Below are 72,089 nucleotides of genomic sequence, written 5' to 3'. Positions count from 1 at the left end.
CCATTGTATATTCTTGCCTCCTTTATCAAAGATAAAGTGCGTGGGTTTATCTCTGGGCTTTCTATTCTGTCCCATTGATCTATATTTCTGTTTTTGTGCCAGTACCATACTGTCTTGATTACTGTAACTTTGTAGTATAGTTTGAAATCCAGGAACCCTATTCCTCCAGCTCCGTTTTTCTTTCTCAAGATTGCTTACACTATTTGGGGTCTTTTGTGTTTCTATACAAAGTGTAAAATTTTTTGTTCTATTTCTGTGAAAAATGCCACTGATTGTGTGATAGGGACTGCATTGAATCTGTAGATTGCCTTGGGTAGTATAGTCATTTTCATGATGTTGATTATTGCAATACAAGAACATGGTATGTTTCTCCATCTGTTTGTTTCATCTTTAGCTTCTTATATCAGTGTCTTGTAATTTTCCACATACAGGTATTTTGTCACCTTAGGTAGGTTTATTCCTAGGTATTTTATTCTTTTATTGCAATGGTAAATGGGTGTGTTTCCTTAGTTTCTCTTTCAGATTTTTCATCATTAGTGTATAGGAATGCAAGACATTTCTGTGCATTAATTTTATACCCTGCAACTTTAACAAATTCATTGATTAGATCTAGTCGTTTTCTGGTGGCACATTTAGCATTTTCTATGTATAGTATCATGTCATCTGCAAACAGTGACAGCTTTACTTCTTCTTTTTCAATTTGGATTCCTTTTATTTCTTTTCCTTCTCTGATTGCTGTGGCTAAAACTTCCAAATATATCTTGAATAATAGTGTTGAAAGTGGGCATCCTTGTCTTGTTCCTGACTTTAGAGGAAAGAGTTTGAGTTTTTCACCATTGAGGATAATGTTGGCTGTGGGTTTGTCATATATTGCCTTTATTATGTTGAGGTAAGTTCCCTCATTGCCTACTTTCTGGAGAGTTTTTATCATAACTGGGTGTTAAATTTTGTCAAAAGCTTTTTCTGCATCTATTGAGGTGATCATATGGATTTTATTCTTCAATTTGTTAATATGGTATATCACATTGATTGATTTGCGCACATTGAAGAATCCTTGTATTCCTGGGATAAACCGCACTTGGTCATGGTGTATGACCCTTTTTATGTGCTGTTGGATTCTGTTTGCTAGTATTTTGTTGAGGATTTTTGCATCTATATTCATCAGTGATATTGGCCTGTAGTTTTCTGTTTTTGTGACATCTGTGTCTGGTTTTGGTATCAGGGTGATAGTGTTCTTGTAGAATGAGTTTGGGAGTGTTCCTCCTTCTTCTCTATTTTTTAAGATTTTGTGAAAGATAGGTGCTAACTCTTCTCTAAATGTTTGATAGAATTGCCTGTGAAGTGATCGGATCCTGAGCTTTTGTTTCTTGGAAGATTTTTAATCACAGTTTCAATTTCATTGCTTGTGATTGGCCTGTTTATATTTTCTATTTCTTCCTACTTCTGTCTTGGAAGGTTGTGCTTTTCTAAGAATTTTTCCATTTCTTCCAGATTGTCCATTTTATTGGCATATAGTTGCTTGTAGTAATCCCTCATGATTCTTTTTATTTCTGTAGTGTCAGTTGTTGCTTCTCCTTTTTCATTTCTAATTCTCTTGATTTGAATATTTTCCCTTTTTTTCTTGATGAATCTGGCTAATGGTTTACCAATTTTGTTTATCTTCTCAAAGAACCAGCTTTTAGTTTTATTGATCTTTGCTATTGTTTACTTCATTTATTTAATATCCGATCTTATGATTTCTTTCCTTCTGCTAACTTTGGGGTTTTTTTTGTTCTTCTTTCTCTAATTTCTTTAGGTGCAAGTTTAAGTCATTGATTTGAGATTTTTCTTGTTTCTTGAGGTAGGATTGTATTGCTATAAAATTCCCTCTTAGAATGGCCTTTGCTGCATACTACAGGTTTTGGATCATTGTGTTCTCATTGTCATTTGTTTCTAGGTAATTTTTTTTTTTAATTTCCTCTTTGATTTCTTCAGTGATCTCTTAGTTATTTAGTTGCATATTGTTTAGCCTCCATGTGTTTGTATCTTTTTTTGTTTTGTTTTGTTTTGTTTTCCTGTAATTCATATCTAGTCACATAGCATTTTGGTCAATTTCAATTTTCTTAAATTTACCAAGGCTTCATTTGTGAAACAAGATATGGTATATCCTGGGGAATGTTACATGAGCAGTTGAGGAGAAAATGTTTCCTGTTGTTTTTGGATGGAATGTCCTCTAAATATCAATTAAGTCCATCTTTTTTAATGTGTCATTTAAAGTTTGTGTTTCCTTATTTATTTTCATTTTGCATGATCTGCCCATTGGTGAAGGTGGGGTTTTAAAGTCCCCTACTATTATTGTGTTACCTTTGATTACCCCTTTTATCGCCTTTATCATTTACATTAGGTATTGAGGTGCCTTTATGTTGGGTGCATAAATATTTACAATTGTTATATCTTCTTCTTGGATTGATCCCTTGATCATTATGTAGTATCCTTGTTTGCCTCTTGTAATAGTCTTTATTTTAAATTCTATTTTGTCTGATATGAGAATTGCTACTCCAGCTTTCTTTTGATTTGCGTTTGCATAAAATATCTTTCTCCATCATCTCACTTTCATTCTGTATGTATCCCTTGGTCTGAAGTGGGTCTCTTTTAGGCAGCATACATACTGGTCTTGTTTTTGTATCCATTCAAGCAGTCTATGTCTTTTAGTTGGAGCCTTTAATCCATTTTGATTTCAGTTAATTATCTATATGTATGGTTCTATTACCATTTTCTTCATTGTTTTGGGTTTGTTTTTGTAGGTCTTTTCCTTCTCTTTTGTTTCCTGCTTGGAGAAGTTCCTTTAGCTTTTGTTGTAAAGCTGGTTTGGTGGTACTGAATTCTCTTAACTTTTGCTTGTCTGTAAAGGTTTTAATTTCTCTGTCGAATCTGAATGAGATCCTTGCTGCACAGAATAGTCTTGGTTGTAGGTGTTTCCCTTTCATCACTTTAAACCTGTCCTGCCACTCCCTTCTGGTTTGCAGAGTTTCTGCTGAAAGATCAGCTGTTAACCTTATAGGGATTCCCTTGTATGTTTTTTGTTGCTTTTCCCTTGCTGCTTTTAATAGTTTTTCTTTGTATTTAACTTTTGATAGTTTGATTAATATGTGTCTTGTTCTGTTTATCCTTGGATTTATCTTGTATGGGACTCTCTGTGCTTCCTGGACTTCATTGAATATTTCCTTTCCCATGTTAGGGGAGTTTTCAATTATAATCTCTTCAAATATTTTCTAACACCCTTTCTTTTTCTCTTCTTCTTCTGGGACCCCTATAATTCGAATGTTGGTGTGTTTAATGTTGTCCCAGAGTTTACTGAGATTTTACTCAATTCTTTTCAATCTCTATCTGCTCTGTGGTAGTTATTTCCACTATTTTATCTTACAGGTCACATCCATTTTTCTGCATCAGTTATTCTGCTACTGATGCATTCTAGAGAATTTTTAGTTTCATTTATTGTGTTGGTCATGATTGTTTGTTTGCTCTTTAGTTCTTCTATGTCTTTGTTATATGTTTCCTGCATTTTCTGTCTTCTGTTTCCAAGATTTTAGATCATCTTTACTATCATTACTCTGAATTCTTTTTCAGGTAGACTGCCTATTTCTTCTTCATTTGTTTGGTCTGGTGTGTATTTACCTTGCTCCTTCATCTGCTGTATATTTCTTTGTCTTCCCATTTTACTTAACTTTCTGTGTTCGGGTGTCTTCCTTTCACAGGCTGCAGGTTCATAGTTCTCATTGTTTTTGGTGTCTGCCCTCAGTGGGTAATGTTGTTTCAGTGGCTTATGCAGGCTTCTTGGTTGAGGAGACTGGTGCTTGTGCTCTGGTGTGTGGGGCTGGATCTTGTCTTTCTGGTGGGCAGAAACTTATTATGTGAACTTATTATGATTTTAGGCAACCTCTCTGCTAATGCGTAGGGTTGCATTCCTGTCTTGCTAGTTGTTTGGCATGAGGCTTCCAGCACTGGAATTTTCTGGCTGTTTGGTGGAGCTAGGTCTTAGCTTTGAGACAGAGATCTCTGGGAGAGCTCTTGCTGATTGATATTACATAGGGCCAGGAGGTCTCTGGTGGTTCAATGTCTTGAATTCTGCTTTCCTACCTCAGAGGCTCAGGCCTTACACCAGGCTGGATCCCCAAGACCCTGTCAGTCACACAGCTGCCTTGAGTCATGTGTACTCCGTCCAGATGATCTCAACCTCACACTCCTCTCTCAGGGCTGCCTCCTTGAAGTAGCACTCATTGTGGAAACTGGGCAAAATGCACAGTCCAAAGATGAAGGAGGAGCTGAGTGCCTATGGAATTTTACAATGCTAATTAACCTCAATAAAATACAAATTTTTTCCTAATCTGTGTTTCAATTCCTAAGAGAGAATATTTATGCTTCAGGTTTAATCTTCCCACAACCCCTCACTCCACAGTGTGAGACACCAAGCTCTAGTGTTGAAACCTGAGCCCTTTTTGACCCATCAAATGTTGTGTTTAATTTCTCAGCCTTTCAATTTCCTTCCTTAGATATTGGACAAAATTAAGAATCAGTGGTTTTAAGCACTTGTTTCTCCTTTCTAGATTTTCTTCATCTCCTAGATCTTGACCCTGTAATTCTTCACTCTTTTGATAATTCTCCTGTGCCTTTAAATGTATTAATATATTTTTAAAAACTATTTCATCATAGTTTTATGATTCTTAGTAAAAACAGTGGTCCAGATTACTTATCCTACCATTACTGGAAACAGAATTTGACATACACAGTGCTAAAACATACATAATGTTATTTTTCTTCCTAAAGTGCTATTTGAGCATTTCATTAACTAACTTTATCCTTTATCATATAATGCAACAACTCAAGTTTATCTCTATCTTGCCCCTCTCTTCTTCCATTTTAATCTAATGTTAATATTACCAGAAATTTTAGATGCAGACTTTATGGAAAAAATAATGGCAAAAGTGCTAATACTGTGCCAATTTTTCCCTATCTTCTTATAGCCAGTGTTACTGATAGAAAAATTAGTTGTCAATCCCTGTAACTTTATGGTAATACATTTTGTTTTTACTCTGATATATATATATATATATATATATATTTGTTTGTTTGTTTGTTTGTTTCTCTTTGAGCTTGAAGTTTTAAAATGTCACTATGATAAAACTGTATGTGTTTTTCCTTATTATCACATGCTACTTGGAGGTCCCTGTTATTCTACTCACATCTTGATGAATTTCTTGGTAGTTTTCAATTATTATTTCCTTCTTTTATTTCCTTATGTATGTCTATTAGGTTAATGTTGGCATTGCAATATATATCCTTAGCCTTTTTTCATACTTTCCATTTCTCTATTTCTACTTGATTTATTTTTGTGGTGTCCTTTGATCTTGTCTTCTAGTTACTTAATTTGGACTTTGTTTTTTGTTCTATTGTGCTACTCATTCATCAACTGAACAAACCCATTGAGGTTTGTGTGTTGTGCTCCTCAACCCATCTATTCAATTTTTTCATAAGCAACAGTATTTTTGAATTATAAGGTATTAAGCTGTTTTTTTTAAATTACTTATTCTTGACTTGTATATAGTTTTCCCTATTCTTCCCTTTCTTACCACTCTATATCTTGTGTATCTGCCACACCTCATACTTAATTTTAATCATTTTATTTCCTTGCATGGTTGTTCATTTAGATCTTTTTCTTGGGCATAAACTTTTCTCTTTGAATGCACTGGTTGTTTTTAGATACCTTTTGATTCCTCTACAAGAGCTCATACATACACTTAAGGAATTCTTTAAGGATGTCATCATCCTCCTTTTGTGCAGTCCACTTGGGATATGGAACAAAATCCACTGTCAGGGCAAATGGTCCTAGCTGAGTTCTAGAACATTGGGGAAAAGATTGAATATGGTATCATGTAGATGCCTCCATTGACGGTCTTTTAAGGTCAACTGTTTCTCATTTCTTCCAAGGAATCCCATAACATAAGGCATAGCCTCAATGTTGTATCCCTAGCTCCTGCCAGACATCATGAAATCTTGTTGAAAATGATTTCTTTCAGGAATCAACTATACTTGGGGCCTGTTCAGCCTGATTGCAACCACTATGGGAATCCCTACCTCTGTTAATTGACCATCAGGCCAGTCATATCCATGACCTCTATTTCCTGTAGACATGAAATATTTAGCTTTGTTTCTGTCTTTACAACTCTTACTCTCCTGAAATGGCTTCAAGTGTCTAGGCTGTTCTCTTTAACCAAATCCTGCCAGCTCAGTTTCTGTGTCTCTGATATTTCCCATCTTGTTCTGTTTTGACACATGATCCTTTCTTTGCCAAAATGCTTTTTGTCTTTTCCAGTATATAGGGAAAACATATAGAATGTATTTAGCATGCTGTCTTGTACCTGAACTCATACACCTAGGCTTTTCTGTTATGCATAGCTTAATTTATTCCCAAAAAGTTCTACATATTGCACATAAAATCCCGCACCTTCTTATTTATTATGAAATTGTGCCATTAGGCATATTCATATTTTTATGTAGTAAATATTTGTAAAATGTCTGCCTGGTTTTCAATTTAGGGGCTGTATCCTGATTAATCTGACAAGTTCTTAATATACCAGTTAATAATTTCATTTTTCAGAAATGTAAAGAAATGATGGGAGAACTATGGTTCTAGCCCTAATTATGCATAATAAGGAGATATAAGTTGGTGGAGTGGAGATGATAAGAACCTTGGGAGAAAGTTATGAAATCTTTTAGTCTCTGATAGCCAGACAGGAAATACAGATTTTACCCTAGACTTATGAAGATAAATTGCAAATCATTCAAATAAAAGGTAGGTAGTTTTACATGTATTTAATTTTAAAAACTCAAAAGAGTAACAAAATTCTCATAAAGAGATTTATACTTATGAGTATAAATTAAAAAAAAACACACTTGTTAAATGACACTGGTAAGAAGAATGAATTGGGAGTAGCCTATGAGTACAATGAAGTTCCCCTGGCAAAAAAAAAAAAAAAAAAGGCTGATTTTTAAAGAGCAAGTGTTTCACATGGCAAGAAGAAAAAGAGCAAAATAACTTTATAAGCAGGTATCATGTATCTGTCTGACATGTGCTGATATGTGTCTGAATGATGTCCAAAGGGTTCAGTGAATAGTGTTGGATTAAACTCAAAATGAGATAAAGTTTGGAATAAAAACTCTTGGATCTTTAAAATTTGATCTTAAAGATATGTTCAGAACAAGAACATTTAAAATGTTCAGTAATCAAGAAAACACATAAAAGTATAAGACTAATCAGAAAGATAAATATAAACTTAATTGCACAGGGTGAGATAAAAATTTCATTGAACTTTTTTCTAAACATAACTTTCAAATCACATTTTTAAAGCATATCTTTCTAAACTATATCTTACTTTGATCTCTATCCTTGATTTGTTTTGCATTTTATTTTTCATCTGAATTAGAATTTTTTTAATCTGGTGTATTTATTGAGAGATGACCTATTCATCCCTATGTATATTATAATATATTAGTTTATATTTGATTATTCATATGTTTTGGGTAAATTTTTCTTTAAAATTTTTCTTTTTGGAGAGGGCTCAGTGCTGAGAGCTAGCGGGTGCACTTACAGAACAAGGGTGCTTTGATGATCATGAAAACTTGATGCTTATCAATGCATTGCCTCTATCTTTCCATTTTCACCTCTTCTTAATACAATGAATACTGATATTTTTAAGGGGCTGTGTCTTTACAACTGTAACAATGTATTTATGGTTTCACAGAATTCTATTTGGTCACATACTTGTGGAGCATTTATAACTTGGGACAGGAGACACAACCAATACATTTGGCTTTTCAATGTATTATAGAAAGAAATGTGCACAAAACTATTCCATAAGTTTGGTCGACTGGGTTCTCATTATTTAGGATTACTACAAGAAAAACTTTGCCATTAGTTAGGTGATCTGGTCAGAGCTTGGTTGAGATGTCTCTATAAGCAGAATCTTTAACCACTCTTCCACCACATTATGGACATCTGGGAAAGCCAAACTTCAGGAAAGGTCTATTTCGTCAGTGATTCCTGCTCATAAACTGTGAAATAAAATTTCCTTTCATGTCATCTTTTACCAAAAGTTCTGGAAACTTCCATGAGTCAAGGATTTGAAGAAAGGCATGTTAGGCTTCATGCATGACAATATTCTTTCTCTCTTGCCTGATTAAAATGAGAGAAAGAGAGAACCCTGAGGAGTATATTTAATACATTTTCCCCTGACACTGTATAAATCTAGGAACATTTATATGCTAATCAAATCAGAATAGGAATTATTAGTGACTGGAGAGCCTCAACATGGCTGTTATTTTCCCATCAACATGTAATAACAGCTCTGACGCTGAATTAAGGAGCTGAATATTATATAAGCCCCCAAAGGTTATAGTACATGACAGGTTTAAGCAAGATTGAAATCTGAAAACACTGCCCCACCTATTACATATTTATTCGGTATTACAAATTGTAAATATTTAAAAATACACAAACATACAGTGTGGGTAAATTCTTAATGTTTAATGAAATTATTCATGATATACAAAGAGTCGAATAGCTCAACAAATACCATGAAGGTTAATGCATGCAAATAAATCTGAAGAGTCCAGCAAAGAGAATAACACACTATGTCCTTTCCTAGGATGATCATGAAATGGAGTTAAAATAGCCTGATATTCATGGTTACAGGATATCTCTGGGGATAAAAGGAAGCAACTTTCACTGAAGACCTACTAGCAGCTAATTGAGATCCAATATCAGATCTCCGTCTCACAGGCTAGAACCCATTGATTATTTGTATACTCCTCATTTTAATACCTTTTAAAGGTAGAAACCTGTTCCTGGTTAGCTTGTCTTTTGGCAGTTTATCTTATCACCTATTAAGAGGTCAGCAGCTGGTCAGAAAGAGCTATGCTATGTAATCTCAGATAAGCAAATAATGGGAAATTCAAGAAAAAGAGAACAAAAAGAGCTCATGTAATAGGCCCAGTAGGGACATTTTTATTTTGATATCCAGGGTTTCTAGTGTTATTATTTATAATGATCACAGATCATAATATCGGAGGTATAAATTTACACTTCCCATTTTTAACCCTGCAATACCCACACAAGAAAAGCTTGTCCACAGTGAATGGATAAGCAGAAGAATTTCCTTATCAGACTCAATTTGCATCTACATTTAAAATGCATTTTTCAAGTTCCTATCGTCAGTATCAATAGCAGAATTGTTCTGATGTCTACAGAGCTTTAAAGAACTGAGACAGAAAAGAGGTGTAAATAAGGTTTCAGCTAATGTCCTATGAAAAGTACACAATTTATAACACAAAATGAAGATTATTAGAAAAAGTATCTGTTAATAGTAGAATGTTGCAACTATCTCTGGATAGTTTAATGACTAGGATTTCATCTTTTCAATATCTATTCATCTATCCATCCACCTGTGTATTCTAACTATATATATATAGTCAGAATTCTTATTTTTTTAATTGAAAAAGGAAACTAGATGCTTGTGTGAAACTCCACTTTCTTTCTAGAAGCAAAACAGTTACATTGGATTTGCATGCATTTTTCATGCTTTCTAAGAAGAAACATTCCATTGTATAATTTTTCAGTTAGGTGTTATGTTGCTTTTTAGTATATTGATTTTATTAAATAAATATCTTTGCTCTTAAAAGAAACATTATTGATTAGCAAAATTTTTCACTTAATTGGAGTAATAAGATTAATTTTTGAATGTTAATTAGAAGGACTTACTTAGATTACATCAAATGGGTAAGATTTTATGAATTTTTTTTTTTTTTTTTTTTTTTTTTTTTTGCAGTACACGGGCCTCTCACTGTTGTGGCCTCTCCTGTTGCAGAGCACAGGCTCCAGACGTGCAGGCTCAGCGACCATGGCTCATGGGCCCAGCCGCTCCGTGGCATGTGGGATCTTCACGGACCGGGTCACAAACCCGTGTCCCCTGCATCGGCAGGCGGACTCTCAACCACTGCGCCACCAGGGAAGCCCTTTATGAATCTTTTGAGGCACAATTTTCTTATTAAAAGGGAGATAGAGACCTGGTTTTATGTAACAGATTTGATTGGTTTGGGGAAAATTATCTGTCATTTCCTGAAAAAACAATAAAATATTACATCACTTAGACTCTATTTAATATTTTTGAAATATTCTATTTATATTTTTGAGGTGGATTAGTGGGTGTTTAATTCAGATTTAATGGTTATTTGATTACTAGTACTTGTGTAGATATAAATGGAAAGACTTATTTCCATCCTGTTCAATGATTTATTCTTCTCCCTATGTAACATACAAACAAATAAACAGACACAAAGAAATATATGCATAAAACATTAAGGTTTGGTCTTAGGATCCAGGCAAATTTGAGTTTTAATTTACTTGCAGAAGTTACCGACAACAAGGAAGCCAATTTATGTAATCACTCAGAACCTTAGGTTACAGGTGAACAAAGTAGAGGTGACAATACTACCCAACTTATAAGGTCATCTTAACTCATTTCTAACAAGTACAGGGCCTGGGTTCTAATAGTCATGCAATAAATGGTAGGCAACTATATGTGCTAATCTTCTGGTAATAATCAATACCTCTATTGACCAACCGATTTTGAAAATTCATCATACTGCTTGTTGACTCAGCAGCAATAAGTTGGTTTCACATATACCAAGTGGAATGAATGGAGCAAGCAAGCATAAAAATCATTTTTGAAAAATCTCAAAGCCTTTTCTAAATCCTAAATATTCAAGCTAAAACCATTCTGTATAGTTAGATAAATACTCAGAATAAAGTTTTTATTAATGTTGCAAAGAGTAATCCTGTCATGTCCCAAACCTTTTCTGTACTGCTTCCCCCTATACTTCATTACCAAGCATAATCTGAGGTAGAGAGGAAAAACTTTAAAACAATTTGTAATATAAATTAATTGAACAGAGGATTTTTATTCAAGACTTACTCAACCAAGGATATGTTACATTTTTACTTAATATTCAGAATATAGCAGAAAGAGATTAAAGTCTAATCTTTTGTGGGACTCATAAATAAACAAGGAGAATGATTTAAAATTTCCAACTGGGACAACACCTATTAGATAAATTTCTGCAAAGCTACCCCAGCATTCAAAATTCTTCACAATTTATATTTTACAAAATTTTTAATCCTTATCTCCTACCATTGTAGAAAAGCCACTGCATGTTATTTTATCAGGGTAACATACATTTCTTCTGTGACTTTTAGCCATATTTCACTTAATATTCAGAACACCATTCTTAACTCACATATATTAAAAAAAATGCTTTCATAATTCAAAGTCCAGATAAAATATCATTAGTTCTATAAAGACTTTCTAAGTTCCTGCTGAAAATTAATCACTTCCTCTTCTGTTATCCCATAGTCATTGGGTACCTATCACTAATGTGTCTATTTTGTGATCATTTTGTTATAAACAATTTTATTTATAATTTTCTTGGGACACAGCATGAACTCCTTTAGGATAGGACTTTGTTGATAAGTTCATGTTTGTACACCCTGTACTTAGCTGGTATTTAATTTTGGTTAATAAAGTCTGTTGATTTATTGAATTAGATTTAGAAAGAGTAGGCAAGCAGAAAAGAACAAAATATGAGATAATAGTTCAACATTTCACACTTCTAAGTACTGAACTAAAATTCTGGTTGCTTGCAGGATGTTTCAAATTCAACGCTTTTCAATTAAATTGTGAGAGTTTTAGTGGGTAAATAACCATTCTATCATAATTTTCAGCAACAATCTGATGGGATTAAAATGTAAATCAGGGCATCCATCACACTTCCTCCTGTCGATGGCAAATATTCTACATCTCTGGATTTCTCAGAGTAATGGACATGTCCTTGTTGTCTTTCTCTTTACTGGAGACAAGTGTAGCTTTGCTCTGAAGAATATCCTCAGCAGTTGAATATCATTTAAATTAAAAACAGTGATGAAAGAAATGAGCAGAAATAAACAATGAGGATTTCATACACTAAAAACAGTGACATAAGGTGGAGAATAATGGAAAATGAAAAAAAATAATGATAACTGGTTGACAGATTGCCATCATTTTACTCTCTGGGGTTTTGTCACAACCTTCAGTAGGGAGATAACATTGAACATCTGGTGGACAACCAGTGCGGAACCTCAATGAAGCTGAGCATGTGCAGTAGAAAAGGGATGAGTGTGGGGCTGTGACTCGTCTCCTCACACATACCTAAGAAAATAGAATGAGCCAAGAACACATTGAAATAAAAATAGTTGACTTCTAGGAAAACATTTGAGTTGTAATATACATAATATCCTCTGACCCCCAAATAATATAAAAATCAACTGAAAAATGTTACTCTTGTTTATGTCATATACCAGCTATCTGACCTTGGGCAATATTTAACCTTAATGAGCCTAAGATTTCTCCCCTGTAAAATATGGAAAATAATAACTTTCAGTATGATTAGTTTTACTGTTGTAACAATTAAGATGATATTGGTATCTGTACTCTGCAAACTGCTATATGAGGATATAGGTGTAATGTAAAGATAAACATTGCTTTTTCTCTTATAACTATGTAATTAGCCACAGTTTTGTTTGAATTTATTTATTTATATGTTTATTGGTGTTCGAAGAATAGTCTCCTACATTAAACATTGTTTAGATTATTTACTGGCCTGATATGTCTTTGAATCAGTGACATCAATTTGACTGCAGGCTTTGGTGATTGACATATCTGATCCCTTCTAGCTGCCATCTACCATCAGTTGTACACTGATAAATATTTAAAACTGACTCTCTGTCTCTTGGGGGGAAATACTGATATGTAGCATTTCCCAATCTCTTTGGTGTGAATACTCTCACTGTGGCCTTCAAGCTGCCAACATGTATCACGTTGCAAAGTTGGAAGAGTTGTGCATAATCATCTCTCACCACTCTGTATAGTCAATATAAACTAATTTCTTCTAAGAGTCTGTGAAAATTTGAGAATATTTCTAGTTGCTTTATTAACTTGCTATCTTTCTCTGAACCAAACAGGGTTTTACTAGTAAATACTGAAAAGAGCCATGGAAATTTGTGAAAATAATTCAATAGTACTGGTGCCAAGTACCAAGAAATATGAAGACAGTTGTGTCTGGATTTCATTCAAACATAAACTGGACTGAAGTTTGCTGAAACACCTAGAGCCAGATTTCCTGCTAAGAACCCCAGTGAATAAAGACCCTTTGCTTTTGCTGCCCTGATTACTGTGTATCTCACCTCTCCTAATTAGAAAAACCTGCCCAATGAGAAATCTGTTTCCAGGGCAAAAAACCCCAACCCTAATATTAACGTTGAGTGGTCCAAAAAGGACAGAGTTCTGTTTCATAGCTCAGCTGTTTTTCTCTGAGGTCCTCAGGAAACAGAACCTGGAGAGAGGGGTACCCTTCTCACCGAAGACAGGTCCTCCTGTACTGGAGCAGTGATGATCCTCATCTCTAGACTGTTCTGTCTTGTAGGGTTCATTTTGTTTTCTGCCCAGTAACTCCCCCAAAATTAAATCTGACTCCCAGATGAAGATGAGAGTTTCCTATCCAGACTCCAAATATGTCTACTCCAGAACTTAGGCAGTGCCACCTTTGACTTCTATCATGGCCTCTTTTTACTATAAACCATGGAGTTCTTTCCTTCATTCCCATTTGATATCTTTTTCCTCCATTTTCTTTTAAATCTTGGAAAAATTTTTTTTCATGAAATATATTCAAAAGACAATTGTTAAGGTTGATTCTAGCCTGGTTATATTCTCCCCAGTGCCTTCTTTCTGTGGTTCCTGTGCATTATATCATTTTCCCTGGAAGAGGCCAGTACCTTAAATTCTTGAAGATACCGCACTTTTGGAAGCTCCCCTTGTGATTGTTTTTCCTTTATAATCAGGGCAAATATAACTGAAATAACATGCATCCAGTGAGTATCTAGAACTTTCTTGATCTGACTTTTGAGTTCCTTCCTTTCCCAAGCTGAGCAACTCCAACTCTCCCACCATGAGCTCCTCTTAAATGCTGCATTGTGTTAGACACAGCAGAAAACAACACTAGACTATATTTCCCCCCTCAAGAGCAATTGAAAATTTGCTTTATGCAAATAACATTTTGTGTTTAGGACTAATTGGCAAATGTATTCCCCAAATGATAACGCTAGTTCAGACTCTAGAGACTGGAGCAGAGGAATGGTATACCTTCTCCTGATTCCCAAATACTAAATGGCAATAGGCTTTACTGAAATAATTCTGCTCCATAGAAACTCTTCATTCTTACCTCCCAGAGAACAGAAATTGGAGATGAGTCTTGACCCAGCTCTGCCAAGAACACAACATACCACATCTTCTTTTATGGTTCTGAAATGAAACTAACAACCTTGGTGGCAGATGCTAAAAATCATAACAGATGTAACTTGCATAGAAAAATATCAATATCCCATTGAATTTACCATCTCATGCTGAGGGATATGAAAGAAGATTGTGTTTCATTAGAACAACCAAGAATAAATATGACAGTTAAAGCTGCCAACTTTTAACTCCTTGTGTGTCAGCTTATTACCATAGATATGATGGAAAGATTTTACATCACTTTTCCTTCCAACTTATGCTCCCATGATTTTGCTTTAATCATTCAATACTTAATCATGTCTAACATATATTTAAGTTCTGAGACTTTGCAGCTTTATGATGTTTTCTCATTGGAACCTTGCAATAAGCCCTGTGGGGAAATTTGGCCAGGCACTAAAATGGTCACTGTTTAACACAAAAGGGAGCCTAGGCTCATAATCCACCAATGGTAAATTTAAATTTTAAGCTTCTTTCTAGATGTTCAAATTATAACTTTTTTTAGGTGCTTTAGGTGCTTACTTCTCTTTCTAACATATTCATCTTTCTTTCCACCCCCATGTTCAAGGTTGTTTTTAAGCTATCTAGTATTGACTTAATTATTCTCCTGCATGAAATTTTGCACATTCATTTGACTTTAACTCTGAGGCAATCTTATTCTCTGAAAACTGGTAAAATCCACGATATACACATCAAACGAAGAGGGCTCACGGGACAGCGAAAGTTGATGAGCTCTCAGAGAATCATGGGAAACTTGTAGTCATAAGAGTAGTGAGTCTTATGGGGGCATCTGGTCTTTCTTGACCAGATCTAATGAAAACCTAGAGTATGGGAAAAATAACAAGAAATGGAGAAGGATGTGTTTTCTCTCAAATACAATCATAAAATGTAATGTTTGTCTCCTCTATGGAGTAGAATGGAGAATGATGATAAATATTATTGAGAGGATGAACATTAAAAATGTTCATCCTCTCAATAATCAAAAAAAGAAAATTAAAACACCAATAAAATAACATTTATACCCTTCAAACTGATGATCTTCGGAGAAAAAGACTATGTCTAGTATCCCTTAGGCTGTGAAGAAAATTCACTACTACAGAATCATGCATTTATTGATATAGATAAGAATTCTGACAAGAAAACAACTTCTATCTAGTAATTTCATATAGTAGATTTTTCAGTAAATATTTCCTGATTGGTTAATTATAGTACATTTCTATTTGTTGGCCATTTAGTCATTTCAGAAATATTTGTTGCTTGTGTGTCTTTGGGAAGATGATGCATACTCAAAACCATCAAATAATTATACAAAGTTATAAATATTAATGACATATACATAATATGTGTGATAGTATTCTAGGTTTTTAGAAGAGAAAAATAATCCCACAAGAACAAGTAGCCAGAACAAGCCTCTCAGAGTTTAGTGACATTTGCTGTGTCTTATGGATAAAACTTAAGGATATAGAGAGCAAGGAAGATGGAATTCTAGATGGAACATAGCTACTGGAGAAGGAATGTGGGAATATTTGATACCCAGTACACATTAATTTGAGTGACTGGACCATACAAATATGACACTGGATAGAACCATTTCCTTCCAACTTACTCACGTACCATCACTATCCTACGTCTAATGTGTTTTTTATGAGATTTTTTTAAAAAACATGATAAAAACATGAGCATCTAGATTCTTCTAGTTTAGTTGATTTAGATCAGGACCTTGAGTAGTTTCATAAATAGAAAACTAATTCATTTTATTTTCAGTAATTGAATCTTATGTTCTAAATTAACTGAGTACCTTTTCATTCCATCTATTATTAAACTAAAGATATACAGCAATTTCAGTGAGAGACTATTTGCATGGCCTATTATTCCTAAAAGAGCTCAATGAGTTCAAAGTGACTATTGCCAACACATGTCATTTGTGTTTACGTTTACTTTCCATACTGGCCTTGATTGTATTTAAACACAATCTTACGTAAAGTATGTCCCTTAATTCTCCCTTCAAATATACTTCAGATTAAGTGATAAATAAAATCCAGCTGCCCAATAGAATTAACCTTAGCTGGGGAGAGTACAGGACATGTCTGCTCCCCAGAGGAACGTGGCTATGAAGAGACATGCATTCTTCTCTGAAATTCTATTACCATAATTATCAGGGAGAAGCTTTTTTTTCAAAGATTCAGAATTTTTAAAGCAATATAGTTATATTTGTAGTTCATTTTGTTCTCTTATATTTTCTTAATCCTCCAAGTGACAGCCTCAGAAAATAATGGCAGAAGCTATATTGTATATAAAATAAGTCTATTCTTTACACTCCTAGGTATAGTACATTTTATGTTATCCTGGTATACAGACCCAATTCACTTTCATTTTTCATGAATTTCAAAAGCCTCCAGCTTGTTTACTAGTAGATTTTATATAATTTCTTCTCCTAGATAATTTCTTATCATCTGTCTAAGGAAATGGTATTCTTCAAGACAAGAGTGATCTCCTCCACCTACAACCGAATGCATTTTGGCCCCAGGATTGCTTATAATACCTTTCCATCTTGGACATTCTTTTTTCCCCCTTTATTTTAGTAAGGACTATCCATTCTCAGATTAGAGGCTTCTCTACTCTGCTGCATCCAATATTGATAGAATCTATTGTCTACAGATACTCAGATCTTCAGAGATATATGAGAACCATTTAACGTAGTAGTTTCAACTTTGCCATAGTAATGCCTTTTATCTATAATGTTATGAAACTTCTGAATCATCTTATATCTATTATATCTTGTTCTTGTATTCATGGGTAACTGTCATGTTATCTACACTGATATCAACACCTCACTTATTTCCCTTACTTCTTCAACTGCATGTTTGTGTTGTTTATGTGGAGATCTGTCCATTTTTATGACTTTCTTTCTTGTCCTGTCTGCTTATAATCCTGGAGACAGTAGATTTGTTCTCTCCTCTACCTCAGAAAACTCTGCAGATTATTTATTGTTATATGACAAACTCAATGGCTTAATATTATGCCAGTACATTGTTTTATTAATGAATCTTATATTTGGGCAGGGTTCGGTGGAGATGGCTCATCTCTGCTTTACAGAACATCAGCTGGGCAGTTTGACTGAGGCTAAAGTATCAATTTCCAAATGGTTTACATGCATGCCTAGAAAGTTGGTGTTGGCTGTCAGCTGACATCTAGAATGGTGGTCTTTGTTCTTCTACAAAAGAGCTTCCCCAAGGGGCTGCTGGAGCTTCCATGCAGCATAGAAGTTGTACTCCAAGTCTCATGATTTTAAAGAAAAGTTATCTGACCCTACATCCATAACATATCATGTGAGAGAGGATAACTACAGCAGACCTTTCCATTGAGTAAAGGAAGTATTAGGATATACATAAAAGTCGTTGGCTTACAGCATTTTTGAATCATAGCTAGGTACATGCTGTCAGTTCATTGATTAGTTCTCAGTCTTATTCTCTGGAAATGATTCACCACGGCTTTGGCTTTACATTCTGAATCACCCTTTACTTTCCATCAGAAATACTCCATTTTGGCAGCTAAGTGGTTTTATTAAGTTTCTTTTGTTGTAGAGAATTAGGTGCTCAAAAGACTTTTTTTTCATTTCATCCTATTTCTGTACTTTTTAGTCCATGTTAGCTAATTACTTTAAAAGAATTAGGAGAGTTTCTATGAATCAAATAAAATCTATTCAAAGCTAATATTATCAATTGGGGCTCTTTTGGACCCCAAATAGGCTACAGTGGAACAACTTCTTTAATATTCTTAGAAACCCTATTGCTTAACTACAAAACACACCCTTACGAATATTAGATGCCCTATTAGTCATACCCTTAAATCTTTCTGAGGTCTAAAACCATAAGGTCTCACAGTCAATTCATGGAAACATTGAATGGCATTAGGCCATTCTATTCTGATAGTCCACTGTATTTGGTATTTGCCTAAAGCCATTTCTTACTTTGAGAATCTATTTTCTGGTAGAGACCAGAAATGAGAAACATTCCTATTTCCAACCCATCAACTCTTGGGTTCTTTATATTTCCTCTAAATTCTGCTCAATAACTTAATGAGTACTTAAATTCTTTTCTCATATTTTATCTTAGGCAGCTGGAAAAATTCAGTTGGCAATTTCTATGTCTTTTCCTGAAAATCTATCCAGTGAAATCTATCCATGACTTCATCAGGGCTCTCTATTTCCCATGTTGCCATAGGCAATTGCCATGACAATCTTTTGACCACTTCCTAAAGGGGGACCTCTTTTCTCAAGCCTGCAGTGCACAAAGTTTAGATTTGTGTACAGTGGCACTCCATTTCCAGAAACAAAGTTTGTTTTAGTTGTCTATTGCTGAGTAAGAAGTAACCCCCAAACGTGATGACTTCAAATAATGATTTTATTTCATCTTATCATTCTGTGCCTCAGGAACATGTCAAGGCTCAGCTGATGTTAAACGGACAGCCAGGCTTAGCACCAGAGCAGGGATGGCTGGAAAATTGGCTCATATGAGCCTCTCTCCTGCATGGAATCTCAGGGCTTTTCTCAGTATTCTGTTCAACTGAGTAGTTGGGTTTTACACTTGATGGCTCAGGACTCTAAGATCGAGGAACAGGAAATTGAAGCTATCTGCTACTTAAAGACCGGACCCAGAAACTGACACAACATCGCTTCTCTGTATTCTCTTGGTGAAACAGTCACAGAAACTGCCCAGATTCAAAAGCACAGACCCTCCATTTCTTAATGGGAGCAGTATCCAATAATGCATGGCTATCTTTAATCTACCACGGGGAATGTTCAAATAGCAATATGATTTCTAGCACAGGTTTTTCAAATTGGATTGATTTAGCTTGTACAATCAGCCACAAACCTATAAATAAAGGTGGTGATCTGGGTTATACATTTACATATTGTTTATTGGAGAAGACTTGGAACATATTTTGATCCTTTGTTTTCTGTTTTTTCAAAAGATTGATATGATTTTGAGGAAAAGAAACATAACTCCTAGGTGGTACACTTGGATATTTCTAATTTATTTGATTCTTGGATGTTTGCCAAAACATTTATCCTTAATACAACTTTTGTTCTTTGTATCTTTCTCTTTGTAGCTGTCCATTAACTACCGGAAAATTTTCCCAAGAGTAGGAAGCTACTCTGAAGGTCCATGTTCATTTTCTCTGATCATTTCATTTTTTACACTTTCACCTTCTATTAGTTTCTGCTAAAGCTGACAAACTTCATATGCTATTCTTTGTTGCAAGCTAAGAGATCTTTCTATCTCTCCCTGAAACTTTTATCTGCTATGTCTTGCCTTGAAACCATCAAGCCTGCTGTTTTTATATCTTAATTGGTTTTCTTAATTTACCCATAATTATTCCCTAAAAGATGGCAGGATAAATTTTTCGATTTCCTCCAACTCTTTACTGATTTCACAACATTTGCATTTGCAGTATACTAAAAAAGCATATAGTTTTTCACTTCTAATGTCTTCTGATAAGGCTCCATTAACATTTACTCTGTTTCTTCTCATACTTGAGCCTGATAACTATGTAGCCAAGAAAAAAATTGTAAAGCATAGAATATTATTTTTGCCTTGTAAAAAAATAATTTGCCTGACCAAACTTTATTTTCATATGTTATTTGTTTCTTTTTTGTCTTGAAATTTAGTTTATCAAATCTAGAAATTGTGTAGGATTCTTGACCAATTATAATCCAGAAATATACTTAGACTGGGCAAAAAGCAAGACTATGACCTTCTCTGAACTCTGTCCTATTTGTAGAATAAAAGCAAAGAGCAGCCACAGAAATGTAGAAACACTGACAGAAAACCTGTGAAGTAAACCTCAACTCAAAAAAATTCTCTATTTGATACAGAAAGTCCTTTTTTTGTTAACTTTTTTTTCTAGTCTTCTATAGATTACTCCATTGTAATCTATAGTATAACATTGTCAAGGATCAGAATAAACTGTTTTATGACTATCACATTCAGGCTATGAGATTGGGACTAGAGAAAAAAAAAAAAAAGGCTAAACTGACCCTAAAATAAATATATGTCAAATTCCCTTTTAAGGATTGTTCTCATTGGACAATAATAGGCATGGAAAATGGAAAGGAAAGGTCACCGTTCCACCAGACTGTTTTATGTTATGTCTTTCCTCTGACAACACATACACACAACACACACAAGCACACAATTAAATTGTTTATGTTAAAGAATTTGGAATGTTTCTTTCATTGTCATCAACATTAGAAATTCCTTAAGCTATGCTAAATACACACTGTTGAATACTTGGGATACACTGCTGTCAGGATAAAAATTAAGACACATTTGTTGAACATTTGCTGAGTGACCAACCTTGTGTTAGGCATGTTCATTTGTGTTATCCTTATTACAGCGTGGCAATACCAGGCAGTTTGCCAAATAAATAATATAGACTATAAATGACAAAATCTATTGGAATTCAAAAGAAGGTCACCTTGATGAGTACTTAATCATAAAATAGAGATTTTTTAAGAAGAAAACTAAGCAATATGTTCATTTTACAAAATAATCAACTGAAGGGAATGACATTAGTTTGAACCCAAAATAAGAACCCTGCTGGAGAACAAAGGGTATGTCTTACTTTTTGAAGAAAGACTAAATCCAAGAGAGATATTCTTCACATTATATCATACAAATTTTCCTTCTTCTGGAACCTAAGGGAGTTCTTCTCTCTCAGGTGAACCACTAAGACAATGGTCTTTGGAAGAAGACTATATAATCCTTGGGTAACAGTACTTGTCTAGAGATGGAAGACTGAGTGAGGTAACAAATTCAGCCTCTTGAGGGTTCTGAGTCATACCTTCATTTCTACCTATACACATTACTTTTGTGCACAGTCATAATTCTCATTTTTTATTATATAATGTTCTACCTATACACATTACTTTTGTGCACAGTCATAATTCTCATTTTTTATTATATAATGTACCTAAATTGGTTATTTTTTTACAGCTGCCATAAGCGCTAGAGCAAGAAAATTTTAATATACCACATTAGAACACATAAGGGAGTGGCAAACTACGGCCCACAAGTGAAACCTGATTGTTTTTATACAACCACAGGCTAATAATATTTTTTACATTTTTAGATGGTTGAAAAAAAACAAACGAAAAATAATATTTCATGATGCTTGAGAATTTTATGAAGTTCAAATTTCAGTGCCTATAAATAAAGGTTTTTTTTTGGGGGGGGGAACAAGATCATGCTCATTTTTTACCTGTGGTTGATGGGTGCCTTTGTGTTACTATAGCAGAGTGGAGTAGTCGGTACTAAGCTATATGGTCCATAATGCCATATTTGCATATTTACTATCTGGTCCTTTACAGGAAAGTTTGCTGACCATTGTAATACATGTTCAAGCAATTCTTTCAGAATTAAAAATTCTCTTAAACTAATGTGCATTGTAAATCTGGAATGGTGGAAGGCCTTGATGAATTCTTCTTTGGACTTGGGTTGAGGGTGCTGTCAGGCACAGAACTAATCTTTGCACTTTGTGGACAGCATCTGCTGACAGTGACTTGAAATCACTATATTTTCCAATCAGATGAAAAAGGTGAAAAAATGGTTTAAAATATAGAGCAGACTGCTGTAAAAGTTTCCATTTGATTCTGTATACACTGACCAAATGGAAGGAATCAATGAGACTTGCAAATTCAGGGAAAGGAGATATTGTCAATAGTTTTGCAATAAATTTCCCACAAACATTAATGTTGGTGGAAAACAATGATACTTACTTCTTTAGAAAAGCCTTTTATCTGCTGATTTCAAGACATTGCTTTAGAAAGCTGTAAAACTCTGCTCCTTTTGGTAGCATACTTTTATCCAGTGGCATAAACAGAATGCTTTCTTCTTAGTTCAGAATTTCTAGTTCCATAGGTAGGTTGTCCCTGAAATTGTTCCTGATTCATCAATCCTTGATCTTTAGAATTATCTTAAGGTATTTCCAACAGGATTGAGGTTCTAACCTTAGCTTCCTGGAAAAAAAATTTCCTATTGACAAAGACGTCCATGGGATATCCAGATAGCAAATAGCCACCAAAGTCACTTTGGAATTTTCAACTGACATCGTATCAAACAATTTTAAAAGGACATGTTGGAAAATAGGACCCAGATAATATCAAGGTGACATTTTTAGTACAAAAAATATAGTGTAATGAGTTTGTATCTTAACCATTTATGAAAAGAATGCTGTGATGTACTTCCAACCTCTGAACAAATTCAAGAAAAGTAAGTCAGCCCAACTATTCTAAGCTAAATCAAACCACCACAATATATCATTATAATGTGGAGATAGTGAGGGGTAATACAAGTCATCCACCATATTTCTGGCTTAGTCATCTCAAACCAGGTGAATTACCTCTCAGTTACATCATCTTATCCCACCATCCATGTATTGTCTCCTGTTGTTTCTTGTGCCTGGAATTATTCACATTTTTCATTTCTTGTAATAACTAACAAAATGACTCTCAGACATTGGGGAACAGTTAAGGATTAGAAAAAACAGTATCAAATGGTAAACCAAATAGACAATTGTTTAGTTCAGGTTCCTGGCACAAGTAGAAAGCACAGTAAATATAATCTTGAGTAAAAATTTTATAGTAAATATAAATAGAGGTAAGAAGACTAATTTAGATATGAGAAGGAATTGGAGAGGCTCACAGACTCGGTTCAGAAACATAATCAAGGAAGTGATGGAGAAAGCTACAGCAGAGACAAACTGACTTGAAGTTCACACATCAAGGGTACAGATTCTCCACTTATATTTGGAATCTAAAATATGACACAAATGAACTTATCTATGAAACAGACTCACAGACATAGAGAACAAACTTGTGGTTGCTAAGGAGGAGGGTGGTGGGGGGAAGGATGCATTGGGAGTTTGGGATTAGCAGATGCAAACAAGTATAAATAGGATGGATAAACAACAATGTCCTACTGATTAGCACAGGGAACTATATTCAATATCTTGTGATAAACCATAATGGAAAAGAATATGAAAAAGGTTGTGTGTGTGTGTGTATATATATATATATATATATATATATAATTGAATCACTTTGCTTTACAGCAGAAATTAATACAACACTGTAAATCAATTATACTTGAATAAAATAAATTTAAAAAAAAAAGAGTACAGATTTTACCTATTTAACTTCCCTGTGTGGGCCTGTGAAATTCTAGTTAACAAGTTTTGTTGAGATTTCTGCCACATACTTATGCTGAGTTACTTGGTAAACACTCAGTTTAAATATTTTCTTCTAGTAGTCTTGACAACTTTCTTTCCCCTGATATGTCACAAGATACTCTCACCTTCCACGTGGCTGACAAACAGTGATGGGATAAACTTTATACAGGAACTTCTTTTCAGTTTTGATAAAGAACATAGGGCTGCAGGAAGACTAACCTTATCACTTGAATATGGAAAACTATTTCCATTGGAATATTAAACTTAAATAAAAATATTTCTCATTAATTACTGTATTGAACATCATAGTTATTATTTAGTGGACCCAGTATAGTGATTTAGACATTCAATCACGTATCAAAGATGGTGAAGCAAAAGCATTTTATCGTCTGTTCTTTAATATCTACTCAAACTAACTATAACAGAAATGCCATTTGAGAACCTCCTTTTTGTGTCAAATTATAGTAAAAGCAATTCCACATTCCGTAAAGCTTTCAGAGTCTGACCCTTGTTTCTACTACATATCGGCTGAAGGAAGTACCAGAGGGGTGGCTATGTTTTCAATAATGCTGCTGACCATGGATGACACTTTTTTATTCTATTTCTGGCTAACACTGCACTTCAAAATTTGAAACCCAGTCAACTACACTGGTTTACAAAAGCACACCAAAAGCCAAAATCTACTTACACCAAGCATCCTGAGATGGTAACTTTATAATCAAGGGAAACCATCCTACTTGCTCTTCTTACCCTCTTTCATTCTCAACAAACTGCCTCTTCTTAACTCCTATTCCTAAAAGTACATTTCAAAGTACATAAGAGAAAGAAGAAACCTGTCAAAGAAGTAACATGATCTATCTGGCTTAAAACATTTTGAGCTTTGGGTTAAACCACACTACTAGGAAAAGGAAAAGAGAAAGAAAAGAAAACCAAACATATGTGAGAAAACAAAAGATATAGTCACAATCTCAATCCATAAACAATGAATATTTACTTATGTAACAACATCTGAATTCATCAAGAGATATATGCTTCCACTGATTTTGAGAAAGATTCAGATTTATGTCAAATTCAAATAGTTCACTCTCCTAGTTTCTACTAACAACACTTTACTTAGTGTAGTGAGGCCTCTTTGACTCCTGTGAACTGGGGAAAACAAAATAATGCCCTAGAAGGAACTGAGATGGGTGAGACGGCCTGAGCATCACCCAGCTGATAATCAGCAGAGCTAGAACCTAAACCAAGTTCCATCTGGCACTGTGTACACATTCTTTCCACTTAAAAAAGTCAGGTGTGAGTGTCATCTTTTAGTTTCTATTTAGGTTATTAATGCTTGAGTTCTCACATATAGAAAACTGAATTTTGTCTGCCTAATGTATAATTCTTTAGTTGTCTACCTCCTTAGTGTTTAATTCTGCTTAACTCTTTAAAATTATATTAATAATAATGAGGAGGAGGACGGTGATAAGAAGTGACAATTATTAAGAACTTACTTAGTTCACATATTTTACTAAGATCCTAGAATCCATCTTTTTGTTTACTATATGATATAATAAAAGGTAGATACAACTATTGTCCCCCATTTTTTTTTTTTGCGGTATGCGGGCCTCTCACTGTTGTGGCCTCTCCCATTGCGGAGCGCAGGCTCAGCGGCCATGGCTCACGTGCCCAGCCGCTCCGCGGCATGTGGGATCTTCCCGGACCGGGGCACGAACCCGTGTTCCCTGCAACGGCAGGCAGACTCTCAACCACTGCTCCACCAGGGAAGCCCTTGTCCCCCATTTTGCAGATGAGAAAAGTAAGCCTTATTATACAGATTATACATACTTTCAAGATCACACAGCCACTAAACGGCATAGCCACATTTTACGCTCAAGTCAACCTGACACAAAAAATCACCTTTCTTAACACTATGCTATGCCTGTACTTACAGAAAAATCTTCTTTATTCTCATGCAAATAACCATTCATCCTTCAGAGTAGTATCCATTCAAGCTACCTAAAATTTACCTTGACATCTAATATCTCAATACCTTTAGTAGTTCCACAATGTTGAAAGACCTAAGGCCAAATTCTGTAGTTTTATTTCTAAGATATTCCACAACCTGGACTTGTGCTAACTTTCTCTTACTCTCTACTACCCCATTGCATAACCCCTCTGATGGAGTTAAAATGGTCCTTCCACTGTTTTCCCTAAGGTACTGTGCACATTTTCATTCTGGCTGCTTTTGTATACATATCATATCTCATCTGGGATATTCTCTGTCCACTTGTTTTAAAATACAAAATAGTCTGATAATCTAGCCATATAATACTCTCCCTTCCAAGGAGTTTCATAGACTATTCTACCCTATTATTCTACCCCTGGAAATCACAGCATTTAATATCTCTGTTGTTTTTTTGTTCAACTTACCTTGTAGAGGCTTAGGATTTATAAACATCTTATACTATTATTTAATTTTAAAAATATATAAAATTCAATTTCCTTCTCAGTTATAACTTGATGAGGGTGGGAACACTGCCTTATGTACTAGACTTCTCTATAGCCTCTAGCACTGTGGCTCTTTGCTAGTGAATGCATTATAATTATTTGTTGATTTAATTTTATGTATAGACTACGAGTTCAGAATTTGAACATAGAAAAACAATCATAGTTCCAAATTTGCATTGGTTAGACAAGAAATGTAACATTAAATTTGCTTAATTCTAGCAGTAAGTGAATTTTAGAAAGAAAAACATGGTATTATGATTGTGATTTTATCATAATACTATGCTATTTGTCACAGGTGGCTTCTGAGATGGTTCAAATGATCCCTGATTCTGGGTATTCATGTCCTGTGCAATTCTCCACCCTTGAGTGTGGGATAGACATGGTTACTTGCTTCTAATGAATAGAATGTGGTAAAAGTGATGTGATGCTACTTATGTGATTCAGCTATATAAGACTGGGACCTCCATTCTGCTGGTAGACTTGCTGTCTTGCTGGCTTTGATAAAACAAGCTGTCATGTTGTAGAAGCCCACATGGCAAGGAACTGAGGGCAATCTCTAGCCAATAGCCAGCAATGAACTGCAGCCCTGAGTCCAACAGTCTACAAAGACCTGAGTCTTCCTAACAACCAGGTCAGTGAGCTTGGGAGTAGATCTTTCTGCAGGTGATCTGCAGATGAGACCCCAACCCCTGATAACAGTTTCGTGAGAGACCCTGAAGCAAAGGATTCAACTAATCATTTCCTGGACTCCTGTCCCACAGTAACAGAAGTGATACATGTAATGTTTTTGAAGCTATTAAGTTTTGAGATATTTTATTCATTAAATAAATTTATTTCCTTCGTGTACATTTACATGGTTTCATTTCCATAAAATCAATAACTGAGACTACATCTTGATTTGTTGCAGTCCATATTCTCTGCCTGAGCAAGAGTAGTCAGTCATGTATCCCAATTCTAAGAGTGAAAACTGACAAGAATTTGTACCTGTCTTATCTCATTTCAAAGTTACAACAATGCTGTGAGGTACACTGATAGGGGTGGGGGCAGATGTCTATATTATTGCCATTTTAGAAGATATCAACACTAATAAAGGTTAAGATGTGTAGAAAAGATTGGAGCATGTGTCAATTAAAGTGAAAGTAAAAATATATTTTAAGGTCTTCACGTCATTGAGCAGTTGCCTCCTTCACAGATGTTTAGGATTTCTCCTGCCCTTTTAATGGAAAAATTATGAAAAGAAAAGAGACTGTAATTGTATGCTTGTGTGTGTGTGTATCAGAAAGAGCATCAATACCATTTTGTTTGAGAATATTGTATTCCCCCCTCGGTGAAGGTACCCCATCCTCCACTTTCCAGGGAGCTGAAAGAATCAAACAATTTACGGCATCTAGGCTGGGTGAATTTGAGATCCTCACAAATAATTTGTTCTCCTGAGACTAGCTCAGCATCGTTACACATAAAGCCTGAAAAACCTGCGTCCTCCTTGGGCAACTGTACAAATTCATAGAGGACTTTGTGGTTTTCCCCAGCATTTGCTTTCACACCTTTTTGTACCACGGAGCAAATATTTGCCACAGAGAAAAATAACAATAATCTGTTCTAACTGGTAAACACACAATGCCAAGTTATAGCAGCTTTCTGGAGACTAAGTATGCTCAGTTAATAATGTGTGTGTGCATATGTGTGTGGTATCATACACTTTGCCAACAAAAGAGCATGACCTTGTATTTATGAGAAATGCCAGAAAATGATTTAAAACTGAAAGAAATATTATAAGCAGCATACCTGTATATGAATGTATGTACATACATATGTATGATTATATAAAAATATGTATGTATATCTAGCTTGTATTTTAATCAATAGTTTGTTAATCCAGACAGTATTCCTGGGGCTGATTATGATCAAGCAGTGAGAAGCTCTCCAGAACTAGCAAGGGCTCCTTAAGTATTCAATATTCCGGGTCAGTGCTAACATGGAGCTGGTTGTGTGAGACACAGGCAGACGTGAGGTACTTCTTGGGTCCTGCACTAAAAGGGCTCAAACCCACTACCATTATTCCCTTTCAGTATTTTTCCTCAGGGGAAGCAGCACTCGTTGTCTTGGAAAAACTGTTCCTAAAACAAAATCTACCTTCCCACCCCTTGCCCCTGATATTGTGTAATGTATCATTCAGATTTTGTGCTTTGCTTTTTTTCCCGACATCTGTGCTTTCTACATTGGATCTTGCCCTAAACTCTTCATTCAGTGTCAGTCTTACCCCTTTCTCCAGGACTCAGGAGCCTTTCAAAGGGGCACTGGAATCATACTTCAGAAGGAGCCTTGGCTGGTACTTAGAACAAGGGCCATTGTGCTGACTGAGAATTTTCTACTTTACACCCTACTCAGAAAGTTGTTAAAGTAATTAAATTCTGGATTAGACTTCCATTTCTTAATTTCTGTCTGAATCATCTTAATCCCTATAGTTATACCTTCATTTTATGGAAGAAATAGTTCCCTCAAACTCTCAGTTTTGGTAAATTGGCTCATACTTGTTTGCTCTGTGAAAATTAACTTTTTGGAATAATTTATCTTGGGAATTCTATTTAATGAACAATTATGTCCAACTTATTTTGTTTTTAACAACTAATGAAATAGGGGAATCTTGCTGCTGTACAAATAAACCTCCAAAATATGCTAGATTAACATGGTAAAAGATAATCTCTGACTTAGGCAGGAGACTGGTGCAGGTGTTTCTTGTCTACAGGTGGCTTTCCTCTGGGCTGTGATCCAGAGGCCAAGGAGTCTTGTGCCTTGTGACTCCACCTTCTCTTATTAACTTATGGGTTCTGTGCTGAACGCCAGTTGGTGGCAGGTGTAAGAGACTGGGAAGAAGGCATGCCTGCATTCCGCTCCTAGTCACACAGCTCCCCCAGCTGGGCATCTGCCTCCTGCCACAACTCACTATAAAAGGGAAAGTAAGGAGTTGGAAATATAAACATTTGGAGTTTACCTAGCTGTCTATAATTTCTCAAAATTTCTTCCTCTCTAACTCATTAAAATTTATCTTACGAAGACTAGTATGCAATTGCACACTTTCTTATATCAGATTCTAATCATTTGGGGGTGGTTGGCTGTTTCTATAGAAAATTAAAAACAACTATGAGTCAAGGACCATGATTACTGTTACAGAATCACTCTAGGTACCTAATACAGTCCTGGGCTTGGTGAAGGCGCTTTCCATTCCTGATGGAGAAGTCCCATCCTATCAAATCCCTAGTATTTACATCATGCACCAGGGCTCAATGGCAAAATGGCAGCTCTGAATACATTATGTCTAACAAGTTATTCTATTCATTCTAACTAAAGAGTTATTTGGACTCTCCTCATAAACCTTAGGTTTACCCAGGGTAAGTTTCAGGTATTCATAGTTCCTAGAATTCCAAGTCTGAATTTGTCATAAACATTTGCTTACTTTTTTAAAAGTATAGGAATAGCACACAAAGTCTCTGTGCTTGTTGTAGTTGTGGTTTTGTTTTCTTTTGTCTTTCAATAAAATACCTGCATAAGTAGAGCAAAAGGAAAATTTCTGAAATACGATAATAATGTTACTAACAGGTACACTTTGCATTTGTATAGTGTTTGTAGAGTGTCTTTTACATTTCAAAGTATTCCATAGTGTTTATTATATTTAGTTTTAGTTTTGTTTTTTAAAATTTCTATGTCAGTTTTACCTCAACTGCATTTTTCTTTTAAAATTTATTTAATTATGTATAGATTAATTGTATTTAATTGTATTTAGTTTTTAAATTTATCTGGTGATATAGGAAGATAGGTATTATTATCTCTAATAAAGCATAAAGAAATTTTAGCCCAATGTGGACAAAGCAGTTTCTTGTATTAGTATAAATTAGCACTAACACTAGGACTCGAATGAATGTTTTGGGTTTCACAAGCCACTTTTTAACAAAATGAAACAAATTGCAAGCTCTTTGACAGGAGACAAGTTTCATTTTCAATTTTCATTACCTATTTGTACTTTGAAAAAAATTGTTTTGATTAAAGAACCTGTGTGCATGAAGCCAGTGGTATAAGTGATTAGAATTTAGCATGGCTTCTGCTTATTCAATTTTTACCTTTTCCCCTCATGAGCACATGGTGAAGACATCTCTCATTGTATTGCTTTAGCACTATCTCTTAACAGACCATTTCTGCAGTTCCAAGGGTATAACCCAGAATTTTCTTGCTGCACCATAGGATGGTCCATAGGTTTTTCTTCTTGACCTGAATGCTAAGATCAGGGATGTGTCCTAAATATTTTAGTACCCTTTAGAACCTTGTTATGAGAGTATGGCCCAAATTTGGAAGTTTTCTCTTTTTTCAAATTGCAAGGATTTTTTGCTTAATGAATGTCATGTATTTACCCTTCCTTTGTAGAGTAAGACATATTTAATGTTTTAAATTTAAATTGTTTGAGTTGCAAGAGAATCTCAGCTTATTAATTAGTCTTCCAGGATTCAGTGGTCAAGGTTGTATTCCCTCAAGCTGGTCCCTTCACCATTTTAGAAGCAGTAGTTTTATTCTCCTCTCAGCCTTCATTTTCCAGACTAAGAGTCCCTAACTCTTTAGTCTCTTCCTCTGAGGATGTGCTACACACATAAATCAGGCTTCCAAGAAAGCTAAAGGAGGTAATTATTATTTACATTTTGGGCATTTAAAAACTCAAAGCTCAGAAGTGAGGATACTTAATTCTAGCTACTTCACCAGATTATAAATTTCTCCTGGGAACACAGCTCCTTCTGTTTGTTTTATCTACATCTCTACTCCTTAAGATTCCAGTGATACAACCATTCAGGTAACATGACTCTGGGGCTCTGAATAAGAAATACATTAAGACCCATCAATTTATTAATCCCAATTCTGGTTTCTAGGTCTTTCTCTGTAAAAGATAGTAGACTTGTGTTATTATCTAAGGGATTACTTTACCAAAAGAAGGAGTCTGTTTAGATCACTGAGGTGAGAAATTTACTTTTACCTTCTATATTACAGAACTATTTCTGTCTGAATGATATGGATCCATGTCTACCTCTCTTGAGTGATGTAGGTACAATCCAAATATACTGCGAAAAATCAGCTGCCCCAAACTGAATGGTTTCCTGTATGGTTTAGCTGCTACCAAAGGACAATGCAGAAGTCTTTTACAAGGTCTTTTTTAGACTTTAAATCAAATTTAAAACATCTTTTTTCTCCTTTGGCCTCAAAGTTACATTTTAATTACAGTGCAATAATTTGAGGAACATTGGTAATGGGGAAAACTTTTAGACCTTTTGTTCTTTAGTGCAGTCAAGGGAAACCTCATTAGAGAGGATTTTCTTAGTTAGCAGGGCTTCGAGGTTAATGAGCTGTGAGTGATAATATATAGTAGTAATCCCTCCTGGCAGTAACAGGTTGTATTTTATAAATTCCTTAATCTCAGTAGGAAAGGAGGTGATGGGAGAGGGTGAGAAGGAAACCAATTTAAGGGGCTTGGGGATGTTCTAAAAATCCCACTACTGGTATGAATCATAATTGAAAACTTCACATGTTCAAACCTGAAAAGCTAAAAGATGAGTGGATAGAAACATTTCTCCATAAACTGATTTCAGTGAAAAAATGGTGACTTGTGATTTTTCAAGCTGAACTGAATGAGGTTCCCTGATATTTGGCATCATCAGGGGCTAATTTCCTTTTCCTGTCACAAGAAGGAGCCAACAAATTTTGGAGTCACAAATTTTGGATAAATCTGATAGAGATAAGAAATAGTAGGAGGATGAAAGTAGATGAGGGTGGTGTTAATAAGGAGACATCCTGAAATAAATGCAATTTGGGGGATAAAATATATACAACTTAACTCCAAAATATAGATTATTTCTCAAATGAAACTTTTTATTAAATAGTCTTACTTTTAGTGACAGCACAGTGCTCTTTAAGAACCTATTTAGCCCATCCCATTCGGTATATTCTTTGTTGTTGGGGACACTCTAGAAATCAACTCAATTCATGCTGTAAGTTTAAGGAGATGAAACTGCCTTTCTAAGCAAGATTCAAAGCTCAGTTGGCTGAGCTACATGTCATCTTATTTGTGTGACATTAGACAACTTTATGCAAAGAAAGTAAAGGAGGGAAGGAAGAAAGAAGTTCCCTTTTTCCTCCTTTGCCAGTTTTGCCTTTATAGACTTGCATCCCAGAAATGCAAGTCTTTAAAGGCATCTACTGTTAACAAAATAAAGTTCAGAATCCTTGTTCTGACATTCAAGGTCATGCATGATTTGGCATTATCTAATCTTTCCATGTTATTTCCCATTTCTCTCCTCCACAAACTCTCTGTTAGAAACAAGCTGGAATACTCATTTTCTCTTAAACATGCAAAGCCTTTTTCTACCTTCGCTTAGCAGGACACTGCTTCACAGAATGTACTACTTCACTTCTAGTTATGTGCCTCCTTAAATGCTTCCTCAAGTATTTCAAGCCCCTGTTGAGGTTCCCCACTAAATGAGAACTCTCTTTTGTTTATCTCGAAGGATGGGATAAGACAAGGAATCACTCTGAAATTTTCTTTGACCAGCTCATGGCCAAAGCACATGAAACATCAAGAACACTTTAGATTGAAATGCATGTCTATTTTGTTTCACCCAGGGATAAACCAGGGAGTGTCAGGGCACCACAGGACTCTTCAGCCCTGCACTCTGGCTATTCTTTCTCATGTCCCTGCATTGCAGGGACTGGGTCTAAGTGTGCTCTGCTTCTTTATCTTTGTAAGATCTGAATTTTAAACTCAGTTACTTGTATTCTATCCTCTACTTGAATTACCTCTTTTCTTTTCACCTACACATACCCTCTTTTATAATATTCAACAGTTTACATTAACTCTGATTTCCTGTTTCTGTTTTGTCACATTGATTTGGGACCTTTGGTGATTTCAAAGACACTTAGGACTCACCTGTAATGACTACTTCAGTAGGAGTGAGGTTAATTACTTAGTTCTTTAATTTTACAACTTTTATTTTTGTTCTCAATATTTCCCAGGTCAAGATCTAATTGATAGAATAAACATTGTTCCTTTAAAAGGAAAATTATAAGCCAATAGAAAAATATATATAGACCATTTTTCTATGCTTTTTAATGAGATACAGTTTTAAAGATGAAAATCTGGGTGATTGGGGCGACTTGTGCCTTTTTACTCAGAATCATAATTTTGAGGTTTATATGCTAAAATAAATAACACTATCTATATAAATCTTATAGCCTTGATTTAGAAATTTAAGTCCTTAAGAGGACATATTGGCAATGGGATAGAATTTTGTTACCATTGCAGTGATGTCCTTAAAGAATTGTCTTATTTTTCAATCTCTCTTAGATAAAGTAGTTACCTAGCGTTTTGTAAGCAAACTTGAAAAAATAAGGTCCAAAACTTTTCCTAGAGTTTAATGTTAATATAGTCTTATTTCTTAATGAGATCAGTTCTAAAATATTTTACTGAGAACTCTAAATAGCTGAGCACAGTGAAGGTTACACTCCACCAGAGCTCATTAGGCTGGGAAGTACAACATATATGAAGCTGCCACACGACCCTAGAAATTGAGATGCTTTACCCATAACCTTTTTCTTCATATCTATATCTGGTGTCATACTTCTCCTCATAAATAAAACCTTTTAGATATACTATTTACAATCTATTTTTTCTTTTATTCATGGTTTAAGTCCTAACATTGATCTTGATGTTCCCCTTACCTGAAATATAAGAACAAATATGACTGGAAAAAAGAAGGATGCAAAGGCTGAGCCCACTGTGCTATATGCTCTGGGCCAAATGCTTCAGGTTTGTCCAGAGCCTTTTCTTTCTCCCTCCAGTGGAATAAATTGTTACCACTGTGGTTTCCTTAGAAATAGGTAACATCAACCTTTAACAATTCCTGAAATTAGTCCATTGCTTGACTCTATTGTATTTACTTTTCCCAAATTACTAACATTAATAATCTGTCCTCAAATTCCACTTGGACTAACTCCACCAAGTTTTCTGGATTAATTCTTATTTAATTTAATTTATTTATATTTAAAAATACTGCAAACACTATATATAATGAACTGTTAATGTAGAAATCATTTGAGTTTTGTTTGATTCAATCTTCTCATTTACTGAGTGTTCACTATGTTCAAACCATCTGCCAGGTACTGTGCAGAGGTAAAGGCAATGATAATTGTAATGATTATTCCTAAAAAAAAACCCAAACAAACAAGCAAACTAGATGTGGTCATGAGTCTAGGTTTTAAAGAAGATTCCTCATTCCCATGTTCTACTCACACCAATCCATAATCCATTCCTGTCATCACACCCTCCAAAATATATTTCTAGTTCTGTTACTTCTCTACAGCTCCACCACTGCCATACTCATTCAAACCACTATCATCCTTTACCTGGACAAAAGAAATAGCCTTATGAATGTCCTTCCTCCCCCAACACCTGCTTACCAATCCTTGTAGTACATTTGTCCAAAAGCAGCCAGATTCATTTTTAGAAATTTCAAATTAGATCATGGTCCTCTACTGCCTTAAATTTTCCCAATGAATTAAAATAAAATCCCAAATCATTTATCTTTTTTTTTTGCTTTTTCTCATAACACTACCAGTCAGTTAAGGCAGTGTCGCCTGGGATCAGCATCACTCTAGGTCAGAATCACTGGGATGGAACCCAGGAACTGGCATATTAACAATTCCTCCTAAGTGATTCTGATGCATGTTAGAATTTGGGCTTATTGACCCACAGCCCTTTTCTCCTTGCTGTGTTTTTCCCAACACTACATAATTTATTTCTGATCTTTGAACCTGGGAATACAATTCTATTGTCAGGACCTATAACCCTTTATCTGCCTGGAAGGTACCTACTCTTGATCTTTGCATGGCTTTCTCCTAGCCAGTCAGGTTCCTGTAAAATACTATCCCTTCAGAGATGTTCCCCTGACTACAACACTCAATGTTGTCCTCCTCATCCCTTTCTCCCATGTTAAATTTAATTTTCCTAATAGTGATCATTACTATTTTAACTTATTTGTTTGTGTATCTATCATGATAATAGACTGAAACTGAAGTCCTAAGACAATAAATGCCTTATTCTAAAGCGGGGTGCAAGGCTGGCCACAGGACTGGTAAAAGGAGGATAGAAAAAACAAAACAAAACTATTTGGTACGCTTGCAGAATCATTCAACTCCAGTGTATAAAAGAAGTTTGAGATGCCTGGAAAAGCACTGTATAATAGAAAGATTAAGTGAGGAGGTGGCTGATGTGCTCTGGGTCTCACCCTCTTCCTTAGGTAAGGATGGGCATGTTTTCCTCATCATCTCAAATAACAACAGAAGACCTCAAAGAATTGAGAATTACCATGTGTAGAACACTGGGTTTGTGTCTGAGAGAATCTCAAGTGTGAGAGATGGGCTTGTTACTTGTTCTGGCAGTGAAAGGGTGGAAAAGTAGTTGGATAACTTGGGTGATCTGTGCTCCTAGACTTGAAGAGGAAAAACAGGTATGGTAAGCATCTCTCTTAGGCCACATGGTGTACACTTAAATACCACCCTAAAGTTCTTCCAGAAAGTCAAAAAAACCTCATAGAAAGAAGTAGAAGGTCCTCATGGATGGCCTTAGGCTAAAGAGGGTGTTCTGAGCAACCAGCTGTAGGAGAGAGAATCAACCACATAAACGGAATGACAGGTCTCCCAGCAGCCCACTTGAACAAATCAGTTTTACCAACCTGCCCAGACACAGAGAGTGGGCCTATCTCACATTATTAGTCAAGTAAGTACTCCACTCACCTACTTGCTCCTCCTTTCTTAGCTCTGAGCCTGAAAATATCAGCATAAGTCAAAGTTAACAAACTGGAAAATGAATAAGCTATTTGTAAGCCAGGGACATGCAGATGCCAGCCATGCTACTCTTTGTGCATTGCAAAGGTTTTGTCTATAGCCTGCTGGGCTAGGAAAGAGGAGTAACTATAACACTGAATAAAATGTAAGGTTTTGATTCTTACTGTATCTGGACTTTTTAATTGTCTATATATGTTTTCTATATATATGATAATGCTGTATGCAAACAGAAAATTTTAGTAGTTCTTGTAGTTCTTTTTCTTGCCTAATTGCTCTGGCTAAGACTTCTAGTACTACACTGAATAGACATGGTGAGAGTAAGTATCCTGGTCTTGTTCTTAAAGGAAAGGCTTTTAACTTTCATTGCTGAGTATGATATTAGTTGTGATTTTGTCATATATAGACTTTATTATGTTATGGTACAGACCTCCTATACCTAATTTGAGAGAGTTTTATCAAAAAAAGGAAATTGAACTTTGTCAAATGCTTTTTTTTTTAATTGTTATTTTATTTATTTATTTTTAACATCTTTATTAGAGTATAATTGCTTTACAATGGTGTGTCAGTTTCTGCTTTATAGCAAAGTGAATCAGCTATACATATACATATGTCTCCATATCTTCCCTTTTGCATCTCCCTCCCTCCCACCCTCCCTACCCCACCCCTCTAGGGGGTCACAAACCACCAAGCTGATCTCCCTGTGCTATGTGGCTGCTTCCCACTAGCTATCTATTTTACATTTGGTAGTGTATATATGTCCATGCCACTCTCTCACTTTGTCCCAGGTTACCCTTCCCTCTCCCTGTATCCTCAAGTCCATTCTCTAGAAGGTCTGCATCTTTATTCCCATCTTGCCCCTAGGTTCTTCTGACCATTTTCTTTTTTTTTTCTTTTTTTTTTTAGATTCCATATATATGTGTTAGTATACGGTATTTGTTTTTCTCTTTCTGACTTACTTCAGTCTGTATGACAGTCTCTAGGTCCATTCACCTCACTACAAATAACTCAGTTTCATTCATTTTTATGGCTGAGTAATATTCCATGTATATATGTGCCATATTTTCTTTATCCATTCATCTGTTGATGGACACTTAGATTGCTTCCATGTCCTGGCTATTTTCAATAGAGCTGCAATGAACATTTTGGTACATGACTTCTTTTGAATTATGGTTTTCTCAGGGTATATGCCCAGTAGTGGGATTGCTGGGTCATATGGTAGTTCTATTTGTATTTTTTTTTAAGGAACCTCAATACTGTTCTGCATAGTGGCTGTATCAATTTACATTCCCACCAACAGTACAAGAGTGTTCCCTTTTCTCCACACCCTCTCCAGCATTTATTGTTTGTAGATTTTTTGATGATGGCCATTCTGACCAGTGTGAGATGATATCTCATTGCAGTTGTGGAATCAGGCTCCCTGACTTCAGACTATACTACAAAAGTACTGTAATCAAGACAGTATGGTACTGGCACAAAAACAGAAATATAGATTAATGGAACAGGATAGAAAGCACAGAGATAAACCCATGCACGTATGGTCACCTTATCTTTGATAAAGGAGACAAGAATATACAGTGGAGAAAAGACAGCCTCTTCAATAAGTGGTGCTGGGAAAACTGGACAGCTACATGTAAAAGAGTGAAATTAGAACACTCCCTAACACCATGCACAAAAATAAACTCAAAATGGATTAAAGACCTGAATATAAGGCCAGACACCCTCAAACTCTTAGAGGAAAACATAAGCAGAACACTCTATGACATAAATCACAGCAAGATCCTTTTTGACCCACCTCCTAGAGAAATGGAAATAAAAGCAAAAATAAACAAATGGGACCTAATGAAACTTAAAAGCTTTTGCACAGCAAAGGAAACCATAAATAGGACAAAAAGACAATCCTCAGAATGGGAGTAAATATTTACAAATGAAGCAACTGACATAAGATTAATCTCCAAAACATACAAGCAACTCATTCAGCTCAATATCAAAAAAACAAACAACCCAATCCAAAAATGGGCAGAAGACCTAAATAGATATTTCTCCAAAGAAGATATACAGATTGCCAACGAACACATGAAAGAATGCTCAACATCATTAATCATTAGAGAAATGCAAGTGTCAAATGCTTTTTCAACATCAATAGAAATGATCACATGATATTTGTCCTTTATTCTGTTAATGTGGTATAAAACATTTATTCATTTGCATATATGGAAACATCTTTGAATCCCAGGAATAAATCCCACTTGATCAAGTTGTAGGATCCTTCTAGTGTGCTCCTGAGTTTAGTTTGCTAGTATTTTGTTGAAGATTTTTGCATCTATGTTCATCAGAGATATTGGCTGGTAATTTTCTTTTATGTAGTGTTCCTGTCTGGGTGTATATCCAAAATAAATAAATCAGTATCTCAAAAAGATATCGACACTCCCACATTCATTGCAGCATTATTCACAATATGCAAGATAAGGGAACAACTTAAATGTCCTTCAATGGATGAGTGGATAAAAATGTGATACACACACACACACACACACACACACACACACACACACACATTCACTGGAATATTATTCAGTCAAAAAAGCTACTGAAATTCTGCCATTTGCAACAACATGGATGAAAATGGAGGGCATTATGATGAGTGAAAATCAAACAGAAAAAGACAAATACTGTATGGTATCACATATGTGGAATATTAAAAAAATTTAAGTCAATTTTATAGAAACAGAGAATAGAATGGTGGTTGCCAGGAGCTGTGGGGAGGAAGTGGAGAGATGTAGATCAAAGAGAACACACTTTCAGTTTAAGTAAGTTCTGAGGTTCTAATGTACAGCATGGTGACTATAGTTAGTAATACAGTATCATATACTTGAAATTTGCTGAGAGGAAACCTCAAGAATTCTTACCAAAAAAGTAAAATAAAAAAGAGTTAATTATGTGAGGTGATGGGTGTGTTCATTATCTTGATCTTGTTAATCATTCCACAATGTATATGTACATCAAATCATCATGTTTTACACTAAATATATACAATTATATGTCAATTATTCTTCAATAAAATTGGAAAAAAATTTAGTTATCTAAAAGGGGACCTTTTATTACTCGAAAATCACCCCCAAATCATGGGAATTTACATACTTTTTACCAGGAGTATGAGAATACATTTAAAGAGATACAGGGAGACAGACAATAAATGTATTTTCCAATTACACTGTTATTAGAACTTGTTCAACATACAGGTTGCACTTACTTCCTGCTCAGCCATAAGCACCAAGAAACAGGGATCTTATGTATTATTGTTCACTGAAGTATTCCTAACATAAGATCAAAGCTGGTATCAAAGACTGCTAGTCACTTAATGAAATGAATATCTGTGAATGAATCAATAATTGAAAGAACAAATCCACAAGCAAAGAAATAAATACAATTGGTAGATCGGTGATTAAGTTATGACTCTGCCATTTACATCACTGAGTGATAATTACTAAACCTCAGTTAATTTCTAAATCAATCAATCAATAAATAGATAAATAAATAAATAAACAAAAGCACCTACCTCTGAGGCAATTGTACGAATGAAATAAAATAATGCACATAAAATGTTTAGTATAGTGCCTGACCCATAATCATTATTATGATTATATTACTTTATTTTAGGAAGCAAGACATATACATGTGTAATATTACATTAAAATACAAAAACAATTAATCTCTTAGTGATTAAAAGGTCATGAAGGATTCAAGTTCTGAAGCTTTAAAAGTGGACAGGATTTATAGAACTGTAGAGGAGCTGAGGGGTCAGAAGTGCAGAGTCAGGAAGGAGACAGGAGGAACATTCCAAGTGTCTGGGCCCTGCTGGGTAAACACTATCAGCGTTCATCCCTTTATCCCCACACACCTAAATTAACTCATCAGCCTCCTAAATGATCTTAATGTCAGCCTTTACCTTTTTATTTTCCTCAAAATACTGCTTTGATGATGGCATTCCCATACCAAAAAATTAACAAAAAAAGCAAAAAACAGAAACAAAAAATACCCAATCAAAAATGCCCCACAGAAATTCTGTACAGTATAAAGCTGCAAATCTTTACATTGGTGGTCTAGGCCCATTGTTAAATGTCAGAATGTCTGGCTTCAAGTCATATTACTCCTCAGCAAGAACTTTCTTCAAGCCGTATTCATCTCTTTACTGCCCCTTGTCTGTATAACAAACATTTAACACCTGAAGTTTTTATTCATTTTGAATTCTTTCCAGGGAAAGCCCCTCTCCACTCTCAGCCTGCCTCCCCCCACCTCCTTCTTCAGAGTCCAGCTCAAGCTGACCATCCTGGGTTCACTCTCTCCTCCCTCTGAAAAGCCATCCTTCTACTTGGTCATAAAGCCTTTCTGTCCATTTATCATATGCCTTAGTACCACCTGCTTACTGTGCTCTCATATAATCTCATAATTATATGAGATTCTATTTCATATCAATACTCTGTTGACAGATACTCTATTTTTTACTTCTGTTCATCCTTCTCAGTAACTAATAGAATATTGTGTACATGATCTGTTTCATAGAATTGTGCTGTGATGTGCACATTGTGTGTCCTGATGGCTAAGGGTACTGCCAGCATTAAAGTTGTCACTACTTCTTATCAAGGGAACAGATATGACCCCCTGAAACTGTGGATCACCTTGAGGAAAACCAAGGGAGACACATGCTCGACAATAACCCCAGCCTCAGTCAGCAGCATCAACTTCAACTATTAAGACTTATTATGCTCAGTCAATATTGAGAATATCTATTTCTGTCTAGTTGAAAAGAAGTCAAGTACTTTTTCAATGTTTCTTTATATTTACTTGGCTTCTGGTACAGGGAAATAATAGGAGTTGGAAGAAAGAAGAAAAATTTGTATTGGTCACATAACCCCAAATAGGCTCTAAGACAGGCAAAAATAGATAAAGAGGGGTTCAGATCATTTGTGCTATTTAGAATGAATTATTTAAATATCTCTGATAGAACCAGTTGAAATAAATTTGGAAATAAAGGTAATATTACCACAGTCATATTGGTGACAAGAGAGCTAAAACAATAAGGAATAAATAACTAACTGGTAATATTTTAAAGGGTAACGAATGCTCACTAGCAGCTGCAGTAAGACATTAAGTAATAGAGCACAGTAATGTTAACTGCTCTCCTGGTAAGAGTAGTAAGTGAAATAAACCCCAGCATCCGGGGTATCATTAATCTATAGTGAATAATGGCAGTGGTAGTGTAAGGAGATTAAAAAGGGCATTGTAAACATTTGTGGCTGTATAATATACAAATTAAAAATGTGAGAATGCTTGCAGCTGCATAATCTACAAATTAAAAAGTGTAATAGCATGGCATTAATTACTGGCTGATCAATTTCCCCATAATTGCTAGCATGTATATGAACAATTATAGGTCCAAAATGTTATTTGAGAAAGAGACATTGACCTTGGAACTGTAAAGAATGATACTCTGTTATAAGGTAATACTAGATCCTATCAAATTCGGTTCCAGTATTTGTAGCAGCCGCCAGCTCAGCGCAGGGCTGTAATCACTGCACTATTTCTTTCGATTATGGAGCCAGAGGGGTTACACATTGTTGTCTCTTTTTGAACAGAAACACCCAGTGACCTTCAGCCTTCTGAAAATGGGACCATCAGGCTTCATTTCCAAGTTCAAACAGTTTTAATAAAAATGAAATAGCAGGAGATAATGTACTTTACCCTTCTAGGCCAATGAAACAGTTTGAAAAGTTAGAAAGACACACTTCGTTCAGTGTGGACATTCCAACTGGGATTATGGCTGTAGATCTAAACATTTCCAGACCAGCTATTTTCAAGTTGACAGCTAATAGTAAGTAACCAGAGACTCAAATCTTTGATTGACGTTGGAAGCCAGAACACTTACCTCCATCCTCTAGCCCTCCTTAATGGCAGATGACACAGCAAAGCAGTGCTCTTGTTGACAGTTTGCTGCGACGGTGACCAATAAAAAAAGTGAGCTGAGATTCAGCACAGCAGTTGCTACATCAGATGTGTGGCTTCAACCAGAGTGAGCTCTGTTAGTGCCATTCTTGACACTGAATTACAACCTCATGTCCAGGAGTTACCAGCATTCTCAGTCCCCTTCATTCATTTGCTAAATGTGACAATCTGTATTTTTCTCACTACCCTTCTCTCTTTTTTTTTTAAAACAGATCTTTATTGAAGTATAATTGCTTCACAATACTGTGTTAGTTTCTGTTGTACAACAAAGTGAATCAACCATATGCATACATATATCCCCATATCCCTTCCCTCTTGTGCCTTCCTCCCACCCTCCCCATCCCACCCCTCTGAGTCGTCACAAAGCACCAAGCTGATCCTCCTGTACTATGCTGCTGCTTCCCACTAGCTAACTATTTTACATTTGGTAGTGTATATATGTCGATGCTACTCTCACTTCACCCTAGCTTCCCCTCAACCCGTGTCTTCAAGTCCATTCTCTATGTCTACATCTTTATTCCTGCCCTGCCACTAGATTCATCAGTAACTTTTTTTTTTTTTTTTTTTTTTAAGACTGAAACTGTCTTCATCAAGATCACACTAACTATCTGCCTAATGGACATTTTTCACACCTAACTTCATCTCATCTTGTGGGACTGGACTCGGCTGACCACTCCTTGCATTCAGAAACTCCTTTTTTAGGCTTTGTTGACCATCTTTCATGGCTGCCTGAGTTTTCTCTGCGTTGCTGGCTTCAGTGATAGTAACAGTATCAACCTCATTCCTTTTTTCTTTCTTTCTCTCCATTCTTTCCCAGTGCAGTTCCTTTCATTCTAGTATTTCTCAGAGCTAAATCTTTGGTTCAGACCTCTTCTCTGGGCTTCACAGTCTACAGCCAAAACCCTACTCAGCATGATGAAAGGGAGGGCTCAGGCTTTCATACCAGCCATAGACTTAAAAATACTCCTCCTGTTCTGCTAACTGTGACTGGTACCAGAGTTCCACTCCATTTTTCAGACTCCCAAACCCCTGATGCAAAGTCAGCCATCATGGACTGTTTATATCAACCTCTAATTTTTTCTGGAATCTTCCTCTATTACTTTCTTTCACTGTTACTCTCTTCTTTGTTTTTTCTCCCCAAGATTTTTATCATAGTTTCATAATTTTTTCCTCTTCCATTTTAAGTACTGCCCCCAAAACACATCTTTCACCTCATTTTCTGCAGGGTCATCCACAGTCATTAACTGGCCCACTTGTAACTTTTCAATTACTTTGTATTTTTACTGAGTAAACTTAAGCCTTTCATCATGACCCCTTCCACAACCAGGTCCCAGATTAAGTCTGCAAATGCATGTGCCACGGCTTTCTGATCTTGCATGTTTTCTTTAATAACAATTAAACACAGTACATGCTTTAAACAAGGCCAGCTTTATTAAACTTCAAGGCCTTGAAAATACTGTTCCCTCTGCCTAGATTCCCACTCCTTCCCTTGTTACCTTAAGGAGTTTCTCATTATCATTTTTCAAGGATCGATTTAGGATAGCCCTCTCTTATTTCCTTATCCCCACAGATACTTCCATTCCACACCTCTCAAAGTGTGCTGTTTGTCTAAATGGTTGCTCCCCATCTCCTGTGTCTTTGTAAATGTGCATCCTATCAGAAAACCTGACATGTAGTAGGTGCTCAGTAATTTATATTTTATGAATTGTATTGAAGTTGGTAAAACCAAAAGAAGTGCTTGAAAATTGGAAATAAAAAGGTAGACAAAGGACTGCTCCATTGGGGGTACTTTGCTAATGGTAAAGCAGTTGCAGTGACGATAACAACAACAACAATATTAAGCAATATCAAATGCTAACACTAGTCATAGTGTAACTAGCAATAGTAACACAAATGCTAATCACTTCCTATGTACCAGATATTGTGTAATTTGGGGGTGGTGGTGCTTGAATTATCCCATTTGATCTTAACAGATAAGGTAACTGAAACTTAAAGAGTTAAAAGAAAAAACATCTTTCAGAATCACACAGAAAGTGGTGAAGCTGGGATTCAGTCCATGGTTGTCTGATTCCAGAGTTCATTCTATTAACCATTAATTATCACACCTCCCTGATCCACCTCTTCCCAGTCCTACTTAAATTATATTTTCATTGAACAGCTCATTTTTTTTAATTGAAAATACCAAACTTACGTGTTATTTTGGATTTATTTAAACCCAGAACATTTATCTCTGTATAGTCATACTCTTAGCCTGCAGATTTTCTTTGTAAAAAAAAATCCTAAATACTTTGAAGTTTTCATTAGAAATATTTTAAACAATCACATATCACATGTACACACCAAACAAATTTTCAGATAATACCAGCTCCTTCTCCCAAAGTAATATTCATCAATTTCTCCACTTAACTGTTCATTCTATTCAATACAATTATGGAGATTTGAAATACACAATAGATATTGATTCAGTCTCTCACATAGAGACCATTTTAAAATAAGAACTTGGGAGAACATTTTGAGTGAAACTATTTACATAAAAAAAAATTCTGACATATAGCTTGAGTTTGGCTTTAAAAGAAGACAAAAACATATAAAATTAAAGAAGTAACTATTGTTAGGAAATTTTAATAGACTCTCTCTTTTGTGCTAATCAAAATAATTAGTATTTATATGATTCCTTTGGAATCTCACTATAGAACTCTTCACTAAATAAAGGAATTCAGTAGTTTAAAAAAGTGATTAGCATTTATATTATTACAGGGACAACACACTAGAACAATATTTCCTACGTATTAGAATTCATAGTTATGAAAGCTAGTATTTCTACTACATTGCTGGAAATTTGTGTAAATTTACTAACCATGGAAAGGAATTCACTAAGGAGGCCATGGGACTGGACCTACAGAAGAACAAAAAACAAACAGAAAGAAACAAAACTGAGAGGTGAGTGATTTTCAAGTATCAAAATGAATTTTTATTAGGTGTCCTACCCATAAGGTAGGCAGTCAGTAACCCCTCAGAATGGCTCCAGAGCATATTCCCCTGGGACCAACCTCATGCTCTTGCTTCTGCCCTGGAGAAACTGAGACTGCTAGCAAATCTGAAAGTGTAGGAGGAAGAATGTTAGACTTCTAGTTCTCTACTGGTTTCTCCATGGGAAATATTTTAAAGAAAAAAAAATCTCAAATTTAGAAAAATAATAGGTTGTTTAAAAATATCATCAGGTAATCTGGTTATTATTGTAATTAAATAATTTTCACAAAAGTCTGTTTCCGTGAATAAACCAACCTAGTATGAGTGATGCAGCACAGATACAACTTGCATCAAGAATGTGACAGTTCTTCATTTCCATGGCATCACTGTTTTGTTTTGGTTTGGTTTTGAGGGAATTAGAAACACTGACAAACCTCTCTACAACTCTACAATGTTCCTCAGTAACTCTCTATGTCCCCTTCCATTATTCAGGTCACTAGGGAAAGCTCCAGCCTGTTCCTCTTCACCTGACCCTAACCAGCTCAGATGTAATGAGGAGGTTCATGGACAAGAATGGATCAGGGTAAAGGTCCCTTATTGGGATAAGGTATCAAGTCATGGTCTGTTTCTCTTTCAGGGTTCCCTCCTCTGGGTCCCTCTTCAACTGTCCAACAGCAGGCAAACGTGGAATGAGCCTCAACCTCTTCTGGCAAGAGGGGTTGGTCTAGCTGAGAAAGATCTGGGAGAGGCAACTTAGAACTGTCTGCACTAGGCTCATGACAAATTTCTTTTTTTGTAAAATTCTTCTCTTCCTCTCTTTATCACTTTTTATTTTTTAAAAATACTATATATAAAATAGGTAACTAATAAGAACCTACTGTAGAGCAAAGGGAACTCTACTCAATACTCTTTAATGACCTATATGGGAAAATAACCTAAAAAGGAGCAGATATATGTACATGTATAACTGATTCACTTTGCTGTACACCTGAAACTAACACAACATTGTAAATCAACTATGCTCCAATAAAAATTTTTAAAAATGATACTATAGTGTTCCACTTGCATCATGACAAAGAAGTGCCCTCTAGTTACCCATTAACAGTCAAATCCTCCTCCAACCTTAACCTTAACAACCATGTGTGACACAGTCTTCCTTTCCTTCCTCCATTTTTTTTGCCTTTATTCTTTCTAGACCACCATAATATGTTCCTGAGTTACAAAAATTACCTCTACATTGCCTTTCATCATCTGCTTCCACCAATTTACTCCCCACATTGCAGCAAGATAGAACCATTTAAAATACATGTGATCATGTCATATCAGTGTTTTATTCCCTATCTTAATGACATCTTCTATACTTTTAAAATTCTAGATTCAGTATTTCTTCCTAATCTGGCCCTTCTCTGCACCTCCTCCATGAATTTCTTATTAACTTTTCCCTTTGACTGCTGAAATCCAGCCTTATGGAATGTCTTTCATTATCTCAGTTTGGTTACATTCTCTCTGAATCATCTTTCTCTTGCACATGCCAACTATTCTTTAAGGAACATGCTTCTTTCTCTTCTTTTTTCATCTGGATGATTCCTCATCTTACTCAACCCCTGCTTCTCAGCTTCAATGTTATTTCCTCAAGAAATCTTACTCTCATCCTCCAAGTTCTTGTTATGTGCCCCTTCAACTGTCCCTCATAAGACCTCGTACTTCTCCTGACATAGCATTCATCACACCCCATATTCTAAGTGTCTGTTTATATGTGTGTTTTCTTCATTATGCTGTAAACTTTAAGGGCAGGACTGTGACTGGCCTGTTCATAACTCCATCCCCAAAGTCTAGTACAGTGGCTGAAACAAGGTAAGTGCTTAATAAATGTTTGTTGAATGCATTAATGGGGAAAACATTTTCTCTGGATCACAAAGGGAATCAGGGAACATAACAGGACAATAAACTGTGGGCAAACAAGTAGAGTTAAAGCATTGATAGGATTGATAATGGAGGAAAAAGTTAAGCTTTTTCCCACAACTATATTTTTCTATATGCTAGTATTAATTACATATGTGGTGAGTATACCTTATAATAAAGATCTCTATTATGTCACATTCTACATCATCATTTCAAAATGATGAGTAAAAGCATACTGTATGCCGTGAAAAATGATCCTAAACTAGTTGCAACCCATTTCCTATTATGGAGGAGTATCCTTAGTAAACTTCACTTCTCAACTGCAGATATATTTGTGCCAGGTTGGAGCAAAATGAAACCCATACATCCCTAAAACTGTGAAACCAGTCATCACCCTAAATGCGAGTCAATAAAGCTAGAAAGACTTTCAGTTCAGAATACAGAACACCTCATCGCACATTTCATATTCCATATTCCTAGACTAAGTTATTAGAGATGCGTACACCATTTGCTGTTGCTTTGTGACATTGGCAAATGCTTTTAAATTTTCTAAATGTTTTTTAAAATGTGTGAAATGTGTTCTTTTCAAGGACGTGAAAGTGAACTGAGGCCAAGTGGCAGTGGGTGTGTTAGCTATAAATCTATTCAATTCATAAATATATGCATATTGAATTTTTCATCACTAAGTTGACTATAAAATATCTACCCTGTTGAATGTGTTATTTGTAATGTGCAAAGTTCACACTTCTAAAAGAACCATAAGTTTGCCTTCATATTTTGTTCTGTGACATGTAAAAATGAGTTTATTTTTCCTAAAACATAAAAACTAGACTTTTGTGAATATAACACTGCATGACTAAGAGCTAGATTACAAAATATCTTGACCATTAAAGAATAGATATTAATATAGCATTTTATGTTAATTGTAAAGATTATTTTTCCCAACATACTTACAGTATATCAATTTTTTGTTCTGTTAATCTTCTGAATAATGGAGCAGACATGGCAATTAATTTTTCAAAAATTTAATTTAAAATTATCTATTTGGACTTTATACATTATATATACACTCTCCATTATACATATCTATTGAATTTTTGAAATTTGTAATGTTTAGACATTTAGTGGATGAACTGTTCTACCATGGTTGTCACTTGACACCTTATAAAAAGAAGGAAAAAAACTCTTACTTCAGTTGAGCATGTCTCATAGAAGCTGTCTCCTCTTAAGTAAGTAAAAGGATAAAATATCAGTGAGAACAGCACCGTCCTTTGGAGAAAGGACCTTGCCTTTAGGTTTTTGTAATCTACAACTGATTTAATAAGATTTATTCTTTTTATGATTTATGAAACACTACTTGTATTTGAGAAATAACTCAGAATTATTCTAGACAGGATATGAAGAATGAATCTTTTCAGCATATAAAAGGAACTTATTCTGCTATTCTTTTAGGCAAAGAAATAAGATTGCTAATCTTATACACTGTTCCCCTGCAGATGGTACTGAACAGATCTAGTTCCTGTGGATGAAATGTGAATTTTATGCCTTTACTACAGTAAAAGGATTGAACTGTAACTTTAAAAGGAGTATGTATTCCTAGGTAAATGGAAAACTGTTTGACTTCACTCTGAACTGCAGTACTTGCTGGAAGCATTCGTTTTTCATAGTTGGCTATGAAAAATAAGAAAGACTCAAATGCATAAATTGCAGCAGATGCTTCCTTAACTTACCCTAGTGAAATAATTTTGATGGGTGGTTATGAATTTGTAAGTAATGTTTACTTCTGAAATGGCATAATTCCTTTTGGAACTATTTGAGGCATTTTGAATTGTATCTGTTTTTATTGTAATATGGAATTGTATTGCCATTTTATGAAGTGGCATCTTTCTGAAGCATGGAAGTTCTGAATACATTTGTTATCCATCATGAGGAAACCAGATAAGTAAATATTACAACTATAATTGAAATTCTTCTTTTTTACATGAATAAATGAAAACTATTTTGAATCCGAAGGCAGAAATATCTATCTGCAGACTGACAAATTGTGTATTTGTTTGGTTTGAAAAAAATGGTGTCTGGCTTCTATAGTATGACTGAGGGAAATGCCTGTCTCCTGCATTACAGAGCTTCTGAGATATAGGAGCTCTCTCTTTGGTGAAGGTGGAAGAGACCAACTGAATGGACCATAAAGAAAAAGATCCTTTATCTATGTAATTACTATTGAATGGAATAAGTCCACACACAGTATTTCCATCTGAAATGCTGTGTCTTAACTATATTGCTACATCCCCAAATCCCCCTAAGTTTTCTAATTATTTCCATAAGCATTTATTGAGCACATAATTATTGTTAAGATCCTTTGAGCACTGAGAATTTATAATGACATGATTAATTTGCCTTTAACATAATCCCCAAACATTGATCATATTAAGTAATATTTTTCTTATGTGGTTCAACCTAAAGATGTAGGATCTGGATTTCTCAGTGGCTAAATCAGTACAACTAACCTTTGAAGAGAGAATTATCTCATGGAAAACTGGTCAAGCAATTCAAAAGAACAACCAGGACTTTAGCTTCTGGCCTTTACCTGAGGTTAAAAGAGATTTTCTGGGAGGCCACCATGAAGTTAATTATGCAGTAAAGATTATATTGGGGAGGATGACTTGTTCTTGTTGAGGATTGTTTAGACGATATATAGAACATGTTATACAATGCAGACAAATTTGTTGGTCAGATAAAACATGGTTAGGAAGGTGATTGGTTGCAGGGATATTTAGAGTGAACGTAACAAGTTTGAAGACAGACAGAGAGACCACCTATACCAGTGCTTCTCAAACTTTAATGTGGATACTCTTTGGGGGAATCTTGATAAAATCCAAACTCTTATTCAGGAGTTAGACCCAAGAATCTGCATTTCTAACCTGTTCCCATGTGCTATTAGTGGTACTGGCCCATTCAGCACACTTGAAGAAAGTGAGATGTTACAAAGAACTTGAAATCCATGTACAGTATCTTCACCACACAGTGAATAAGGCAAAATAATGCATTAATAAGTAAGTTTGACAAAGTAAAAACAATGTTCCATTTTCTTTGCTACAATTCCAATATCTGTTCACAAAGTTCATCTCTGTGTACTGATGCCAATATCAAATCCCACTTCTTCAAGGGCAATGGCATTATTATTTTACTTTCTCTTAGGCATGGCTTTTTTCATTCATACAAAAAAAGGAGATGAAAAATGTCATTGTTATTTTCCAAAGAGGGATCAAAGAAATTATTACAGACTATATAGATCAGTAAGAATGATCTAACTTCCAGACATAATTCTAGAATAATTATTGAAGGTCTGGTTTGTAAGTGCCTAAGTCACAAAAGGAGGACTTCCTGAGAATTTACTAAACACAAGTCATATCCCAATAGCCTAGCTTCTTTGGTAGTGGACATAACAAGTCTAGATTTCCACAAGACATTCGACAATGTCTCTCTCATTAAATTTAAGAATAAAGGAAATTTGTTTTTACCAATTATTATTTGAAAAATCATATCAAAATGAGGGTGATTAATTGGTTAGACTGGATAGAAGTTTCTAGAATTAGAATAATGGGTTATGTATGTTTCTTTTTACTTAACATTTTGTTAATGTATTTGATAATAATTATAATAAAAAAGACATTAGCATCAAAAATTGTATATAGCATTGATCTGTGAGAGATAGCAAAGTTATTAACAGGTGCTGTGGATATACTGATACATACAGTTGATTGATGTTTTAATAGTTACAATAAGTCATATATTAAACCTATATATAAATAACAGCAATTAATGCTTTTATTTAACAGTTCTTATCTTGAAGTCAACAACAAAGTTTAAATACATTAACTCATATAACCAAATGCATAATTTTATGAGGAAAAAATTATCAGATTCTCAGAGGAGTTTTTTTCCTCTAAAAGTTAAGAATCATTCTTAAATAGTCCAAGATATGAAGACAGAGAGGAGAGCTGAGATGTGTTCCATCAAAGAGGTGAGGCTGGAGTTTGTCCATGTGAAGGAATTGATGGACAAATGGACAAGTGACAGTACTTGTTTAGATTAGTTAAAATTGAAGGGAATATAACAAGGAAAGGTGTAGGATCAAAATGTGCATGGCTTCTGTAGCAACATGTAAGAGTCTACCCATAAGGAGATGCAAATATTGTGTTGAACTGAGTCAAAGCAATGCAACCTAAAAAATTATAACATTGTCACATGTCTAATTTCATTTTTTAAATCTCAGAGCTTTTCCCTGTTTATTAACTATTTTCAAAATGCAGTTAATAATTTTCTAAAAACCCATAATACAAATCTTTAATAAAAGAATGGGAATCTAAGTGAATAAATGACACAGGATACTTTTTTTTTTTTCTTTTTGAAGAGGTACCAGTTACTCAGAGCAAGAGGATTCCTGGGTACCTTAGTCTCGAGGTCAAAGGCAAGGATGTGGATTTCAGGAACCTCTTGCCTCACAGTCCTGCAAATCTGGAGACTCCATTGCTCTGGCCGTACTTACGTGAGCTTTTTACTTACTTCCAACTGCTCTCCATATCCTCACTGGACCTGACTTGGCTTTCCTTGGTTGAATGTTTTAATAAAATGTAAATGGAATTAGGAGGACTGTGAGTGTGTGTGTGTGTGTGTATGTGTGTGTGTGTGTGTGTGTGTGTGTGTGTGTGACTTCTAAGTGAGGTACATCCTCCAAGTCACAGCTGGCCCATTAGAAAAAAGAAATATAGTAAAATATATTCTCATTCACAATTTCCTAGAAGCCCCTTGGTTGTTAATTGAAACTTTTGCCTACTTTATTGAACAATAAAAGTGGCAGCAACTACTCCCAGGTGTCCTTCAGAATTAAAAAGAGGATAAAGTGTTCCTGGCAAAGGTGACAGAAATTAATGTGGTGAGCCCAGCTATCAAACATTCTGATATGTGAATTGCCTGATATTTTTATAATGCTGTCTTATGATTGGAAATGTTATCGCTTCTATTGAATCAATAGAAAATGTTAAAGCTCCACAGAACCCCAATTACAAACTAAAGCTGGAAGGTTAACATCTGGGAGCAGCAGAGATAGAAACAATCTCTATTGTCATACCTTCCTGACAAGTAAATGTCAGAAACATAACGCCTTTGCCTGGTCTCAGCATGGAGCACATGTAAAAGAGTGATTGTAAGGCTGCCTCAAGTCAAATCGCCTGTCATCTCAGCTTTGACACGGAATTATTTTTGTTTTATGAATCTATTAACCTTGAACTATCAGCATTTGTTTTAATGTTCCAGGCTGAATGACCTAAATGCTCTTCTCTCACTAAGAGGGGATCTGTGAGAGGAGAGAGCAGGTGGCCAGAGTTGGAGCTGGTCTTTTGGGAAGGCAGAGTGAATGTGACCGGAAGGACCACCTTCCTCCCAAATGGCGATGCTCTGCTTTGAAGTCCATTACAAGGGTATTCTTGTGTGTTTTAAACAGTTGCCCTTTTCCTAAGAGTCTCCTGTGGAAATGTGAGCATCATACATCATGGAGAGATCACATATGATCATTGATCGTATGATTATCACACAATCTATTTGGAAGACATCCTTGGCTCAGTCAGTATGGGAGGGGCAGAGGGAAAAGATAACCTCTGTTTCTTACAGTGGAAGATAAGGCAAAGAGTGATTAAGTGACTTGACTTTGATCTGAATCCTGATGTCATCTCATTTCTCATCTCTTTTCACTCTTGTTAGACCTTGCATATTAAATGCTTTGCATCTCACACATTACCTTCGGTATCATCCTTTAAAGAATATCCATTTCAGGTTCATTTCAACATTACACTAGATAAGGCAAGTTGGATAGTTTTGTGACTAGCTCCAGAACTTCTGTTCTAGTGCTTTGTGTGTGTCTGTGTGTCTGTGTGTGTGTGTTTGCTTAATCCCAAGGCAACTTCAGTTTCATCTAACTCATGGCCCCAAATTATGAAGTCATTATTTTTCTTGTATTGTTTTATTCAGTGTTGTGTATCTGAGTCTGAGCTCTAGAAATCCTATTTTGCCCTTGTTTCAATATTTTATGTACCCAAAAGCACATTTTGAGCATAATTTGCTCAAATCTTATTGTCCCAGATGAGCTTCTTCCTTTTTGATGTCTAGCTTCTTCAGCTGGACTTCTAGGCTGGATGTAGCTCAGTTTTCCTAAGAAAGAAGTAACGCAGTGAAAGGTTTTATCTGAACCGTGGTCTATCTTCAACATAAACTCTTTACAGCGATCAGAAAACTTCTGAGTCTTCCTATCTGCATTCTCATCCACCTTTCCATAAGGCCAATTTTCTGCATTTCTAAAATCTTGAATTCTCAACTAATTTGCAAAGAGAGGTGACTAAAATACTTTGCTTTTCCTGGTTCAGGATCCTGGCTCTATTCAGTTCCTGAAGTTTCCTTCATGACTTATCTGGGCACGTATTCATGGCCACTCTCCTGTTCCCATCAATCACAAACTCTGAGCATGGGGTCCTGGGGCACATAATCATTCTCTTAGATAGTAAGCCTTTCTATGTTGTATACTATGTGCCAGTAACTACTATCAGAATTTAAGACCTGTAACCTCATGGACTTTCCATAAGAATCTTATAAGATAGAAAGTCTTATGTTCCTCATTTTATAAATGAAAAAACTGAAGTTCAGAGATGTGTAGCCTGAAGTCTTAGAGTTAATAATTAGTAGAAGTTGGAATTGAACCCAATTTGCTTTTAATCTCTGCTGCACAACCACCCCACCAGCTACCGAAGGAGCTAAAGTTTAAAAAAAGAAGAAGAAAAAATATTCATTTGAACACCTATCATAAAATAGACACTGTGACTATTTAATATAAATATTTTATTTCATCCTCACAAAAAACATATATTATAAGGACTCAACAATGAGAGAAAGTAACTCACACAAGGACATACAATTGCTAAAACTCTGACTCCAAACTCCAAGTATATATAACACTTGATGTGGTACTCACTAGTGATCCTGTGGCATAGAGAGTATGCAGTGAAGAATATAGGGTTTTCATCCTAAAAATTGGAGGAGTAACCAAAGCCATACAGTCTATCCCAATGAGCCCTGTTCCTGGACACCAACATTTTCCTCTAACCCTTTCCATTTCCAGAATCATTAGCTATATCATCACTTCATTTTAATAAACCTCTTTTGCCAGAAGTTACTATCTTTATAGCAGGGATGAACATTGCATGGTCAGATAAGGAAGATTTAAGACAATAGCTTTGAGAATGAAATAATGCCGTTTGCAGCAACATGGATGGACCTAGAGATGATCATACTAAGTGAAGTAAGTCAGACAGAGAAAGACAAATACCATATGACATAATTTATATGAGTAATCTAAAAAAATGATTTAAATTAACTTATTTACAAAAGAGAAACAGACTCACAGACATCGAAAACAAACTTATGGATATCAAAGGGGAAAGGGAGGAAGGGATAAATTAGGAGTTTGGGATTAACAGATGAGCACTACTAAATATAAAATAGGTAAACAACAAGGACCTACTCTATAGCACAGGGAACTACATTCAATATCTTGTAATAACCTATAATGGAAAACAATCTGAAAAAGAATATATATATATATACATATATATATATGTGTATATATATATATATATATGAATCACTTTTCTGTACACCTGAAACTTAACACAACATTGTAAATCAGCTATACTTTAATAAAAAAAAGACAATAACTTTGAAAAACATGGCACCTCAAAATCAAATTAGGTATGCGTTTAGTAAGCTCAAATTTATAAAAACAGGTTTCAGTATTCATGTTGTGGCTGTATATTTTAGAGTCTTGATTGCCCTATAATCAGACCTCATGTTTATATTTATTTCTTTCCTTTGTGAGAACATCAGCTTGTGTGAACTGTTTCAGATTAGCTCAATTCTGAAAGCAAGGTGGCTGACCCCAACTTCTATTAAACCATAGCAACAGAAAAATCAAATTGTAGTAAGTGACTTCATTTTTCTATAAGTAACTATAAAAATACTCTCCACCAGTTTGGAAAAGTACTGTCTTGGTGAAATAGTGCTTGTGGCCAAGAATTGAATAATTACTGTAACACTCATTTGACAAAATTCTCTTTGAAGTAGAAAAAGTTTACATTGAAGGAAACTAGAGAACAAGATTTGATCATGACAGTATTTCTCTGTTTCAGGCCAGAGGACATTTAAAAAGATGTGTACTGCAAGGATGATTGGATCAGTTTGTCAACAGATAAGGCAATTTTATCGTACGATGATGGGGCTAACTGTAAAAAGACACAATATTACTCATATCACAAAGCTCTAATTCACATTTATGCCAGCAGTCCTGTGCACCAAATTGCTTATTTTCTTTGTTATATTCTGGAGCCTTAGGATCAAAGAACTTTAAGTCTTGCAGACAAGTTTATGAAAACCCAAACAGTTTGAGGAGAATTGTTACCCATGGAGGTCACACTGATATAAGAGCATTGCTCATTTGCATTCTCTCTTCTATTTTAACTCAAAAAGAGCATTAATCATTGTAAGATAAAGTATTATGAGATAATTGAGTTAAAATCCATTGTTTATGTTCAGGTTGTATAAAATATATACAAGTACAAATGTACATATATGGGGTGTGTGTGTGTGTGTGTGTGTGTGTGTGTGTGTGTGTGTGTGTGTGTATGTGTGTATATATATATATATATATATATATATATATACATATAGAGAGAGGGACAGAGAGACAGAGATAGAAAGAATCAACCAAAGTATATATTACCATATGTCTAGCATTGTACAAGGGTCAGTGGGGTAGGAGATGTAGGAAAGTTCATCACTTAGACTCAACTGTCCACAGAACTTGCTTTTTAATTAGAAGACAATTGCATGCACATTAAATCAAAAAAATGGAAAAATAATACATAGCTGCATATTATATTCAGTAACATAGACTTATTATTTCAGAAACTCAAAAACTCCCAATACAAAGACTTGGAAAAGAACAGAGAGGTGTGGAGTAAAAGCCCCGCCAATTACATACAAGCAATTGGCTCATTTATGTATTAAGACAATATTTATCAGTAACTGCTGCAAAAAGTGAGGGAGACTTAAAAAATTAATACAGCACAATCTCTTTCCTTAAAGAGCTTACAGTTTAGTGGAAGAGATGGACAAGTAACAAACATCCAGTGCCCAATACATTAGATGGTTGTAAGCACAAATTGCTGTATGTATTATTCAATTTACAAACTTACTTTGTGCTAGCTTTATCTGCTCTACAGGTGGACATTATGTTTGCAAGAAATAAGCAACAACAATAAAATGATAAAATAGGAGAATAGGGATTTTGCAGTGCTGCTTCTACTATTGAGACTTCTAGCCTTCAAGTAATATCCTCATGCAAAAATTTAAGAAAAATCTAACTTCTGTATTAAAAGAAACAGAAAAAATAATTCTTTACTTAATGCCTTGCTAATCTTTATATGACAATATAATACCCAAGAAATGAGTGATTGGTTAGATGAATAAAGGATCCCTTTCTCTTTGAAGACATAACCTCATAATAGTTAATGTTACTAAGGTTCATTCCATAATAATTTCATTTTTCTTTTCAATTTTTCACAATGTAATTTAAACATCATATCTGTTTGTTTTCTCTGGGTAAGATTTTTGAGAACAAATTCTACTCTATGCCATTTGTAATCTTATTCATACCATAAAATAATACTGTGTATATAATAATTGCAACCCATCTTCTGAGAAAACACACACACTAAATATCTTGATATATCAAGGATTAAGGTGGATCTAGGTATGAAACCAAGTTTCACCAAGCACAAAACTGTGATTGTGACCAAGAGATGGCCCAAACTTCAGTTTTTCATCTGTTAGATGAGGGATATGCTATCTACCCAATAAGGATTTTGTGAAAATTACATAGAATGCCATCTGTAAAAAGCTCATAAGAATGCTTTGTCCAAGAAATGCCAGATCTATTTCTTTGGTGTCCCAAACACTCATACACACACATGTAACGAAAGAGCTGTTGCATTCAGGGTCAGTACCCACTGACACACATGGTGTGAGATGCTCAATCCAGGGGCACTGCACACATAGAACAGAAGATGAGTGATGCCCTTTGAAACTGGGGAAAGTAATTACCCGAATAGGGTCTGTTGGGTTCTGAATTATTGAAATCAACAATGGTCATTATTCCATTCAAATGGTGGAATTGGGGCTTGGTCTAGTGATATGAATAAATATCAATCTGGTACATGATTGGATACTATGTATACAATATATAAAGCCCATTGATGGTAAAATCATACACCACATGTAATATCAGTGCTATGTACTATAGTATTTTAGAATAAAATATCTATTTTGGTCAATTTTTTTCATAATTTTCTTTATGTTCTATCCCTTTGGCAATTACACATAAACTACTTCTCTGTGTTTTATGTTTTACTATTTTCTCATTATTTCTAAATATATGTTATATATGTATATACATTATTTTCTCTGTACCTTTCTTTATGTCATTCTCCTGATAAGTATATTCTTCCACATCTTCTCTGCTCTTCTGAACTCTTCCAGGCTTTGAGAGACAAACTTATTTCCAAATTCCAGTCTCATCAGGGGGCCTTCTTTCTTCTTCCCTGGGCAGCTTTAGAACTCAACATCCATACCTTATTGAATTCTTGAACAACAATTAAAGGTAGACCATTTACTCTATTTTTATACATCTGGTTGTCCAACTTTACAACTGTTACAATCTGCTTCACAACATGGACCACAAATACAGTTCAAGCACTTTAATATTTCTAATTAAGATTTTATTTCTCTCAAGAGTTCCTAACAAGAATGTGTTCTCTTTTTTGAGTCTCAGCCACCCTGCATCCCCATAACCCAATCCTGGAGGTAGAGTAGGGACTGGGTCTGATAAGACTACCTCCAACATTGCTTCTTACTCTCACATGATGTGACAGTTAAAGAGTGACCCTTAAGAGCTGGGTCTTGCAGCAATATCTCCCTGACTCGTTTAGTTTATTGTGTAGGCAATGGGTTTCCTTAAGGAAAAAGATCCAGTGCCTCCAGACTAAGTTTCATCAACAATGCACTATTGTCAAACTCTCTATGTATTACAGGCCCGTGTATACCCCCATCCTCTTCTGTTACAAGACAATCACAAAATAATGGATTAGTTTTAGTTACCCTTCTTTACCACATTTGGTCTGGTTTAGCCAAAAGGACTGGCTAGGAGATAACTTCCAGTCTCAGCCACTTCCCTGACTGGAACCAGCTTTCCTCCCAGTGCCTCCTATACATTTACCTTAAGCCAAGGTCTAGAATCAATTTCTTGATTTTCAGGGCAATTTATACAAGAGTTTCATGGTCTTTTCCTTCTACAAACTTTGAGGGAAATCACCCTGTCCAGTGACTAGGTCTTCTTCAAATCTTGGGCATTAGGAATCAAAAATCTTCACTTCTAGAACACATTTAGGAAAATGAAACTCTTTGGGCAAAATTATTCACCTTTTTTGCAAAGCAGTTTCATTTACCATGAGTCTCAGAGAGTGGAAACACTGACTGAGTCATGAAATATATATATTTTTTAAAGATTATCTTTAAACAGTGGAAGCCTACCCATTTTACAGTAAAAAAATCTGATTATTCATACAACCCTTTCATTTAAAAAAAAGAAAAGCTAAAAGAGAACAGGCAAATAAAAACAACAAGAGAAGGAAAAACATGTATCTTCTCTTCCTAACTAAAGGCAATTATCTTAAGTATCTTCTTTGTATCTTCAGAAATTAGCACTGCATTTGCACATAATATTCATCAGGATATAAAAGCATATAAGCATCAAAATTAGGTATGGGAGGAAACTTAGAGACAGAAAACTTGAAATCAGACATGAGCTGTGACTAGCCCAAGGTCATCACACTAGTTTGTATCAATAGAGTAAACATATTTCATTGATTATGATAATATCCAGTTTAAATATTGTTTTGTTAAACTGTGAAGACCTCAAAGAGGAGGACCTCGACATCAACTTCCCTTAACTTTCCTATAGTAGTTAATCCAAGCATATATAGAGTGGACACGCAATGGGTTATTTCACAAGTTTTTGTTGAAAGAATGAAGGAAAACGTGAAATTTTTATATTTTGTTCCATTTCTTCCCACGCAATTTCTACATGTCATCTTGAAAATATAGACTGAGCTTAATATGAAATATTACAACTGGATTATATGGATCATACTTTGTAAATTATTTCTTACTCTTTGACAATCTAGATAAAGTAAAATGCTAGTGGCAGGCAGAAAAATTATGACATGTAAAATTTATTTTCTATCTATTGTTGTCATATTTATTGCCATTTTCAATGAATGTACTTATTTTGAAATAGCTTACACCATTTCCATATGAATCATTGCTGAAACTCAAGAAAAACAGCTAGTATCATTCAAGAATGGCCCCGTGTATAAATGAAGAAAGAAAAGTATGCCATTAGCTATCTTTCTGTGTTCCCTTTTCATGCTCCTTTAATCCTTCCAGAAATATCCCTTTGTCCACACTTAATGCTTGTTTAATGCTTATTGGCTACCTGAAAACCAATTCACTTGAACATGTTCCTTCCACCATGAAGCAACTGAGGTAATCTCAAGTCAAAAGAGAACCTCCTGCTCCACTGTTCTACCAAACCAGAATGTAAGACATTCAGAAGTTTCTTCCATTGAAAACTCTCATTTATATATATATATATATATATATATATATATATATATATATATATATATATATATATATATATATATCTCCAGATTCAAGAACGCATGTGAAGAATTATTTGTGGATGGAAGGCACCTGAAAATTCTAGAGACTCTATAACCATTTGAAAAAATGATTTTTTTTTGTATCATAAGGGTAACTGTGTCTACATCCCAGTGGTTTTAAACTTTAACAATTACCAAAACTGTGCTCACTCTTAAAACATGAATAACATTCTTATGATTGAAAGCAACCAAAGTTTATAGTAACTTTAAGGGCTATTAAGCAAGTTCCTATATGAATCCAGAGAGTGAATTGTTTAAGCATTTAGAATGTGCTGATGATAAAGGGATTCATAAAAGTTGTTGTGCTGATATTATATTGATGGATGTTTGAATATAAGGTGAGTTATTAACCAGAGGCAAGTGAAATTAATGTTTAAGTGTTATGATATATGTGTAATTGAAAGTGAATTTTCTTGGCAAAATTGGGGGCACAATGAAAGAGAAGAATGAGTGCGTTCAAATCAAGATAATAACACAGATAAATCCATTTGCAATGCCAGTATAAGACACCAAATTTTACACAAAGCCAAGAAGTTTAACCCCTAAAGAAATCTAGTCCAAAAATATTTGAAGTGTTATATAGATTTGTAGTATTTCAGTAGATGACACTCAGTTCTGCTTCTTAACTAGATCTATGCAGTCATCTTTCTTCCTCCTCTTCACCATGTATTTTTCAATGTTTTTGCAGCCCGTTGCCTCCTTGCTTGCCTCCTTTTCCTGCTGCATTATCAGTAAAACTGCTGGATGAGTTATTTACATTCTCTTTGGATGCTGTCCTAATTATTGAAAAACTAGAGTTCTGCAACCAAACCACAGCAGTTTGTTTAGCGTTTGGACTCTAGAGGCTTATCCATTTGCCCCACAGCATAAACTTGGACCTAATAATGGTTGGAAAGTTGAGACACAAAGACACATGGACACATCTCTGATTCTCCTCTTCTGTTACTTTCCTCCATGGCCCTGCTGCCTTTTCTGCAAAACTACACTTCATCACAGTACCAGGGCATAAAGTGGAGAGGAAATGTTCACCTGCCAATACATATCCAAAAGAGACCTCTCACCTGTACTTTCTAGTAATGCTGTGAACATCCATCATTCACATTTTCTAAGCAGTTTTATATTACTAACCTGGTCACCTAATCTGTGCATGTAGGTATACATGCTTTTTCTCCTTTACTTCTACTCTTATCTTTATCGATACAAAAATGAACTTTAAAGGTGCAGAGGATATTTTTTTCCCTGTTTCATATTTCATGCTCAAATAATCTGATATGAATATATATATATATATATATTTACATATACATATATATATGAAGATTAAGGTACTATTTTTGACTATTTTGAGAAAGATTTAATAAGTATGGTAATGCTGAGGTGGTGTTGTTTTTATGGTTGGTTAGTTAGTTAAAGCCAAACAAGCCTATACTAGAGGGAAGAAGAAAACCTCTTCTAATACTTGAAGAAAACAAGGTAACTTCAAAACATGTTAGAGAGAAAGCATATGGATCTCTCCCACAACAAAGTTTTTATTCACATTTTATGCTGTAGGAAAAATTGAGACCAGGAAATGGAAAGTTGTTCAGCATCTAATCAGCTTAAACTCTCCAAATTAAAAACAAACATAAAAAATAAATGTTGACAATACTATATTATAGGATCATTGACAAAAAGTTTTTAAATCCTGAAGAGAAAGATATTTTTCTTAAAAAAGATTAATAACTGGAGAAGAGAAAATGTCAAACAACAATTATATCACTTCCACTTTATACAGATTTATCCCCTGTTGAAACAAAATATAAAGAAACAAACAAAAAAGTGGATATTGGGAATTAGAAAGGCTGTATTGTTTTATTATATTGAAATTCTATAGTATATTATTAAATAGATAATTGATGAATTCATTTGGATATGTTATGGCAAACTGTCCTTGCAAACATTTTCTAAGGTACATTGTTAGAAACAGTGAATTCCTTAGATCTAGGTTGTATTGCTTTTGTATAACTTCTCCCAATGTCTCACGTAACATCCTTATTGTTAAGTGGGAAAATGTGAGTTATATGACAGAACCAATATGTAGATTCATAATTAGTGAAAAATTTACTCCAGCTTCTCTCCCATTTAAAATGTCATAAATAGGGCTTCCCTGGTGGCGCAGTGGTTGAGAGTCCGCCTGCCGATTCAGGGGACGCCAGTTCGTGCCCCGGTACGGGAGGATCCCACATGCTGCGGAGCGGCTGGGCCCGTGGGCCGTGACCACTGAGCCTGCGCGTCCGGAGCCTGTGCTCCGCAACGGGAGAGGCCGCGGCAGTGAGAGGCCCGTGTACAAAAAAAAAAATGTCATAAATAGGTCTTTACCAACCTAAGAGTTACTACAGTTCTGCCCTTCGCCTTGCAAAACAAAGATACATCAAAAATTTAAATAAAAATATCAAAGGTTTATTTATCAAAATTGTGGTTATACAAACTATAAGAAAAATAAATAATGCCATAGGTGATTTTAAATTCAAAATTGTTCTCCTGACTGAGGTATTAACGCATCATCAATAGCATACCATAAAATTGGAATAAATTTCATAGTTTTAAATTTAGCTCCAAAAAGATTAATTTTTAAAGTTTTGGGTAGTGAAAACTGGTTTAAAAGCTGTCATGTAGAAAGATCTGAGATTTTTAGCTCACAGCCAACGAATAAGAAACCATATTGTAATGAAATTGAACTTAGACTTCATTAATGTATGGATTTTGTTGACGTAATGAGAAGTCATTGTTCTGCTGCATTTTGCATAGATCATATCACCTCTGAAGCTCATGCTTCACTAGTGGTTCTGCATTTTAGGGAAGCACTGGCAAAATGAAGAGTCGGAATCAGAGGAAGTTGCTCAATATTGCAAACTGTCTAGAAATTATATTGCTCTAATTATTATCAAAGAAACTGGGTATATTCAGCCTGAAGATTAAACTAAGGGTCATTAATATAAAAAAAACACTGACAAAAAGAAAGGCAAATGTTTTATTTCTTCTCTTCCAAACAACTTATCTTAAACCATGGCAAGGAATTTACAAGGATTCTGGATTTGACTCAAATGAGTTTTCAACAATTGAAGAGTTTGTCCTCTGTATGATGCAGAACGGAACTACTCTTACTGAGATATTCAAGCAAAGATAGAATATATATATATATACATATATATGTGTGTGTGTGTGTGTGTGTGTGTGTGTGTGGGGAAAGAGTTATGAAGGAGTGTTGCTCTGGTGAAGGGTTGTATGAGAAGACTTCCATGGTCCTTTTTAGTTCAAAATTATATGATTCTACCTATGCATTGAACATAAATAGTACATGCTTGTTGTGAACAGGTGATGAAGAAGTACCCTAGATATCAGGAAAAATGGAAAATTGCCCTCTGCCTTCAGTATTTTTGTCCCACCATTTATATACTGTTTGTAACACACTATGATAAACTGACTTAAAGAAAATAAACTTTCTATAGGTAATGCTAATTGATTTTATGTAATTATTCATCAAATAAACCTTTTTTACATTTATAGAAATTGCATTGACAGAATTAATACTCTTTTCTTTTTTTAAAAAAATTGATCTCTATTTTCATTTATTAAACAATTAAAAATTTTAAATTAATGTAATGGAACATTAATTATCATTTGCATCACTTACATAAATAGTAATAATTATACACACGTATCCCCACATACACATAGTAGAAGAGAGATTGACTGTTACAGTTTTTATTAAGGGCCATTTTTCCAACTGGTTTGTCAGTCTGGAAATGACTATATTGACAACTCAGAATCGGTGTGGCCTTGTTTTCTTCCTGGAAAACTTTAAGAAGAAACAGAAAAGGGGGCATCAGCAACCTGCTATGATCTGGCACAAAAAGCATGCTGATGAATTTGAATTCTGTGGTGCGCAATTTTGCATATTCAAACTACTTTAATGTAAGTGTCTTACTAAGTATTTGGGACGGTTGTATACTCTCAACACCTGCTATTTGTGAAGGACTGAAAAGAACAACTATTGGCTTTTATGAATCATGGAAGAGTAGTTAAAATGCAGTTCGTTTTTCAAGATGTTTGAGAGCAAACACTCCAGTGTCTCATGGAGGTTGAGTGGCAGCACAGGTTGTGGCACAGGCAGCAGTTTCAGCAACAGAAGGACCAAGGTGATGTTCCAGCTGCACCACTTAATATATGTGAGGCTTTGAAAAGGCCCTCTATGAATCTCAGCTTCCTCAGCTAGAGTCTCAGAATAGCTTTTCTTCTTTAACTATCACCCAGAGTTGTTTTGAGGATCAAAAAGAAAAACAAAAAAGAAACTTTTTTTGTGGGGGGCTTATTAAAAGACAGAATAGAGTAAGGCATTATCATCCTCAATGCACATACATGTGCATTGCTTCATAATATCTTAAATTCATTTGTTTGTCTTTTGGTCTTTTAAAAGTTCAAAATTTATATTGAGCCATTTACAATGGCTCAGAAAGTGCTTATTTTCAGGAACTAGAAAAGGCATAACTCTTAGAAGTCACAAGAAAATAGACATGTGATGGGGTAGAATAGGAGGTGGCCAAGCTCTTCTGGCAGCTGGAGAAAAACTGCCTGTATTTGTACTACGTGAATGTGGTAAACCAGTAAATGCAAAGAGAAACATCTGCTTCATGCTTAAGATAACATTTTGAGTTGATTAGCAAGATTAAATCTTGCTCCAAATTGACAAACTTTTAAAACCTCATCCTCAGTCTTTTCTAAGCAACCCAACAACCTCTTGTCCTTAAATAGCTTTATTTCTAGAGTTTAATAGTCACTTGGGGTAAAATTATCTGGTCAAGAACAGAACTTATGACGACTATGTCTGGTCTAAAGTTAACAAGGCCTAATGTATACTTTACAAAAAGAACTAACAGAAAAGGCGAAAGGGAATCAATAACCCACAACCTTTCCCTCTAAATGACTTTAAGTAGTGACTCTGGAAGGTTCCATTTTTTCTAAATTGGTATTTGTAGAGTAGGTTTCATGAAAAGACTCAGACTTAAGAATGTCCACTGAAAGCTGTGCTAACTCTTTAACCTAACCTAGTTAAGAACTATTTGTGGGTAACGGAACTGTGACATAATGTGTGGTAGACTGAGAGATGAGGAAAGTATAGAATAATTTTCAACAGACACTGACTTTAAAAAAAATTCTGATTTATCTGGCATATTTCAATGAAGAAGTCTTCTCATTTTTCTATATTTCTGTATCCATCATTATTCATGTTTATTCTATGCAAGGCAGAATGACCCTAAATAGAGTGGAAAAAAGTACCATATTTTTACTAGCAAAACTGAGAGTAAAAACCCTTTAATTAAAAGAATAGGCTGTGCTGGTAATAAATTTAGTCAGACTAACTGTTGTTCTGCCTGAAGATCACCAGGCTATCTGTAAGCCTGTACAGGCACCTTTGCAGGCTTGAGGGTCATGCCAAAGCTGGTTTCCATCAGATAACTTGTTTTAAGATCTCTTCAACATGGGACTGAAGAAGCAAATTTAAGGTCAACTGCTGTTGTTATAGTTACAACAAACTCCAATGTGTATCATAATGGCTTTGTTTGGAAATAATAGAATAGAGTCAATCATGGTTTGAAGCAGTTGATTGTAGAATTATTTTCACTGCAGATGTTTTATTGGTATTATCTTTATTAGCCTCATCGCCATCATTCTCATCATAATCGTCAAGTTCTTGCTACACACTGAGCTATTAGAGATAGAAAGAAGAGTTAAGTCCCATCCTCTGCCTCTGAAAAGTCATTTTGAAGGGATAGCACATATGCATAGAAGACCCAGTAATGATTCTATATAGAATGATATCAAACAAAATGCACAGGAGTTTATGGAAGAAACATCATTGGGAGCTAAAGAGAACAATGGACAAGCCTACATTCATTCATTTATTCATCTGCTCAACAATGTTTTATTTTATCAGTTAGAAATATATTTATCTGAAAATAATGGAAAATGTAAGATTGGCTAAAATAAATAGTTTTCGCTGTTGTTGTTGTTATTCTTCCATAATAAGAACAAATGGTAGGTCTAGCTATGCCATCAAGAACACAGATCATTTTTATCAGTAGTCACATTCTAAGTGTGTTGGATTCTGCTCCATGACTACTACCTCTCATTTACTCGATATTGCTATAGCTCCAGGTAGTACATCTGCAATCAAGGTAGAGTGAGGTAATAGGGGCATGAAATAGTAAATCGCCAAAAGTGTTGGAGGAGAATGGAGTAAGGAAGGTAGGAAGACCGAGGGAGAAGAGATAAAAAGAGAAGATAAAGAAGTTATATAAAGGGAGTTAAAAGATAATTATTTCAGGTAGGTGAGGCAGTGTAAGCAAATGATTAGATGGAGAATGATAATGCTTTGTTTTGGATAAAAATTAGCAGCACAACAGGAATGTCTATTATAGGATATCAATTTAGCTAAAATTATTTATATATTCTGCTTAATAAAAGTGGCACATCTGGGCTTCCCTGGTGGAGCAGTGGTTGAGAGTGTGCCTGCCGATGCAGGGGACACGGGTTCGTGCCCCGGTCCGGGAGGATCCCACATGCCGCGGAGCGGCTGTGCCCATGAGCCATGGCCGCTGAGCCTGCGCGTCCGGAGCCTGTGCTCCGCAACGGGAGAGGCCACAACAGTGAGAGGCCCACGTACCACAAAAAAAAAAAAAAAAAAAAAATGGCACATCTGTGATCTCAATTACCAGTTGAACGTTGCCAGGCAAAGATGAAAATAAAATGAAGTGACCTATCATGAGAATAAACCATACCCAAGGAGTTCTTAGAATTTGATTTAAGAACAGAATCGGGAGCCGCAGGCAGGCAGGCAGCAGTTAGAAACAGGTAGGTTTCAAGATTCAAAGTAAATAATCATATCAGAATATATTCTTATTGATTAGAAATACTAAAGTCTCAGAGGTCAAGCCAATGCACGTGGGTGAAGAGTGGTCGGGAATCTGATGGAAATTTGCCACAATGAAAAGAGTTTAAGAATAAGTCAACTTAAGTTTAAGAGTTCAAGAATAAGTCACCTACTCAAAAATATATATATTTAAACCCCTAGTCTGTAGGTGAAAGTAAGAGCAGCACATTGACCTGACTGGAACTGTACTAAGTACAGTTGTGACATGGACAGATTCTAATATCACTTATAAACTATTGTCAGCAAAACAGTACTCTCTAGGTTTTTGTTTGTTTGTTTGTTTTTTAATTTGGAGCCAGATAATATATGTTTGATCTAAATACACTTTCAAATGGATCTAACTATTCTCCACCCCTGTACCTTATCTAATTTTGGACAAATCTTCTTGGCTCACTTTATGCATTACATTTATCAAATCTGCTAGAAATCCTGTGACATAGATGTATATATTAAGGGCTGTATAATATCATTTCAACTCAACCATACCTAATAACTCACCAGGGCCTAGTATTACTTTTCTCTGTTCTTTAGAGATGCACTGACTTTTCATCTAGTCATTTCTTACAATCTGTTAGAAATTGAGGGTGATAAAAATATGTATTAATTTTGTTCAAGGATGTTTTCCTTAGTCATTCCAGTCTTTCCTGACTCCAAAAGACACACACACACACACACACACACACACACACACATTTTATTGCTACTCTTGCACTGTAAGCAGGTCATTTTTCATTATCTATGCAAAGTCTTAGACTACTTAACTGTAAAAGTCCACTGCAGGTCATCTTCTGGAATTCAAAAGAAATCCACTTCATTGCCTCTATAAAATGACTTTTCTATACTGTATCAGAATACCCTCCATGGTGGTTTGCCTGCTCTGAGATTCCATCCTGTCAGTAAGCACCATTTTATACTGACATATCCAGTGGAGGTTACAGATTTTCTATACTCACATAGAAATGATCCCTAAGATAGAAAAAACTATGAGAACTATGTGAGTTTTATTATTGTAATTATATTTCTGTTAATTACTTAGTAGCCTATGTTCATGTGTTTATTTTACTATGATTCTAGACACCTCAAGAAAATCCCTAGGAAAAAAAAGTTTTAATAAAAGTATGGGGCTGTCAAGTGTGTCTGTTTCCCTTCCTGTTGATTACCTACATATGGGTGAAAAATATTAGCCCACTTGCTGGAAATTAGCTTGTCTTCACATGATAAATTAAAGTAGGAAAAAAAAAATTAAGGAAACAAAGAACTAAGTGAAAGTTAGAGATAGGAGCATCCTCCATTCCAGTTCTAGAAAACTGGGGATTCAGCACATTCCATTCAATCTCACACATTTACTGAAGGCCAACTCAGAGTCTAAAACTTCTAATAAGTCTAATTTGGGTTACAGAGGAGGAAGTTTAGAAAGGGTTTTTTACTTCTTAGAAAATTTTTTATTCTTGAAAAAATAATATTGTTCTTGTAGCCAAATACATACAGCTGATTCACTTCACTGTACAGCAGAAACTAATACAACACTGTGAAGCAATTATAATCCAAAAAAAAATGACATGCAAATGGCATATTTCACTAAAGAAACTGCCTCTGTAGCTTCACAGAGCTCATTTAGGATTATCTGCCATCTCCGTATTGGCCAATTACATTAACAAACACTTGAGGTTAAGATCCACATTCTGCTTTGTACTGCCTCTTTGTATACAAACATAGTTAAAGTTAACCCAAACAGAAATAAATAAGATTTGAGTTTTCTGCTTTATTGTCATATCAACTTCTGGTTTAAACATTTCAACCAAGATTTTTTTCTTGAGTGAGAATCAGCCCACTAAAGTAGAGTAAATATTTTCCTCATATTTTTTTTTCTTTTTCTTTCATTTAATCCCTTCTCTCTCAATAAAAAGATTTTGTCTTTCTGTTGCCCTGTCACAATGCTCCTAAATAGCTACAAGAGGTAACTCAATGTAAAACTTGTTCTCACTGATGATGTGACAATAGTGCATGGACAGCCTAAGATGACAGCACAGGTTTCCTAAAATCATGCATCATAGTAGGTAAGTTGTTCAGAGCTATTCTGATGTGTTAATTAAATGCCTTTATATCCTGAGCCAATTAAAAACAAACAATCCACTTATAATAGAAACAGAGCATTAGGTGAAATGAAAAGTTCCTCAAGAAATGGTGACTAATAGAAATTATGTCCTCCTTTCAGCCAGCCCAACAAAAATTGCCTTACTGAGTCATTTTTGACTTGAAATAGTTTCCTTTTCTTGGTCTATAAAGCCGTGAGTGCAGATTTGTGTCTCTTATGGTTGCCATGAATTTGGAAGCTGTCATTGCATCTGGGAGGGCCAGTTGTGACTTTGCAGGACCATATTTAAAAATATAACCAGAGGCAAGAATTCCTCTACAATTAGTGAGGTGTGTTTTAGGTTCTGACAGAGAGGTAAGCTCAGGACTTAAAGCAGCAACCAAACTTTTCAGGATCACAGAAGCAAAATTACCTTTATTTACTTGTCTAGGAAAGAAGAGGAAGGGAATAGAGAACTAGAAAAGCTTCTTACCATATTTCACTATGATGGTAGAGCTCTCAAGAAAAAAATAAACCAAAAATCAATGTTAAATATAAGCCATGATTATACATAAAAATCACATATTTATTTCCATGAATAAATGATATTAGGCCAATGTTTTCATTCACTCTATAGTCCCATTTTTGTTTCATGTTACCAAAGAAATTGTTTCTCTTGGGAGGTCACTCTTTACCCTATTTTCTGCCTGAGACTAGTCAAATAGGAACAGACATTTCCTAGAGTTATTGAGAGAGGAGATATCAAAAACATTATACATGTATCTCTAACTTTGCTTTAGGGATCTAGGCATACACATGGAATAATTGTTAATTCATGGATTCCAAGTAGCATGCTCAGTTAATCAGAATGCCATAGAAAAGGCTGCATTTAACACCAGGCTACAATTTAACTCTCCAATATTAATGTGCAATCCTGTATGTCACTTAAGCTGGCTTCTACAGTTTTCTCATTTCATAGTATCATATTTATCGTGTGCTTCAGCTTACACAAAGCCCTAACTGCAAAGTATCCTATCACATATATCTATCTCTATTTTAATACATCGTCTCTACTGAATTCCCATTTTTTTCAATGCAAAAATGATAGATATTTTTTCTTCTACAAGGTCAGTTGGTTTGCCCAAAATAATTTTTTGAATAAACTTGAATATACACTTTACAGCTTATACCAACATTAAACAAAATATTTTAAATATTGAAATACAAAACACAAACCATAGAAAGCTAGAAAGAAATGAATATATCTGTGTATACAATCTTAGGATGAAGAAGAACTTATTTAATCAATAACACAAAAATAGATACTGTAAAGATAGGATTGTATAGTATTTAAAAAATACTCTCAAAAAAAAATACTCTCAGAAGTCAAACCATTCTAATTCATTCTAGTTCTGTCTCTATTACTGACAAACTATATAACTTTGGACAAACTACTTAACCTTTCTAAACCATCTACCTGCTGCTACCTGGGAATAACAGGACTTCCATCATAAAGTTCTTAGGAGACAATGAGTGTAAAGCACTTCACAGAGTGTTTGGCTAACAAAAAACTTTTGTAAATATCATTACCATTGCATTTATAAGTGAAACACTGGATACATTTGACTATATGCCCACACAGAGAAAACTAACTTGCAGGCAATGAGTAAATATACATGGCTGCCAGTGAGTTAACATGTTTCAATATAGAAAACTTAGTAATCAATTAAAAAATTTGAATATCCACTTAAAAGATTCATGGAAAAGAGTAGACAAAACACAAAAGAAGGAATATAAACTTTCAATATTCTTGAAGTATTATTCAATCTTCAGGATGTTCACTGGTAATCAAAGAATTAAGTTATAAGAACAAATCAGTTCCAGTGATCAGTTTGGCAAATATTTACATTTCCAAATTACAAAAACAATTGTGGTAAGTGCTTAGACAAACTGTACTTTTAAAAGATACAGATAGACATATAAATTGGTAGGTATGTTCTGGTGAATAATGATATATTTTCTTACTTGCACATTTCCTTTTATTAATAGTTTAAATGTTTCTTTAATAGAATATTTAATTCATTTGAAAAATTAAGAAAAAACTATATACCTATATCTTTGTGGAATACATAGGTATGGCATATATATATATATATATATAATATTTTTCAATATAATTGACTATTATTTGAGAGAACAAATTTTAAGAGCTACAAAATACTTTATAGTATGGGTATATTATCAATAGAATATATGTAACCACAATTATTTTGTTGTCCATTTTAGTATGATTACAAAATTCCATCATCAGCATAATGCTACCAAGGAAAAAATAAAAGACCTTGAAGGATTGTTTTGTTTGTGGGAAGCCAGTCAGAGAAGGGGTAGAGAAGGCAGAAAAGTGAAGAGAAGGGAAAGAAAACTGTTCTAAACAATTATTTTTGCAAAGTTTTATTATGTATGTGTGTATTTATTTATTATTGCCACTTTTTAAAATTAGACATATCTTTAAGATGCCCTGGGAGAGAAGAGTGATTATGTCTTGGAAGGAAGGTTAAGAAGGAACACCTGAAAAAATTAAGAGGAAGGAAGGAAACATTTGAAGCCTGAGCAATATGACAGAAACAGCATCCCCACAGATGAAGACCAAGGACCAGGCCTGTGGTGGTGGGAGGCAGAATTTTGAAGCAGAATTTGTGTTACAAAATGTCCTGCAATATGCCCTGTTATTCATGGATTGAATTCCCTTTCTCTGCGTGCATGCTTGCAGAAGTATTTGCCTGAATACAATAAGTATCTTGTGCCAAGGATGGTTTGGGTTCATCTTAGAGAAGTGTAGACACAAAGAGAATACACAAATTATGGGAGATGGTGTCTTGAGTGAGAAGAGTTCATCAGAAACAGAGATGTGAATGAAAGAAGACCTTAGGACCACAATCCCCTGGGAGTTAAAGAAATCATAGGAATTTCCACAGTTCATAGGATCGGATTAAAAGATTGCTGTATACCCGGATAGCTACTACCTAAATTATTCAGGCAGGGCTCAGACATCTTAAGAGTGTTGAGATTATTTCCAGGCAAGAAAACACCTGATCAACTAATAAACAACTAACTGCTAACTTCCAAACAAGGCAGAATGTAGTAAGTTCTACATACTGGTGAACAGAAGGGGGCCCAAATACTAACAAGAATACCCACCCCCTTTTCCTAGATCAACTTTGACAATAGAAAGAAATTTTGATAGAAAAGAAAGCAGACCCAGGAACTATGCCAGTCTGAAGATG

Source organism: Orcinus orca, chromosome 15, assembly GCF_937001465.1.
Source record: "Orcinus orca chromosome 15, mOrcOrc1.1, whole genome shotgun sequence".
Taxonomy (NCBI): Eukaryota; Metazoa; Chordata; class Mammalia; order Artiodactyla; family Delphinidae; genus Orcinus; species Orcinus orca.
Note: the sequence above shows the minus strand (reverse complement) of the source record.